Source organism: Ambystoma mexicanum, chromosome 7p (assembly GCF_040938575.1).
Source record: "Ambystoma mexicanum isolate Mex_15411 chromosome 7p, UKY_AmexF1_1, whole genome shotgun sequence".
NCBI classification, from domain to species: domain Eukaryota; kingdom Metazoa; phylum Chordata; class Amphibia; order Caudata; family Ambystomatidae; genus Ambystoma; species Ambystoma mexicanum.
In genome coordinates this window covers 942,157,768-942,229,856 of record NC_090939.1, presented here as the reverse complement: position 1 = coordinate 942,229,856, position 72,089 = coordinate 942,157,768, and positions in this window count along the sequence as shown.

The following is a 72,089-nucleotide window of genomic DNA, read 5'->3' as shown; positions in this document are numbered from 1 at the left end:
ATTTGGTATCCCCTTCAAAAAAGAAATGGGATGGCTTCCAGAAACTGTCACAGTGAAGGCTTATGATATACTCCCCTCCCCAATGCAAGGGATAGTTCAAGCAGTGCTTTGTTAAATGTCACCCTTCAACATCAAGGGGATACAAAATATTACAACCCTATATTAGCCATTATATTTGGCATCCCCTTCAAAAAAAGAATGGGATGGCTTCCAGAAGCTGTCACAGTGAAGGCTTATGATGTACTCCCCTCCCAAATGCAAGGGATAGTTCAAGCAGTGCTTGGTTAAATGTCACCCTTCAACATCAAGGGGATACAAAATATTACAACCCTATATTAACCATTATATTTGGTATCCCCTTCAAAAAAAGGATGAGATGGCTTCCAGAAGCTGTGACAGTGTAGGCCTATGATGTACTCCCCTCCCCAATGCAAGGGATAGTTCAAGCAGTGCTTTGTTAAATGTTAACCCTCAACATCAAGGGGATACAAAATATTACAACCCTATATTAGCCATTATATTTGGTATCCCCTTCAAAAAAAGAATGGGATGGCTTCCAGAAGCTGCCACAGTGAAGGCTTATGATGTACTGCCCTCCCCAATGCAAGGGATAGTTCAAGCAGTGCGTTGTTAAATGTTACCCCTCAACATCAAGGGGATACCAAATATTACAACACTATATTAGCTGTAATATTTGGTATCCCCTTCAAAAAAAGGATGAGATGCCTTCCAGAAGCTGTCACAGTGTAGGCTTATGATGTACTCCCCTCCCAAATGCAAGGGATATTTCAAGCAGTCCTTTGTTAAATGTTACCCCCAACATCAATGGGATACCAAATATTACAACACCATATTAGCTGTAATATTTGGTATCCCCTTCAAAAAAAGGATGAGGTGGCTTCCAGAAGCTGTCACAGTGTAGGCCTATGATGTACTCCCCTCCCCAATGCAAGGGATATTTCAAGCAGTCCTTTGTTAAATGTTACCCCCAACATCAATGGGATACCAAATATTACATCACTATATTAGCTGTAATATTTGGTATCCCCTTCAGAAAAAGGATGAGGTGGCTTCCAGAAGCTGTCACAGTGTAGGCTTATGATATACTCCCCTCCCCAATGCAAGGGATAGTTCAAGGACTGCTTTGTTAAATGTTACCCCTCAAAATCAAGGGGATACCAAATATTACAACACTATATTAGCTGTAATATTTGGTATCCGCTTCAAAAGAAGGATGAGATGGCTTCCAGAAGCTGTCGCAGTGTAGGCTTATGATGTACTGCTCTCCCCAATGCAAGGAATAGTTCAAGCAGTGCTTTGTTAAATGTTGCCCCATAACATCAAGGGGATACCAAATATTACAACCCTATATTAGCCATTATATTGGGTATCCCCTTCAAAAAAAGAATGGGATCGCTTCCAGAAGCTGTGACAGTGTAGGCCTATGATGTACTCCCCTCCCCAATGCAAGGGATAGTTCAAGCAGTGCTTTGTTAAATGTTACCCCTCAACATCAAGGGGATACCAAATATTACAACCCTATATTAGCCATTATATTTCGTATCCCCTTCAAAAAAAGAATGGGATGGCTTCCAGAAGCTGTCACAGTGAAGGCTTATGATGTACTGCCCTCCCCAATGCAAGGGTTAGTTCAAGCAGTGCGTTGTTAAATGTTAACTCCCAACATCAAGGGGATACCAAATATTACAACACTATATTAGCTGTAACATTTGGTATCCCCTTCACAAAAAGGATGAGATGGCTTCCAGAAGCTGTCACAGTGTAGGCTTATGATGTACTTCCCTCCCCAACGCAAGGGATAGTTCAAGCAGTACGTTGTTAAATGTTACCCCTCAAAATGAAGAGGATACCAAATATCACAACACTATATTAGCTGTAATATTTGGTATCCCCTTCAAAAGAAGGATGAGATGGCTTCCAGAAGCTGTCGCAGTGTAGGCTTATGATGTACTGCCCTCCCCAATGCAAGGGATAGTTCAAGCAGTGCGTTGTTAAATGTTGCCCCTCAACATCAAGGGGATACCAAATATTACAACCCTATATTAGCCATTATATTTGGTATCCCCTTCAAAAAAAGAATGGGATCGCTTCCAGAAGCTGTGACAGTGTAGGCCTATGATGTACTCCCCTCCCCAATGCAAGGGAGAGTTCAAGCAGTGCTTTGTTAAATGTTACCCCTCAACATCAAGGGGATACCAAATATTACAACCCTATATTAGCCATTATATTTCGTATCCCCTTCAAAAAAAGTATGGGATGGCTTCCAGAAGCTGTCGCAGTGTAGGCTTATGATGTACTGCCCTCCCCAATGCAAGGAATAGTTCAAGCAGTGCTTGGTTAAATGTCACCCCTCAACATCAAGGGATACCAAATATTACCACCCTATATTAACCTTTATATTTGGTATACCCTTCATAAAAAGGATGAGATGGCTTCCAGAAGCTGTGACAGTGTAGGCCTATGATGTACTCCCTTCCCCAATGCAAGGGATAGTTCAAGCAGTGCTTTGTTAAATGTTACCCCTCAACATCAAGGGGATACCAAATATTACAACCCTATATTAGCCATTATATTTGGTATCCCCTTCAAAAAAAGAATGGGATGGCTTCCAGAAGCTGTCACAGTGAAGGCTTATGATGTACTCCCCTCCCCAATGGAAGGGATAGTTCAAGCAGTGCGTTGTTAAATGTTACCCCTCAACATCAAGGGGATACCAAATATTACAACACTATATTAGCTGTAATATTTGGCATCCCCTTCAAAAAAAGGATGAGATGCCTTCCAGAAGCTGTCACAGTGTAGGCTTATGATGTGCTCCCCTCCCCAATGCAAGGGATATTTCAAGCAGTCCTTTGTTAAATGTTACCCCCAACATCAATGGGATACCAAATATTACAACACCATATTAGCTGTAATATTTGGTATCCCCTTCAGAAAAAGGATGAGGTGGCTTCCAGAAGCTGTCACAGTGTAGGCTTATGATGTACTCCCCTCCCCAATGCAAGGGATAGTTCAAGCAGTGCTTTGTTAACTGTTACCCCTCAACATCAAGGGGATACCAAATATTACAACCCTATATTAACCATTATAATAATAATAATAATAATAATAATAATTAATAATAATTATATTTATATATATTTATAAGGGGATTATATTTGGTATCCCCTTCAAAAAAAGGATGAGATGGCTTCCAGAAGCTGTCACAGTGTAGGCTTATGATGTACTCCCTTCCCCAATGCAAGGGATAGTTCAAGGAGTGCTTTGTTAAATGTTACCCCTCAAAATCAAGGGGATACCAAATATTACAACACCATATTAGCTGTAATATTTGGTATCCCCTTCAAAATAAGGATGAGATGGCTTCCAGAAGCTGTCGCAGTGTAGGCTTATGATGTACTGCCCTCCCCAATGCAAGGAATAGTTCAAGCAGTGCTTTGTTAAATGTTGCCCCTCAACATCAAGGGGATACCAAATATTACAACCCTATATTAGCCATTATATTTGGTATCCCCTTCAAAAAAAGAATGGGATCGCTTCCAGAAGCTGTGACAGTGTAGGCCTATGATGTACTGCCCTCCCCAATGCAAGGAATAGTTCAAGCAGTGCTTTGTTAAATGTTACCCCTCAACATCAAGGGGATACCAAATATGACAACACTATATTAGCTGTAATATTTGGTATCCCCTTCAAAAAAAGGATGAGATGTCTTCTAGAAGCTGTCACAGTGTAGGCTTATGATGTACTGCCCTCCCCAATGCAAGGAATAGTTCAAGCAGTGCTTTGTTAAATGTTGCCCCTCAACATCAAGGGGATACCAAATATTACAACCCTATATTAGCCATTATATTTGGTATCCCCTCCAAAAAAAGAAAAGGATTGCTTCCTGAAGCTGTCACAGTGAAGGCTTATGATATACTCCCCTCCCCAATGCAAGGGAAAGTTCAAGCAGTGCTTGGTTAAATGTCACCCCTCAACATCAAGGGATACCAAATATTAACACCCTATATTAGACATTATATTTGGTGTCCCCTTCATAAAAAGGATGAGATGGCTTCCAGAAGCTGTGACAGTGTAGGCCTATGATGTACTCCCCTCCCGAATGCAAGGGATAGTTCAAGCAGTGCTTTGTTAAATGTTACCCCTCAACATCAAGGGGATACCAAATATTACAACCCTATATTAGCCATTATATTTGGTATCCCCTTCAAAAAAAGAATGGGATGGCTTCCAGAAGCTGTCACAGTGAAGGGTTATGATGTAATCCCCTCCCCAATGCAAGGGATATTTCAAGCAGTCCTTTGTTAAATGTTACCCCCAACATCAATGGGATACCAAATATTACAACACCATATTAGCTGTAATATTTGGTATCCCCTTCAAAAAAAGGATGAGGTGGCTTCCAGAAGCTGTCACAGTGTAGGCTTATGATGTACTCCCCTCCCCAATGCAAGGGATAGTTCAAGCAGTGCTTTGTTAAATGTTACCCCTCAACATCAAGGGGATACCAAATATTACAACACTATATTAGCTGTAATATTTGGATCCCCTTCAAAAGAAGGATGAGATGGCTTCCAGAAGCTGTCGCATTGTAGGTTTATGATGTAGTGCCCTCCCCAATGCAAGGAATAGTTCAAGCAGTGCTTTGTTAAATGTTGCCCCTCAACATCAAGGGGATACCAAATATTACAACCCTATATTAGCCATTATATTTCGTATCCCCTTCAAAAAAAGAATGGGATGGCTTCCAGAAGCTGTCACAGTGAAGGCTTATGATGTACTGCCCTCCCTAATGCAAGGGTTAGTTCAAGCAGTGCGTTGTTAAATGTTAACCCCCAACATCAAGGGGATACCAAATATTACAACACTATATTAGCTGTAACATTTGGTATCCCCTTCACAAAAAGGATGAGATGGCTTCCAGAAGCTGTCACAGTGTAGGCTTATGATGTACTTCCCTCCCCAACGCAAGGGATAGTTCAAGCAGTACGTTGTTAAATGTTACCCCTCAAAATGAAGAGGATACCAAATATCACAACACTATATTAGCTGTAATATTTGGTATCCCCTTCAAAAGAAGGATGAGATGGCTTCCAGAAGCTGTCGCAGTGTAGGCTTATGATGTACTGCCCTCCCCAATGCAAGGGATAGTTCAAGCAGTGCGTTGTTAAATGTTGCCCCTCAACATCAAGGGGATACCAAATATTACAACCCTATATTAGCCATTATATTTGGTATCCCCTTCAAAAAAAGAATGGGATCGCTTCCAGAAGCTGTGACAGTGTAGGCCTATGATGTACTCCCCTCCCCAATGCAAGGGAGAGTTCAAGCAGTGCTTTGTTAAATGTTACCCCTCAACATCAAGGGGATACCAAATATTACAACCCTATATTAGCCATTATATTTCGTATCCCCTTCAAAAAAAGAATGGGATGGCTTCCAGAAGCTGTCGCAGTGTAGGCTTATGATGTACTGCCCTCCCCAATGCAAGGAATAGTTCAAGCAGTGCTTTGTTAAATGTTGCCCCTCAACATCAAGGGGATACCAAATATTACAACCCTATATTAGCCATTATATTTGGTATCCCCTTCAAAAAAAGAAAAGGATGGCTTCCAGAAGCTGTCACAGTGAAGGCTTATGATATACTCCCCTCCCCAATGCAAGGGATAGTTCAAGCAGTGCTTGGTTAAATGTCACCCCTCAACATCAAGGGATACCAAATATTACCACCCTCTATTAACCTTTATATTTGGTATCCCCTTCATAAAAAGGATGAGATGGCTTCCAGAAGCTGTGACAGTGTAGGCCTATGATGTACTCCCTTCCCCAATGCAAGGGATAGTTCAAGCAGTGCTTTGTTAAATGTTACCCCTCAACATCAAGGGGATACCAAATATTACAACCCTATATTAGCCATTATATTTGGTATCCCCTTCAAAAAAAGAATGGGATGGCTTCCAGAAGCTGTCACAGTGAAGGCTTATGATGTACTCCCCTCCCCAATGGAAGGGATAGTTCAAGCAGTGCGTTGTTAAATGTTACCCCTCAACATCAAGGGGATACCAAATATTACAACACTATATTAGCTGTAATATTTGGCATCCCCTTCAAAAAAAGGATGAGATGCCTTCCAGAAGCTGTCACAGTGTAGGCTTATGATGTGCTCCCCTCCCCAATGCAAGGGATATTTCAAGCAGTCCTTTGTTAAATGTTACCCCCAACATCAATGGGATACCAAATATTACAACACCATATTAGCTGTAATATTTGGTATCCCCTTCAGAAAAAGGATGAGGTGGCTTCCAGAAGCTGTCACAGTGTAGGCTTATGATGTACTCCCCTCCCCAATGCAAGGGATAGTTCAAGCAGTGCTTTGTTAACTGTTACCCCTCAACATCAAGGGGATACCAAATATTACAACCCTATATTAACCATTATATTTGGTATCCCCTTCAAAAAAAGGATGAGATGGCTTCCAGAAGCTGTCACAGTGTAGGCTTATGATGTACTCCCTTCCCCAATGCAAGGGATAGTTCAAGGAGTGCTTTGTTAAATGTTACCCCTCAAAATCAAGGGGATACCAAATATTACAACACCATATTAGCTGTAATATTTGGTATCCCCTTCAAAATAAGGATGAGATGGCTTCCAGAAGCTGTCGCAGTGTAGGCTTATGATGTACTGCCCTCCCCAATGCAAGGAATAGTTCAAGCAGTGCTTTGTTAAATGTTGCCCCTCAACATCAAGGGGATACCAAATATTACAACCCTATATTAGCCATTATATTTGGTATCCCCTTCAAAAAAAGAATGGGATCGCTTCCAGAAGCTGTGACAGTGTAGGCCTATGATGTACTGCCCTCCCCAATGCAAGGAATAGTTCAAGCAGTGCTTTGTTAAATGTTACCCCTCAACATCAAGGGGATACCAAATATGACAACACTATATTAGCTGTAATATTTGGTATCCCCTTCAAAAAAAGAATGAGATGGCTTCCAGAAGCTGTCACAGTGAAGGCTTATGATGTACTCCCCTCCCCAATGGAAGGGATAGTTCAAGCAGTGCGTTGTTAAATGTTACCCCTCAACATCAAGGGGATACCAAATATTACAACACTATATTAGCTGTAATATTTGGCATCCCCTTCAAAAAAAGGATGAGATGCCTTCCAGAAGCTGTCACAGTGTAGGCTTATGATGTGCTCCCCTCCCCAATGCAAGGGATATTTCAAGCAGTCCTTTGTTAAATGTTACCCCCAACATCAATGGGATACCAAATATTACAACACCATATTAGCTGTAATATTTGGTATCCCCTTCAGAAAAAGGATTAGGTGGCTTCCAGAAGCTGTCACAGTGTAGGCTTATGATGTACTCCCCTCCCCAATGCAAGGGATAGTTCAAGCAGTGCTTTGTTAACTGTTACCCCTCAACATCAAGGGGATACCAAATATTACAACCCTATATTAACCATTATAATAATAATAATAATAATAATAATAATTAATAATAATTATATTTATATATATTTATAAGGGGATTATATTTGGTATCCCCTTCAAAAAAAGGATGAGATGGCTTCCAGAAGCTGTCACAGTGTAGGCTTATGATGTACTCCCTTCCCCAATGCAAGGGATAGTTCAAGGAGTGCTTTGTTAAATGTTACCCCTCAAAATCAAGGGGATACCAAATATTACAACACCATATTAGCTGTAATATTTGGTATCCCCTTCAAAATAAGGATGAGATGGCTTCCAGAAGCTGTCGCAGTGTAGGCTTATGATGTACTGCCCTCCCCAATGCAAGGAATAGTTCAAGCAGTGCTTTGTTAAATGTTGCCCCTCAACATCAAGGGGATACCAAATATTACAACCCTATATTAGCCATTATATTTGGTATCCCCTTCAAAAAAAGAATGGGATCGCTTCCAGAAGCTGTGACAGTGTAGGCCTATGATGTACTGCCCTCCCCAATGCAAGGAATAGTTCAAGCAGTGCTTTGTTAAATGTTACCCCTCAACATCAAGGGGATACCAAATATGACAACACTATATTAGCTGTAATATTTGGTATCCCCTTCAAAAAAAGGATGAGATGTCTTCTAGAAGCTGTCACAGTGTAGGCTTATGATGTACTGCCCTCCCCAATGCAAGGAATAGTTCAAGCAGTGCTTTGTTAAATGTTGCCCCTCAACATCAAGGGGATACCAAATATTACAACCCTATATTAGCCATTATATTTGGTATCCCCTCCAAAAAAAGAAAAGGATGGCTTCCTGAAGCTGTCACAGTGAAGGCTTATGATATACTCCCCTCCCCAATGCAAGGGAAAGTTCAAGCAGTGCTTGGTTAAATGTCACCCCTCAACATCAAGGGATACCAAATATTAACACCCTATATTAGACATTATATTTGGTGTCCCCTTCATAAAAAGGATGAGATGGCTTCCAGAAGCTGTGACAGTGTAGGCCTATGATGTACTCCCCTCCCGAATGCAAGGGATAGTTCAAGCAGTGCTTTGTTAAATGTTACCCCTCAACATCAAGGGGATACCAAATATTACAACCCTATATTAGCCATTATATTTGGTATCCCCTTCAAAAAAAGAATGGGATGGCTTCCAGAAGCTGTCACAGTGAAGGGTTATGATGTAATCCCCTCCCCAATGCAAGGGATATTTCAAGCAGTCCTTTGTTAAATGTTACCCCCAACATCAATGGGATACCAAATATTACAACACCATATTAGCTGTAATATTTGGTATCCCCTTCAAAAAAAGGATGAGGTGGCTTCCAGAAGCTGTCACAGTGTAGGCTTATGATGTACTCCCCTCCCCAATGCAAGGGATAGTTCAAGCAGTGCTTTGTTAAATGTTACCCCTCAACATCAAGGGGATACCAAATATTACAACACTATATTAGCTGTAATATTTGGATCCCCTTCAAAAGAAGGATGAGATGGCTTCCAGAAGCTGTCGCATTGTAGGTTTATGATGTAGTGCCCTCCCCAATGCAAGGAATAGTTCAAGCAGTGCTTTGTTAAATGTTGCCCCTCAACATCAAGGGGATACCAAATATTACAACCCTATATTAGCCATTATATTTCGTATCCCCTTCAAAAAAAGAATGGGATGGCTTCCAGAAGCTGTCACAGTGAAGGCTTATGATGTACTGCCCTCCCTAATGCAAGGGTTAGTTCAAGCAGTGCGTTGTTAAATGTTAACCCCCAACATCAAGGGGATACCAAATATTACAACACTATATTAGCTGTAACATTTGGTATCCCCTTCACAAAAAGGATGAGATGGCTTCCAGAAGCTGTCACAGTGTAGGCTTATGATGTACTTCCCTCCCCAACGCAAGGGATAGTTCAAGCAGTACGTTGTTAAATGTTACCCCTCAAAATGAAGAGGATACCAAATATCACAACACTATATTAGCTGTAATATTTGGTATCCCCTTCAAAAGAAGGATGAGATGGCTTCCAGAAGCTGTCGCAGTGTAGGCTTATGATGTACTGCCCTCCCCAATGCAAGGGATAGTTCAAGCAGTGCGTTGTTAAATGTTGCCCCTCAACATCAAGGGGATACCAAATATTACAACCCTATATTAGCCATTATATTTGGTATCCCCTTCAAAAAAAGAATGGGATCGCTTCCAGAAGCTGTGACAGTGTAGGCCTATGATGTACTCCCCTCCCCAATGCAAGGGAGAGTTCAAGCAGTGCTTTGTTAAATGTTACCCCTCAACATCAAGGGGATACCAAATATTACAACCCTATATTAGCCATTATATTTCGTATCCCCTTCAAAAAAAGAATGGGATGGCTTCCAGAAGCTGTCGCAGTGTAGGCTTATGATGTACTGCCCTCCCCAATGCAAGGAATAGTTCAAGCAGTGCTTTGTTAAATGTTGCCCCTCAACATCAAGGGGATACCAAATATTACAACCCTATATTAGCCATTATATTTGGTATCCCCTTCAAAAAAAGAAAAGGATGGCTTCCAGAAGCTGTCACAGTGAAGGCTTATGATATACTCCCCTCCCCAATGCAAGGGATAGTTCAAGCAGTGCTTGGTTAAATGTCACCCCTCAACATCAAGGGATACCAAATATTACCACCCTATATTAACCTTTATATTTGGTATCCCCTTCATAAAAAGGATGAGATGGCTTCCAGAAGCTGTGACAGTGTAGGCCTATGATGTACTCCCTTCCCCAATGCAAGGGATAGTTCAAGCAGTGCTTTGTTAAATGTTACCCCTCAACATCAAGGGGATACCAAATATTACAACCCTATATTAGCCATTATATTTGGTATCCCCTTCAAAAAAAGAATGGGATGGCTTCCAGAAGCTGTCACAGTGAAGGCTTATGATGTACTCCCCTCCCCAATGGAAGGGATAGTTCAAGCAGTGCGTTGTTAAATGTTACCCCTCAACATCAAGGGGATACCAAATATTACAACACTATATTAGCTGTAATATTTGGCATCCCCTTCAAAAAAAGGATGAGATGCCTTCCAGAAGCTGTCACAGTGTAGGCTTATGATGTGCTCCCCTCCCCAATGCAAGGGATATTTCAAGCAGTCCTTTGTTAAATGTTACCCCCAACATCAATGGGATACCAAATATTACAACACCATATTAGCTGTAATATTTGGTATCCCCTTCAGAAAAAGGATGAGGTGGCTTCCAGAAGCTGTCACAGTGTAGGCTTATGATGTACTCCCCTCCCCAATGCAAGGGATAGTTCAAGCAGTGCTTTGTTAACTGTTACCCCTCAACATCAAGGGGATACCAAATATTACAACCCTATATTAACCATTATATTTGGTATCCCCTTCAAAAAAAGGATGAGATGGCTTCCAGAAGCTGTCACAGTGTAGGCTTATGATGTACTCCCTTCCCCAATGCAAGGGATAGTTCAAGGAGTGCTTTGTTAAATGTTACCCCTCAAAATCAAGGGGATACCAAATATTACAACACCATATTAGCTGTAATATTTGGTATCCCCTTCAAAATAAGGATGAGATGGCTTCCAGAAGCTGTCGCAGTGTAGGCTTATGATGTACTGCCCTCCCCAATGCAAGGAATAGTTCAAGCAGTGCTTTGTTAAATGTTGCCCCTCAACATCAAGGGGATACCAAATATTACAACCCTATATTAGCCATTATATTTGGTATCCCCTTCAAAAAAAGAATGGGATCGCTTCCAGAAGCTGTGACAGTGTAGGCCTATGATGTACTGCCCTCCCCAATGCAAGGAATAGTTCAAGCAGTGCTTTGTTAAATGTTACCCCTCAACATCAAGGGGATACCAAATATGACAACACTATATTAGCTGTAATATTTGGTATCCCCTTCAAAAAAAGAATGAGATGTCTTCTAGAAGCTGTCACAGTGTAGGCTTATGATGTACTGCCCTCCCCAATGCAAGGAATAGTTCAAGCAGTGCTTTGTTAAATGTTGCCCCTCAACATCAAGGGGATACCAAATATTACAACCCTATATTAGCCATTATATTTGGTATCCCCTCCAAAAAAAGAAAAGGATGGCTTCCTGAAGCTGTCACAGTGAAGGCTTATGATATACTCCCCTCCCCAATGCAAGGGAAAGTTCAAGCAGTGCTTGGTTAAATGTCACCCCTCAACATCAAGGGATACCAAATATTAACACCCTATATTAGCCATTATATTTGGTGTCCCCTTCATAAAAAGGATGAGATGGCTTCCAGAAGCTGTGACAGTGTAGGCCTATGATGTACTCCCCTCCCGAATGCAAGGGATAGTTCAAGCAGTGCTTTGTTAAATGTTACCCCTCAACATCAAGGGGATACCAAATATTACAACCCTATATTAGCCATTATATTTGGTATCCCCTTCAAAAAAAGAATGGGGTGGCTTCCAGAAGCTGTCACAGTGAAGGGTTATGATGTAATCCCCTCCCCAATGCAAGGGATATTTCAAGCAGTCCTTTGTTAAATGTTACCCCCAACATCAATGGGATACCAAATATTACAACACCATATTAGCTGTAATATTTGGTATCCCCTTCAAAAAAAGGATGAGGTGGCTTCCAGAAGCTGTCACAGTGTAGGCTTATGATGTACTCCCCTCCCCAATGCAAGGGATAGTTCAAGCAGTGTTTTGTTAAATGTTACCCCTCAACATCAAGGGGATACCAAATATTACAACACTATATTAGCTGTAATATTTGGATCCCCTTCAAAAGAAGGATGAGATGGCTTCCAGAAGCTGTCGCATTGTAGGTTTATGATGTAGTGCCCTCCCCAATGCAAGGAATAGTTCAAGCAGTGCTTTGTTAAATGTTGCCCCTCAACATCAAGGGGATACCAAATATTACAACCCTATATTAACCATTATATTTGGTATCCCCTTCAAAAAAAGGATGAGATGGCTTCCAGAAGCTGTGACAGTGTAGGCCTATGATGTACTCCCCTCCCCAATGCAAGGGATAGTTCAAGCAGTCCTCTGTTAAATGTTACCCCTCAACATCAAGGGGATACCAAATATTACAACCCTATATTAGCCATTATATTTGGTATCCCCTTCAAAAAAAGAATGGGATGGCTTCCAGAAGCTGTCACAGTGTAGGCCTATGATGTACTGCCCTCCCCAATGCAAGGGATATTTCAAGCAGTGCGTTGTTAAATGTTACCCCTCAACATCAAGGGGATACCAAATATTACAACACTATATTAGCTGTAATATTTGGTATCCCCTTCAAAAAAAGGATGAGATGCCTTCCAGAAGCTGTCACAGTGTAGGCTTATGATGTACTCCCGTCCCAATGCAAGGGATATTTCAAGCAGTCCTTTGTTAAATGTTACCCCCAACATCAATGGGATACCAAATATTACAACACTATATTAGCTGTAATATTTGGTATCCCCTTCAAAAAAAGGATGAGGTGGCTTCCAGAAGCTGTCACAGTGTAGGCTTATGATGTACTCCCCTCCCCAATGCAAGGGATAGTTCAAGGAGTGCTTTGTTAAATGTTACACCTCAAAATCAAGGGGATACCAAATATTACAACACTATATTAGCTGTAATATTTGGTATCCCCTTCAAAAGAAGGATGAGATGGCTTCCAGAAGCTGTCGCAGTGTAGGCTTATGATGTACTGCCCTCCCCAATGCAAGGAATAGTTCAAGCAGGGCTTTGTTAAATGTTACCCCTCAACATCAAGGGGATACCAAATATTACAACACTATATTAGCTGTAATATTTGCTATCCCCTTCAAAAGAAAGATGAGATGGCTTCCAGAAGCTGTCGCATTGTAGGCTTATGATGTACTGCCCTCCCCAATGCAAGGAATAGTTCAAGCAGTGCTTTGTTAAATGTCGCCCCTCAACATCAAGGGGATACCAAATATTACAACCCTATATTAACCATTATATTTGGTATCCCCTTCAAAAAAAAGGATGAGATGGCTTCCAGAAGCTGTGACAGTGTAGGCCTATGATGTACTCCCCTCCCCAATGCAAGGGATATTTCAAGCAGTCCTTTGTTAAATGTTACCCCCAACATCAATGGGATACCAAATATTACAACACTATATTAGCTGTAATATTTGGTATCCCCTTCAAAAAAAGGATGAGGTGGCTTCCAGAAGCTGTCACAGTGTAGGCTTATGATGTACTCCCCTCCCCAATGCAAGGGATAGTTCAAGGAGTGTTTTGTTAAATGTTACCCCTCAAAATCAAGGGGATACCAAATATTACAACACTATATTAGCTGTAATATTTGGTATCCCCTTCAAAAGAAGGATGAGATGGCTTCCAGAAGCTGTCACAGTGTAGGCTTATGATATACTGCCCTCCCCAATGCAAGGAATAGTTCAAGCAGTGCTTTGTTAAATGTTGCCCATCAACATCAAGGGGATACCAAATATTACAACCCTATATTAGCCATTATATTTGGTATCCCCTTCAAAAAAAGAATGGGTTCGCTTCCAGAAGCTGTGACAGTGAAGGCTTATGATATACTCCCCTCCCCAATGTAAGGGATAGTTCAAGCAGTGCTTGGTTAAATGTCACCCCTCAACATCAAGGGGATACCAAATATTACAACCCTAAATTAACCATTATATTTGGTATCCCCTTCAAAAAAAGGATGAGATGGCTTCCAGAAGCTGTGACAGTGTAGGCCTATGATGTACTCCCCTCCCCAATGCAAGGGATAGTTCAAGCAGTGCTCTGTTAAATATTACCCCTCAACATCAAGGGGATACCAAATATTACAACACTATATTAGCTGTAATATTTGGTATCCCCTTCAAAAAAAGGATGAGATGCCTTCCAGAAGCTGTCACAGTGTAGGCTTATGATGTACTCCCCTCCCAATGCAAGGGATATTTCAAGCAGTCCTTTGTTAAATGTTACCCCCAACATCAATGGGATACCAAATATTAAAACACTATATTAGCTGTAATATTTGGTATCCCCTTCAAAAAAAGGAAGAGGTGGCTTCCAGAAGCTGTCACAGTGTAGGCTTATGATGTACTCCCCTCCCCAATGCAAGGGATAGTTCAAGGAGTGCTTTGTTAAATGTTACCCCGCAAAATCAAGGGGATACCAAATATTACAACACTATATTAGCTGTAATATTTGGTATCCCCTTCAAAAGAAGGATGAGATGGCTTCCAGAAGCTGTCGCAGTGTAGGCTTATGATGTACTGCCCTCCCCAATGCAAGGAAGAGTTCAAGCAGTGCGTTGTTAAATGTTGCCCCTCAACATCAAGGGGATACCAAATATTACAACCCTATATTAGCCATTATATTTGGTATCCCCTTCAAAAAAAGAATGGGATCGCTTCCAGAAGCTGTGACAGTGTAGGCCTATGATGTACTCCCCTCCCCAATGCAAGGGAGAGTTCAAGCAGTGCTTTGTTAAATGTTACCCCTCAACATCAAGGGGATACCAAATATTACAACCCTATATTAGCCATTATATTTGGTATCCCCTTCAAAAAAGAATGGGATGGCTTCCAGAAGCTGTCACAGTGAAGGGTTATGATGTACTCCCCTCCCCAATGCAAGGGATATTTCAAGCAGTCCTTTGTTAAATGTTACCCCCAACATCAATGGGATACCAAATATTACAACACCATATTAGCTGTAATATTTGGTATCCCCTTCAAAAAAAAGGATGAGGTGGCTTCCAGAAGCTGTCACAGTGTAGGCTTATGATGTACTCCCCTCCCCAATGCAAGGGATAGTTCAAGCAGTGCTTTGTTAAATGTTACCCCTCAACATCAAGGGGATACCAAATATTACAACACTATATTAGCTGTAATATTTGGTATCCCCTTCAAAAGAAGGATGAGATTACTTCCAGAAGCTGTCGCATTGTAGGCTTATGATGTACTGCCCTCCCCAATGCAAGGAATAGTTCAAGCAGTGCTTTGTTAAATGTTGCCCCTCAACATCAAGGGGATACCAAATATTACAACCCTATATTAACCATTATATTTGGTATCCCCTTCAAAAAAAGGATGAGATGGCTTCCAGAAGCTGTGACAGTGTAGGCCTATGATGTACTCCCCTCCCCAATGCAAGGGATAGTTCAAGCAGTGCTCTGTTAAATGTTACCCCTCAACATCAAGGGGATACCAAATATTACAACCCTATATTAGCCATTATATTTGGTATCCCCTTCAAAAAAAGAATGGGATGGCTTCCAGAAGCTGTCACAGTGAAGGCTTATGTTGTACTGCCCTCCCCAATGCAAGGGATATTTCAAGCAGTGCGTTGTTAAATGTTACCCCTCAACATCAAGGGGATACCAAATATTACAACAGTATATTAGCTGTAATATTTGGTATCCCCTTCAAAAAAGGATGAGATGCCTTCCAGAAGCTGTCACAGTGTAGGCTTATGATGTACTCCCCTCCCAATGCAAGGGATATTTCAAGCAGTCCTTTGTTAAATGTTACCCCCAACATCAATGGGATACCAAATATTACAACACTATATTAGCTGTAATATTTGGTATCCCCTTCAAAAAAAGGATGAGATGGCTTCCAGAAGCTGTCGCAGTGTAGGCTTATGATGTACTGCCCTCCCCAATGCAAGGAATAGTTCAAGCAGTGCTTTGTTAAATGTTACCCCTCAACATCAAGGGGATACCAAATATTACAACACTATATTAGCTGTAATATTTGCTATCCCCTTCAAAAGAAAGATGAGATGGCTTCCAGAAGCTGTCGCATTGTAGGCTTATGATGTACTGCCCTCCCCAATGCAAGGAATAGTTCAAGCAGTGCGTTGTTAAATGTTGCCCCTCAACATCAAGGGGATACCAAATATTACAACCCTATATTAGCCATTATATTTGGTATCCCCTTCAAAAAAAGAATGGGATCGCTTCCAGAAGCTGTGACAGTGTAGGCCTATGATGTACTCCCCTCCCCAATGCAAGGGAGAGTTCAAGCAGTGCTTTGTTAAATGTTACCCCTCAACATCAAGGGGATACCAAATATTACAACCCTATATTAGCCATTATATTTGGTATCCCCTTCAAAAAAGAATGGGATGGCTTCCAGAAGCTGTCACAGTGAAGGGTTATGATGTACTCCCCTCCCCAATGCAAGGGATATTTCAAGCAGTCCTTTGTTAAATGTTACCCCCAACATCAATGGGATACCAAATATTACAACACCATATTAGCTGTAATATTTGGTATCCCCTTCAAAAAAAAGGATGAGGTGGCTTCCAGAAGCTGTCACAGTGTAGGCTTATGATGTACTCCCCTCCCCAATGCAAGGGATAGTTCAAGCAGTGCTTTGTTAAATGTTACCCCTCAACATCAAGGGGATACCAAATATTACAACACTATATTAGCTGTAATATTTGGTATCCCCTTCAAAAGAAGGATGAGATTACTTCCAGAAGCTGTCGCATTGTAGGCTTATGATGTACTGCCCTCCCCAATGCAAGGAATAGTTCAAGCAGTGCTTTGTTAAATGTTGCCCCTCAACATCAAGGGGATACCAAATATTACAACCCTATATTAACCATTATATTTGGTATCCCCTTCAAAAAAAGGATGAGATGGCTTCCAGAAGCTGTGACAGTGTAGGCCTATGATGTACTCCCCTCCCCAATGCAAGGGATAGTTCAAGCAGTGCTCTGTTAAATGTTACCCCTCAACATCAAGGGGATACCAAATATTACAACCCTATATTAGCCATTATATTTGGTATCCCCTTCAAAAAAAGAATGGGATGGCTTCCAGAAGCTGTCACAGTGAAGGCTTATGTTGTACTGCCCTCCCCAATGCAAGGGATATTTCAAGCAGTGCGTTGTTAAATGTTACCCCTCAACATCAAGGGGATACCAAATATTACAACAGTATATTAGCTGTAATATTTGGTATCCCCTTCAAAAAAGGATGAGATGCCTTCCAGAAGCTGTCACAGTGTAGGCTTATGATGTACTCCCCTCCCAATGCAAGGGATATTTCAAGCAGTCCTTTGTTAAATGTTACCCCCAACATCAATGGGATACCAAATATTACAACACTATATTAGCTGTAATATTTGGTATCCCCTTCAAAAAAAGGATGAGATGGCTTCCAGAAGCTGTCGCAGTGTAGGCTTATGATGTACTGCCCTCCCCAATGCAAGGAATAGTTCAAGCAGTGCTTTGTTAAATGTTACCCCTCAACATCAAGGGGATACCAAATATTACAACACTATATTAGCTGTAATATTTGCTATCCCCTTCAAAAGAAAGATGAGATGGCTTCCAGAAGCTGTCGCATTGTAGGCTTATGATGTACTGCCCTCCCCAATGCAAGGAATAGTTCAAGCAGTGCTTTGTTTAATGTCGCCCCTCAACATCAAGGGGATACCAAATATTACAACCCTATATTAACCATTATATTTGGTATCCCCTTCAAAAAAAAGGATGAGATGGCTTCCAGAAGCTGTGACAGTGTAGGCCTATGATGTACTCCCCTCCCCAATGCAAGGGATATTTCAAGCAGTCCTTTGTTAAATGTTACCCCCAACATCAATGGGATACCAAATATTACAACACTATATTAGCTGTAATATTTGGTATCCCCTTCAAAAAAAGTATGAGGTGGCTTCCAGAAGCTGTCACAGTGTAGGCTTATGATGTACTGCCCTCCCCAATGCAAGGAATAGTTCAAGCAGTGCTTTGTTAAATGTTGCCCCTCAACATCAAGGGGATACCAAATATTACAACCCTATATTAACCATTATATTTGGTATCCCCTTCAAAAAAAAGGATGAGATGGCTTCCAGAAGCTGTGACAGTGTAGGCCTATGATGTACTCCCCTCCCCAATGCAAGGGATAGTTCAAGCAGTGCTCTGTTAAATGTTACCCCTCAACATCAAGGGGATACCAAATATTACAACCCTATATTAGCCATTATATTTGGTATCCCCTTCAAAAAATGAATGGGATGGCTTCCAGAAGCTGTCACAGTGAAGGCTTATGATGTACTGCCCTCCCCAATGCAAGGGATATTTCAAGCAGTGCGTTGTAAAATGTTACCCCTCAACATCAAGGGGATACCAAATATTACAACACTATATTAGCTGTAATATTTGGTATTGTAGGGTATTTTGTGGAGATTTGGGGCCTGACGGTATTTTATTACCGCCGAGAAATAACTTAGCAATAATCACTCTTTGTATTCAGATTTGGCCATGTGCAACAATAATACAATGGACATGCATTATTTCAGCACCCAGACCTGCATATTTGGTATACGTGGTTGGTGGTATTTTGGTGAGCATAATTCCCTTGTTTTATTTGTGGCCCCAATGTCCAGAATCCCTTATCTTCGCTTAGATTTTTCGTGTGATCACTAGAGAGACCTCAGACCTGCATTCTAGGGAAACCACAATTTCCAGTGATAGTGTTGGTGCGCCACCATGGGCAAACTCACTGACTTATTTACGACAGAGAGCTATATGTGGTAGTCTTGTGGTAATTTCCACTACCTTATATACGGTAGGGAGCTATGTTCAGAGAGTCTCTCTTCCCGTTGGCTCATGTACCTCCAACAAGTTATACTACAGTCACTCACAATTATTCATACTGATTCTGACATACACACATCTGTCTTAAAATGACCATTGCACTGTTTAAAAATCTCCCCACATCATTGGCATTGTAATGGTAAATAGAAAATAAACCACCCGTCTGTTTTCAAATATTTTCTGTATTATAAAATTTTCATTTAGACATGATCTCATTCTTTACAGCAATAAAAGGGAACAATCAAAGCATTTTCAATGACACACTGCAATTATAGTGGCGGAGAACAGAACTTAAATTGCAACATTAGCACTTGATTAAAACACGCACGAGACTTTCATTTTTCTACACTGACTGCATACTTTCGTGCACACACACAGCTCCCCCAGTTAGGTAATTACCTTATCTGTTCAGAGTCTTCTCTCTGTGAATGTGGCTCTCTTGGCTTAACTCCAACAAAAAGGAACGCTTGCCTTCTCAAGCCGGAGTCATTGCCTGGAATTCTCAGCTTTTTCAGATAGGACTGCCTCTGCCAGTGGAAAGGTAATTCTTTCAGCTTTCCCCAGTCTCGACTGCAGCAGGACACCCCCACAGCCAGGTCTTCTCCCCAGTAGTGCAGAAAGATGTCTGCCTGTCTTTTTCCCTGCTACTGCCCACTAAAACTTTCCTCTCAGCCCTCTTTATGACGTGTTCCAATGAAATCCATCATCTCTCATCCTCCTACTTTTAAACAATAGCTTCGCTTATACATTTGCAATTGTTGCAAATCTGACTTCCTTCCTCCTGCAGTTACTGTGCACAACAACACGGATAATCAGGCAGAGAAGAGAGGAAAAATCTGCACACTCATTTAACTGGTTTTCAAAGTATGCCTAATTCTGCAGTAGAGAACACATTTTATTAGTGAGTTATATTAAAATAAGGTTTTATTAGTCAGGTTAATGGTTAATATGTTAGCTGTTAATTTTCAAATGTGTCTCTAGCAATATAGGCATTTCAGGTGAAAAATAGTGTGCATTTTTAAATGAACACGTGTGCTTTTAACTGTAAAAATAGCTTTGCATCTTATATGTTAAAATCGTTTTTTGACTGAATAGCCTGTCTTTCCTTGTTAATCTGCTAACCCATATAGCAATGCACCGCACCCTTGTGGTGGTGCTGCAAAAAAAAAATGCTACTTGTGCAGTAGTGCTGTAATGCTACTTGTGCAGTAGTGCTGTACTCTGTGCTGTAACATGCCAAATATCCTTACATATACCCTCCTTTTGTTTTTAGAACTTGGCTATAATCCAAGCCAATTCCTAAAAACAACTTGTTCTATATTTTTTTTTTTTTACAATATAGCAATCCAACAAAATGAATATTCATGTGCATCAATGAAAATTTGCAATTAACATTTCATCTGAGTCCATCAGTTCATAAAATGTTCCACATTTGCCTTCTCAGTGGAAGTGGCATTACTTTAAGTTTAAATTTTCCAAGTCAATTAAAAACAATGAAATAAAACAACTAACTAAAACAAATAAGTAATATAACAAGTTAAAATAAATAATTAAAATAATAAATACGTGGAACTTCATATGCCGGAACTTTTGCTTTGTCTCTTTTGGTATGTCCCGGCCAGCGATGTTATTCGGTTCATTCGAGTACTCTTTCATCTTGGCAATCTTGAATCCACAGTAGTCATCTCTTTTGGCATTCCGGTTATTTTGTCTTCACCTCCACCTGGAGGCAGGCATCTTTTGGTCTTCATCCAGGGGACTCCAGGACTCCATCGTCTCCCGTGGCCTCTGATCCCGGAACCTCCGACCAAATAATGTTAATCGTCTAAATCAAAATAGAAAATAAACAGATTAAGTACATAGCACAATACTAACTTCATCCTTTTGCCAAAAATAAAACATGCTTGGTAAAAATACTTCGTTTTTTTTTTCTTTTTTCTGAAATTAAACACAAGTTAAAAGAAAAACAAACACATATAAAACAGCATTCAATATTTAATACACTTTCTCTCTGCATACCAACCACGAGCTTCCGTTATATGTGCATTTATTTATTTATTTATTTATTTATTTATATTATATATTTTCACATATATTACAGTGTTTATGTGCCATCATTACAATCAACTTTTTTTTTTTAACTTCTTTGTCACTGCCTCCTGATCACACCCATTTATTTTCTCAAGGGACTCCATCCGTTTCCACATGCTCAAGCTGCCTGATCTCATGTCTGGGATGGCATGGTTTGATTTGATTTACATGGACAAACTGCTCTATTGCTGTTTCACCTTCATTTTTCAAAATTTTATACACTACAGGAGATACTTTATCTATAATTCGAAATGGCCCCTGCCAGGCTGCCAGAAATTTAGAATTTTTCTGTTTACTTTTTCCAAAATGAAACTTGTACACCTGATCCCCTACATTGTATTCCTTTACTGATGTCTTTTTGTCATAATATGACTTAGCACTGTCAGCAGCTCTTTCCAGATTTCTCTGCACAAAAGCAAATGCATGTTGCAAATGCCTCCTCAGTTCATCAATATATTCATGAACTGTGGATGCACTCACTAGAGTTTGCTCATGTGTTCTGTATAGTAGGTGTTGTGGTAACACCATTTTCCTACCTGTTAATACCTCATGGGGGCTAACACCTGTTGCTTTGGCAGGAGTCGACCTGATTGCCATCAAAACCAATGGTAAACGCAAATCCCAGCTGGAACCTGCTTCTGCCACAAATTTCTTTAAAATATCCACAACAGACCTATTGCTTCTTTCAACTGTACCTGAAGACGCCGCCCGATATGCGATATGTAGTTTCCTTTTCACACCTAGTATTTGCCATACCTTACTCATTAGAGTACTTGTGAAATGACTTCCTCTGTCTGACTCAATTCTTTGTGGCAACCCAAACCTTGAGAACACATGGTTCACCAGCAATGTGGCTGCTGTTTGCGCACTACAATCTGGTGCGGGAATGCACTCAATCCACTTTGACATCAAACATACCACACTCAAAATATAGCGGTGTCCCCTGCTCGACCTTTTTAAAGGACCTACATAGTCTATTTGCAAATCTGACCATGGGAGAGTTAGGCCTCTTTTCATCAATGGTGCTCTATGCATTGGTGAAGCAGGTTTAAATTGGGCGCATACTAGACATCCTCTAGTATATAATTCCACATCTTGGGACATATGTGGCCAGTAAGCATAATCTTTTAGTATTTCTAATGTCTTTTGTGAACCTCTATGGCCTGCAGTTATGGCATCGTGTGCATGGTGTAGCATTAGTCCTCTGAATGAAAGGGGTACTACCCACTGTATTTGCCCTGTTATGGACTCTCTAATCATGAGCCCATCCTGTAATCTAATTCGTGTTTTGTTCTTTAATAACACCCTCAACTCTTCTTTTCCCATACAATCATTTTCTGTTAAAGGATTTTTTTCAGGATCTATCAAATGATTATAATAGATTCCCAAAATTTGATCATTCTTTTGTGCCTCAATCAAATCTTGGTCTGGCGTGTCATGACTCCACTGCACCACCGGTTGATCTACCTCCTTTGGTGCTTTAGAACGTGTGACTGCATCAATTTGTATTTCACCCATTAAATAATCAATAGGTAGCAATTCTCCCATCACAGCCCCAATCTTAGCCAGATGGTCTGCCTTATCATTTCCCTCCTTATCCTCTCCTGGTGTTTTTAAATGCCCACGAATTTTTCTCCAGTATATTGTTAAATTATTTTCTGACACCAATTTGTCTATGGCTTGTATCATTTTTCCATGTTTAAGTGGCTTTTTGTTGTATGTAATCATGCCTCTTGCTTTCCAACCAGGCAAATACTCCACAAAGCTATTCCGTGCATAGTCAGAATCAGTCACCAGGACAATTTCACTGAACTTTTTATCAACTGCAGTAGCAATTGCTTTATAGATGGCTGCCAATTCCGCTACCTGACTGCTCCTATCTCCAATCCTCATCCCTATACTAGGAACGCCTTCACATTTCAACCAGACATTTCCTATTCCTGCCACTAATTGTTTATTACTGTCATTTTCAATGTGAAAAGCACAACCATCCACATATACAGTTGGCAAATCCTTGCATGTTTTTTCATCAAAAGCTTTGTGTGGTGATTGTTCAAACTCCTGCAAACTAGCTTCCACTTCCATTTCATTTGGTATTTGTTCAGCTGCACAGTCATGTAAGTCAGCTAACCCTTGAGCAATTGGGCTCTTTTTATTTTGTCCATATCTTACTTCTACGGGAAAATCTTGTAATGCCAGCGTCCATGAAGTGATTCTGGATTGCGCTAGATTGCCTGATCTAATTCTTTTACTCTCTAAAAATTGCAAAGGTTGATGATTTGTTTCAATAATCACCTTTTCTCCCTGAACAATGGGGCGGAAATGTTGTAGCGCCCACACAGTGGTTAATAGGGCCTTTTCGCATTCATTAAATTTCATTTCAACTTGGGAAAATGCCTTACTTGCATATGCAATGGTTTTGTGATTCAAATCGTGTTTTTGTGATAACACTGCTGACATACAATGTTCAGAAAAGCCTATTTCTATAAAGAAATCCCTGTCCTTTATGGGGTATGCTAAACATGGTGCCTTTACAAGACATTCCTTCAATCTAGCCACTGCATCAGATTGCTCTCTTTCCCATCTCCAGGGAGTATTTAGTTTAAGCAGTTTAGTCAATGGTTGAGTGATTTCTGCATAATTCTCAATGAACTTTCTGTTATAGCCTGTCATCCCTAATAAACTTTTTACTCCTTTCACATTTTTAGGATCTTTTAATCTTTGTATGGCCTCTATTTTCTTCCTTTGTGGATTTAGCCCATGTTCAGTCACTTCATGCCCTAGAAAGTTCACTTTTTTCTTGCACCATTGTGCTTTTTGCAAAGATACTTTGGCGCCTGCTTTCTGCAATTGGCCAAGCACATGTCTTATTTCATCAAAATGGCTTTTAAGGTTTTCATTTTTTATCAAGACATCATCCACATAAACTATTGTCCCTCTTTCCGCTGCATCTGGCATGGCCTTTCTCAAAAATATGCCAAATTCACTCCCACTATTGATGTACCCGAACGGAGCTCTAAGCCAGGCATATTGAGTCCTGTCAAATGTAAAGGAAAATAGGTGTTGTATCTCCTCTGCCAATGGCACACACCAATATCCAGATGTGAGATCTAACGTGGTAAATACATTTGAACCATGTATCTGAGCTAGGCCCTGATCAATGAATGGTAGTGGCCATCTAGATACTGGTACTCTTTTATTTAACTCTCTTAAGTCTGCACATAGCCGCCATTGACCATTTGGCTTTAACACACCTAAAATAGGCGTATTGGATGTGCTATGAATGGGCCTAATTATTCCCCGTGATTCCAAATTTTTAATAATCTCTGCCAATGATTCTAAACATGCCAGCGGTAGTCTATACTGGCGTACAAACACTGGATTTCTGCTACAACCTTCTGGTAGTGTGGCCACATGTAAATCAGTTAAACCACAATCATAAGCATCTTTTGCAAATACATCCTTAAACTCCATAAATATTTCCCTCAGATTGCGTCGATCCTCATCGCTGTTACATGCATCCGCTAAGGAGATCTGCTCTTCTACCATTCTGGAAAATTCTGGAAACTCTTCTGGTAAAGGAATCTCAGCGCTTTCCTCTAACTGTGTGGCTGTGTCTTTTTGTAGGGCTGCCACTTTCAAATATTTTGGCATATCAGCTTCCACTTCAATGGGCTGATTTCCTGTTTCATTTTCATTTAAATTAAATATTATGCAATCCTCTTGATGGCAGCACACTGTCTCATTTGAATCATAAGGATACACAGAATGAATTTTAAATATTCCTTTGGGCTGAGAGTCCAGGTGTTCTGGCAACTCGCCCTTGGCATCTACATATTTTTCAGGAATATTCCCAATCACCATGTTATTTAAATCTGCCGTATAATGTGATTTTTGTATGGCCATTCCTAATGGGGAGTTTTCCTCTAAATGAACGTCCTGACAACCTTTATTATTCACCATGATTTTTACAGATCCCTCACCAATGTCTACCAATGGAATGTATTCATAATCCAGGCCTTGCTGTTTTATGGATTCATTCAGGCATACAAATGCATCAGAGCCTTTCATCTGCTGTCCATTTTTGCATTTCAGTGTTATTGCAAACTGTTTTGTAAATGCAGGAACAATAGTATTTTTCCTCATCTGTAATTCGACTGCATAAGGAACTAGTTGTGCACAATGATAAGCCCTTCTTTTGTCTCCAAATTCAGGCGCCGGCCCACCTAGGCGTGACCATATTTTTTGATTAAGGAAATCTAACACCATACACATTCTGTGCATGATGTCATTGCCCATGTAAAATTCATTTTGTGCTCCACTCACTATCCATACATTATGGTAAATTGCTTTCTGCCCAATGCTAATTTTAAGCATGCATCTGCCTGTAATTCGGTTTTCAAAGTCTGGACTGTCCAACCCAGAAACATATTGGTTTTTAATCCTAAATTTCGGGATTTCTTCCCTCTCCATAATTTTTTGCAACAATTTCTCATTAATGAAACTCCTTTCATGTTCAAGCGCTAAAGTGGCTTTTATTGTTTTAAGATAATCATTTATACCAGCGTGAACCCATGGTTGCTCATCTTCCATGTGTATCTCTGCCAGAGTGGTAATGTGTTTTTCTGAATCTGTTTTAGGAACAATATTCTGTTTGCATGTATTCTCTTTTAAATAGAAACGTAATGTGTGTTCGTCTATGGCAGTCTGCCAATCTTTCCTTGGGTCCAAGTATATTTGTACAGGTAGTTTTTCATTGTCGCTCTGATCTTTGTCTTGACACCTTAATATAACAGTGACACTAGGTATGCAGCTATTCTGGAGATATACCTCCACAGCATCATTTGTTTTGGCAACGGTGTGACATTCTTTTATATTGCTGTTTTGTGATTTTAGTTTCTTAGGCCTCAATGGTTTTTTGGTTAAGGACCACAGCACTCCATTCACCCCATCTATGAGAGGAGACAATCTTTTCAGGCAATCTGTCCCCATCAGAAATGGAATTTCACAAATAGATGTGATCAATACCTCTTGTTTCATTCTGTGCTTTCCTATTTTTATGTCAACCTCAGTTACACCTATGATGGGCACCTCCTCCCCATTAAAGTTATGCACTGGGCCTTGATTTGCCTTCACTGTGATCTGACTCTGTGGAGGCCTCCCTTCATTGATACTCTTTACCAGCTCCTTGGACATAATTGTGGCCTGTGCGCCAGTGTCAATCATAGCAAAGGTGTGGCATTTTTCTTCTACAGTGATGGGTGCATAATATCTGTCCTCAACTTCCTCTAATACACATAAGAAATGTGAATTCTTACTGATTTCAGGGCTCACCTTTCTCAGGTCTTTTTCACTTTTGGCTAAGCACATTGGTAAATGAAAAGACATTTTTCCCTCCTTTTTACCCATTTCTGTGCGAGATATTTTATTCATTTCTCCATGTTCAGAGGTTTTTTGGAGTGTGGCCACCGTTCGCCCATCCATCTGGGTAACATCAGAGACCACATTACAACCTTCCAACTGAACATGTGTCACAACATCATTCAGCAATTTGTCATTTTTTAATTCTGTGCATTTGTGATCATTTAGTGTAATACCAGCCCTTTCAGCCTCTTCAAAAATATGTGGCTCAAAGAATTTTTCAGGTGATTGACTTGTACCCTCCTTGTGAGTATTTCCTTTTTCTGTCTGTGTTTGGTAATTGTTTTGCTTGCCCAGGGAAGGAGCTATGGCATCCCCACTTACTCCCTGTTCACTGGTATTCCCCATGCATGAGTCATTTTTCTTAAATCTGTCCCTTTGTTCTTTTGGAATTCCTAATGTTTCTTTTTCATTTGTGCAAATCTTTACTGTTTTATTTAGCTCTAAGTTAAACCGTACCTCTTTTTTAGAAGTATTTGCACTTTCTGTCACAATTTCATTTACTGGTACTTTCATTTTTAATCCATTAGACATCTCAGAGTCGTTATGCAAAATTATATCAGAGCTATCTGTCATTTTGGCACTGCAGTTATCATGAGTACTTAGTCACTTTTCGGAAGCCCCCCGGTCATTGCTATGGCCATCAGCCCCCTCTTTGGAAGGTTGTTTTTGCGCTGTATAGAGCTTTCCTATTTGCTCAGCTAACATTTTCACTTGGGCCTCAAGGCATTGGAACCTTTCCACCTCTCTAGGATCCTCTTTCTGTGGCCTAGGTCGATATTGGTTGTTTTCCCCCTGATTGGATCTATTCTGATACCTCTCAGGTGATTGATACCGGTTGGGATGGTTTCTGAACTCTTGATTCATTTGTGGAGGGGAGCGGGTTGCACCCATCCTTTGATTATAGTCCCCTGGTGGGGAATCATTGTACTGGCGTGGACTGTAGTTCACGTTTTGCTTCATGTCCTGTCTCTCAGATTGTGGGTACTGGCCCCTATATTGATTTCCATTATCAGTAAATCGATCCACATATCGGGGCCTATCCTGATTACCATATATCATGGTGCTGGGATCAAATCTGCTCTGTGTCCCCAATGACTGGTAGGGACCATCATTTCTTTGATCTTGATTTTGTCTCTGGTTATTGTTCATACCTGCCATATCAGACCGGTATCTTACCCGGGGTCTATCTCCTAAATATCTAGGGCTGATGTAGCTCTCTCTATTACTAGGATCATGTGATTGGAATATTGGTACAGTAAATGGCGATCTTTGTTGATTACCCCTTTGTTCAGGTGTCACATTATTTTTACCTTGGCTTTGAGCAGACTCAAGGGACATTTTGGCTGACCTGATTTCCATTACTGTGGCTGAGGGTTCTTTAGATTTAGGCCTAGTATCTTTCATTTTATCACTTTCTCTACCCTGACAATAGAGTACCTCATATAGCTTGGTGCTTTGATGTACAATCCATTCAAGGGACTTGTCACGGTCAAATTCACGGACCAATTGGGATATGATGTCTTTCTGTAGCCCATAGAAGTATGCGGTTTTAAACTCATTGGAATTTGAGTCAAAAGATACATCAAAGCGAGAGAATGCTCTTTTTAAGTCTTGTAAAAATTGGCGAGGTGATGTATTAGGTCCAGCAGTAATAGTGTACGCAACTTTCTTTGCCTCCTGCAATGACTGAAAAGGAGAAAAATGGCGCCTAATTTCTTTTTCAAACTCCAGCCATGTCATATTCTGCTGTTCATTTAATCCCCTTATGATGCTGGCCGTCGGGGCATCTAAAGTTAAATGAAAATATTGTCTGTACTGTTCCTTAGGTATCTGGAGCGCTTTAAAAATGTCATGCACCGCTTCTAAGTGATCCTCAATGCAGCATTCACCTCCCTTTTTAAATGGTTTGATCAGGGCTTTAATGGATTTCATTATTTTTATGGGGCTACTTGTTGCAATGCATGGAATTGCACTATTTTGTGATTCAATCCTGTTTTCAGGTGTATGAGATTGGTGGCTGCCCCCAATGGGAGTATCAAATCCCCCAAGGGCGCTGCAACCAAGTTCAGTCACCGGCCCTGTCACTGGGGCACTAGCTCTTTGGGCAGAGCTAGAATTCACCTCCACTCCATTGAATGTGGTACCCTGCCGCCTCTCCTGGGACCTGGGAATGCACATTTGCTGTTCTAAGTCCTTACACTTTTTAAGGAGTCTGTTGGCTTCATCATGCAAATAATTATTTTCATCACTCATTTTATTAATTGCCTCCTGCATATCGCACATTTGCATTTGGCATTCATTGAACTCTTTATTTCTCTTGTCTCTTTCTTGAATCATTTTAATCATTTCTTGTTCTGCACTCTGGAGATCACCTTCTTTTTCGCAATGTTCTTTTTGTAAAATCTGCATTTCTGAAACAACCTCATCTTTATCCTGCCTAATGTGATCCACTAAGGCTTTTAAGTGTGTCAATTCTTGCTCACTATCTTCAAATTGTTTCTTGCTTTTGGATAACTGAGTATCAAAGTCTCTGCATTTTAATTGCATGTCTTTTTGGCATACATCCAATTCTGCTCTCAACATTTCCTGATTTTTACTTGCCCCATCTAATTCAGTCTTTAACCTGTTAATTAGCTGAGTATCATTCTCTTGCATTCGCAGTGACTTGTTTAAAATAAACCATATTTTGCCGCATAGCCGTATTAAACAGTCTTTCTCTGCACTTTTATCGGCTGCATTCAATAATCTTGTAAGGCAGACCTGAATTATGCTGCCTTCTGCAAAAATATTGTCTAGTTTTTCTTTCTGCACCTCACCCTGAATGCGGTTACTCCATTCTAAGGTACTGTTCGAAGACCAATTCCCATGTGCAAATAACTTTGCCTCTAAATATTGCACTAGATCTGAGAATGTGGTTTCCCTTTGTGACATTCTGAAATTCGTTTTTAGTGGCACACTGCTATTATAAAATGGGTTCCCTTTAATGTGCAAATGGCAGTGTGAGACACGCTTGCCACGCCCAGTAGGTACTCTATGATCACTTTCCCGGCCTGCAACGCACCATAAATATGTAGGGTATTTTGTGGAGATTTGGGGCCTGACGGTATTTTATTACCGCCGAGAAATAACTTAGCAATAATCACTCTTTGTATTCAGATTTGGCCATGTGCAACAATAATACAATGGACATGCATTATTTCAGCACCCAGACCTGCATATTTGGTATACGTGGTTGGTGGTATTTTGGTGAGCATAATTCCCTTGTTTTATTTGTGGCCCCAATGTCCAGAATCCCTTATCTTCGCTTAGATTTTTCGTGTGATCACTAGAGAGACCTCAGACCTGCATTCTAGGGAAACCACAATTTCCAGTGATAGTGTTGGTGCGCCACCATGGGCAAACTCACTGACTTATTTACGACAGAGAGCTATATGTGGTAGTCTTGTGGTAATTTCCACTACCTTATATACGGTAGGGAGCTATGTTCAGAGAGTCTCTCTTCCCGTTGGCTCATGTACCTCCAACAAGTTATACTACAGTCACTCACAATTATTCATACTGATTCTGACATACACACATCTGTCTTAAAATGACCATTGCACTGTTTAAAAATCTCCCCACATCATTGGCATTGTAATGGTAAATAGAAAATAAACCACCCGTCTGTTTTCAAATATTTTCTGTATTATAAAATTTTCATTTAGACATGATCTCATTCTTTACAGCAATAAAAGGGAACAATCAAAGCATTTTCAATGACACACTGCAATTATAGTGGCGGAGAACAGAACTTAAATTGCAACATTAGCACTTGATTAAAACACGCACGAGACTTTCATTTTTCTACACTGACTGCATACTTTCGTGCACACACACAGCTCCCCCAGTTAGGTAATTACCTTATCTGTTCAGAGTCTTCTCTCTGTGAATGTGGCTCTCTTGGCTTAACTCCAACAAAAAGGAACGCTTGCCTTCTCAAGCCGGAGTCATTGCCTGGAATTCTCAGCTTTTTCAGATAGGACTGCCTCTGCCAGTGGAAAGGTAATTCTTTCAGCTTTCCCCAGTCTCGACTGCAGCAGGACACCCCCACAGCCAGGTCTTCTCCCCAGTAGTGCAGAAAGATGTCTGCCTGTCTTTTTCCCTGCTACTGCCCACTAAAACTTTCCTCTCAGCCCTCTTTATGACGTGTTCCAATGAAATCCATCATCTCTCATCCTCCTACTTTTAAACAATAGCTTCGCTTATACATTTGCAATTGTTGCAAATCTGACTTCCTTCCTCCTGCAGTTACTGTGCACAACAACACGGATAATCAGGCAGAGAAGAGAGGAAAAATCTGCACACTCATTTAACTGGTTTTCAAAGTATGCCTAATTCTGCAGTAGAGAACACATTTTATTAGTGAGTTATATTAAAATAAGGTTTTATTAGTCAGGTTAATGGTTAATATGTTAGCTGTTAATTTTCAAATGTGTCTCTAGCAATATAGGCATTTCAGGTGAAAAATAGTGTGCATTTTTAAATGAACACGTGTGCTTTTAACTGTAAAAATAGCTTTGCATCTTATATGTTAAAATCGTTTTTTGACTGAATAGCCTGTCTTTCCTTGTTAATCTGCTAACCCATATAGCAATGCACCGCACCCTTGTGGTGGTGCTGCAAAAAAAAAATGCTACTTGTGCAGTAGTGCTGTAATGCTACTTGTGCAGTAGTGCTGTACTCTGTGCTGTAACATGCCAAATATCCTTACAGTATCCCCTTCAAAAAAAGGATGAGATGCCTTCCAGAAGCTGTCACAGTGTAGGCTTATGATGTACTCCCCTCCCAATGCAAGGGATATTTCAAGCAGTCCTTTGTTAAATGTTACCCCCAACATCAACGGGATACCAAATATTACAACACTATATTAGCTGTAATATTTGGTATCCCCTTCAAAAAAAAGGATGAGATGGCTTCCAGAAGCTGTCGCAGTGTAGGCTTATGATGTACTGCCCTCCCCAATGCAAGGAATAGTTCAAGCAGTGCTTTGTTAAATGTTACCCCTCAACATCAAGGGGATACCAAATATTACAACACTATATTAGCTGTAATATTTGCTATCCCCTTCAAAAGAAAGATGAGATGGCTTCCAGAAGCTGTCGCATTGTAGGCTTATGATGTACTGCCCTCCCCAATGCAAGGTATAGTTCAAGCAGTGCTTTGTTTAATGTCGCCCCTCAACATCAAGGGGATACCAAATATTACAACCCTATATTAACCATTATATTTGGTATCCCCTTCAAAAAAAAGGATGAGATGGCTTCCAGAAGCTGTGACAGTGTAGGCCTATGATGTACTCCCCTCCCCAATGCAAGGGATATTTCAAGCAGTCCTTTGTTAAATGTTACCCCCAACATCAATGGGATACCAAATATTACAACACTATATTAGCTGTAATATTTGGTATCCCCTTCAAAAAAAGTATGAGGTGGCTTCCAGAAGCTGTCACAGTGTAGGCTTATGATGTACTGCCCTCCCCAATGCAAGGAATAGTTCAAGCAGTGCTTTGTTAAATCTTGCCCCTCAACATCAAGGGGATACCAAATATTACAACCCTATATTAACCATTATATTTGGTATCCCCTTCAAAAAAAGGATGAGATGGCTTCCAGAAGCTGTGACAGTGTAGGCCTATGATGTACTCCCCTCCGCAATGCAAGGGATAGTTCAAGCAGTGCTCTGTTAAATGTTACCCCTCAACATCAAGGGGATACCAAATATTACAACCCTATATTAGCCATTATATTTGGTATCCCCTTCAAAAAAAGAATGGGATGGCTTCCAGAAGCTCTCACAGTGAAGGCTTATGATGTACTGCCCTCCCCAATGCAAGGGATATTTCAAGCAGTGCGTTGTTAAATGTTACCCCTCAACATCAAGGGGATACCAAATATTACAACACTATATTAGCTGTAATATTTGGTATCCCCTTCAAAAAAAGGATGAGATGCCTTCCAGAAGCTGTCACAGTGTAGGCTTATGATGTACTCCCCTCCCAATGCAAGGGATATTTCAAGCAGTCCTTTGTTAAATGTTACCCCCAACATCAATGGGATACCAAATATTACAACACTATATTAGCTGTAATATTTGGTATCCCCTTCAAAAAAAGGATGAGATGGCTTCCAGAAGCTGTCGCAGTGTAGGCTTATGATGTACTGCCCTCCCCAATGCAAGGAATAGTTCAAGCAGTGCTTTGTTAAATGTTACCCCTCAACATCAAGGGGATACCAAATATTACAACACTATATTAGCTGTAATATTTGCTATCCCCTTCAAAAGAAAGATGAGATGGCTTCCAGAAGCTGTCGCATTGTAGACTTATGATGTACTGCCCTCCCCAATGCAAGGAATAGTTCAAGCAGTGCTTTGTTTAATGTCGCCCCTCAACATCAAGGGGATACCAAATATTACAACCCTATATTAACCATTATATTTGGTATCCCCTTCAAAAAAAAGGATGAGATGGCTTCCAGAAGCTGTGACAGTGTAGGCCTATGATGTACTCCCCTCCCCAATGCAAGGGATATTTCAAGCAGTCCTTTGTTAAATGTTACCCCCAACATCAATGGGATACCAAATATTACAACACTATATTAGCTGTAATATTTGGTATCCCCTTCAAAAAAAGGATGAGGTGGCTTCCAGAAGCTGTCACAGTGTAGGCTTATGATGTACTCCCCTCCCCAATGCAAGGGATAGTTCAAGGAGTGTTTTGTTAAATGTTACCCCTCAAAATCAAGGGGATACCAAATATTACAACCCTATATTAGCCATTATATTTGGTATCCCCTTCAAAAAAAAGAATGGGTTCGCTTCCAGAAGCTGTGACAATGTAGGCCTATGATGTACTCCCCTCCCCAATGCAAGGGATAGTTCAAACAGTGCTTTGTTAAATGTTACCCCTCAACATCAAGGGGATACCAAATATTACAACCCTATATTAGCCATTATATTTGGTATCCCCTTCAAAAAAAGGATGAGATGGCTTCCAGAAGCTGTGACAGTGTAGGCCTATGATGTACTCCCCTCCCCAATGCAAGGGATAGTTCCATCAGTGCTTTGTTAAATGTTACCCCTCAACATCAAGGGGATACCAAATACTACAACACTATATTAGCTGTAATATTTGGTATCCCCTTCAAAAAAAGGATGAGGTGGCTTCCAGAAGCTGTCACAGTGTAGGCTTATGATGTACTCCCCTCCCCAATGCAAGGGATAGTTCAAGGAGTGCTTTGTTAAATGTTACCCCTCAAAATCAAGGGGATACCAAATATTACAACACTATATTAGCTGTAATATTTGGTATCCCCTTCAAAAGAAGGATGAGATGGCTTCCAGAAGATATCGCAGTGTAGGCTTATGATGTACTGCCCTCCCCAATGCAAGGAATAGTTCAAGCAGTGCTTTGGTAAATGTTGCCCCTCAACATCAAGGGGATACCAAATATTACAACCCTATATTAGCCATTATATTTGGTATCCCCTTCAAAAAAAGAATGGGATCGCTTCCAGAAGCTGTGACAGTGTAGGCCTATGATGTACTTCCCTCCCCAATGCAAGGGATAGTTCAAGCAGTGCTTTGATAAATGTTACCCCTCAACTCAAGGGGATACCAAATATTACAACCCTATATTAGCCATTATATTTCGTATCAACTTCAAAAAAAGAATGGGATGGCTTCCAGAAGCTGTCACAGTGAAGGCTTATGATGTACTGCCCTCCCCAATGCAAGGGTTAGTTCAAGCAGTGCGTTGTTAAATTAAATGTTACCCCTCAACATCAAGGGGATACCAAATATTACAACACTATATTAGCTGTAATATTTGGTATCCCCTTCAAAAAAAGGATGAGATGCCTTCCAGAAGCTGTCACAGTGTAGGCTTATGATGTACTCCCCTCCCCAATGCATGGGGTATTTCAAGCAGTCCTTTGTTAAATGTTACCCCTCAAAATCAAGGGGATACCAAATATTACAACACTATATTAGCCATTATATTTGGTATCCCCTTCAAAAAAAGGATGGGATGGCTTCCAGAAGCTGTCACAGTGAAGGCTTATGATATACTCCCTTCCCCAATGCAAGGGACAGTTCAAGCAGTGCTTGGTTAAATGTCACCCTTCAACATCAAGGAGATACCAAATATTACAACCCTATATTAACCATTATATTTGGTATCCCCTTTAAAAAAAAGGATGAGATGGCTTCCAGAAGCTGTGCAAGTGTAGGCCTATGATGTACTCCCCTCCCTAATGCACGGGATAGTTCAAGCAGTGCTTTGTTAAATGTTACCCCTCAACATCCAGGGGATACAAAATATTACAACCCTATATTAGCCATTATATTTGGTATCCCCTTCAAAAAAAGAATGGGATGGCTTCCAGAAGCTGTCACAGTGAAGGGTTATGATGTACTGCCCTCCCCAATGCAAGGGATAGTTCAAGCAGTGCTTTGTTAAATGTTACCCCTCAACATCAAGGGGATACCAAATATTACAACACTATATTAGCTGTAATATCTGGTATCCCCTTCAAAAGAAGGATGAGATGGCTTCCAGAAGCTGTCGCATTGTAGGCTTATGATGTACTGCCCTCCCCAATGCAAGGAATAGTTCAAGCAGTGCTTTGTTAAATGTTGCCCCTCAACATCAAGGGGATACCAAATATTACAACCCTATATTAACCATTATATTTGGTATCCCCTTCAAAAAAAGGATGAGATGCCTTCCAGAAGCTGTCACAGTGTAGGCTTATGATGTACTCCCCTCCCAATGCAAGGGATATTTCAAGCAGTCCTTTGTTAAATGTTACCCCCAACATCAATGGGATACCAAATATTACAACACTATATTAGCTGTAATATTTGGTATCCCCTTCAAAAAAAGGATGAGGTGGCTTCCAGAAGCTGTCACAGTGTAGGCTTATGATGTACTCCCCTCCCCAATGCAAGGGATAGTTCAAGGAGTGCTTTGTTAAATGTTACCCCGCAAAATCAAGGGGATACCAAATATTACATCACTATATTAGCTGTAATATTTGGTATCCCCTTCGAAAGCAGGATGATATGGCTTCCAGAAGCTGTCGCAGTGTAGGCTTATGATGTACTGCCCTCCCCAATGCAAGGAATAGTTCAAGCAGTGCGTTGTTAAATGTTGCCCCTCAACATCAAGGGGATACCAAATATTACAACCCTATATTAGCCATTATATTTCGTATCCCCTTCAAAAAAAGAATGGGATGGCTTCCAGAAGCTGTCACAGTGAAGGCTTATGATGTACTGCCCTCCCCAATGCAAGGGTTAGTTCAAGCAGTGCGTTGTTAAATGTTACCCCTCAACATCAAGGGGATACCAAATATTACAACACTATATTAGCTGTAATATTTGGTATCCCCTTCAAAAAAAGGATGAGATGGCTTCCATAAGATGTCACAGTGTAGGTTTATGATGTACTCCCCTCCCCAATGCAAGGGATAGTTCAAGGAGTGCTTTGTTAAATGTTACCCCTCAAAATCAAGCGGATACCAAATATTACAACACTATATTAGCTGTAATATTTGGTATCCCCTTCAAAAGAAGGATGAGATGGCTTCCAGAAGCTGTCGCAGTGTAGGCTTATGATGTACTGCCCTCCCCAATGCAAGGAATAGTTCAAGCAGTGCTTTGTTAAATGTTGCCCCTCAACATCAAGGGGATACCAAATATTACAACCCTATATTAGCCATTATATTTGGTATCCCCTTCAAAAAAAGAAAAGGATGGCTTCCAGAAGCTGTCACAGTGAAGGCTTATGATATACTCCCCTCCCCAATGCAAGGGATAGTTCAAGCAGTGCTTGGTTAAATGTCACCCCTCAACATCAAGGGATACCAAATATTACCACCCTATATTAACCTTTATATTTGGTATCCCCTTCATAAAAAGGATGAGATGGCTTCCAGAAGCTGTGACAGTGTAGGCCTATGATGTACTCCCTCCCCCAATGCAAGGGATAGTTCAAGCAGTGCTTTGTTAAATGTTACCCCTCAACATCAAGGGGATACCAAATATTACAACCCTATATTAGCCATTATATTTGGTATCCCCTTCAAAAAAAGAATCGGATGGCTTCCAGAAGCTGTCACAGTGAAGGCTTATGATGTACTCCCCTCCCCAATGGAAGGGATAGTTCAAGCAGTGCGTTGTTAAATGTTACCCCTCAACATCAAGGGGATACCAAATATTACAACACTATATTAGCTGTAATATTTGGTATCCCCTTCAAAAAAAGGATGAGATGCCTTCCAGAAGGTGTCACAGTGTAGGCTTATGATGTGCTCCCCTCCCCAATGCAAGGGATATTTCAAGCAGTCCTTTGTTAAATGTTACCCCCACCATCAATGGGATACCAAATATTACAACACCATATTAGCTGTAATATTTGGTATCCCCTTCAGAAAAAGGATGAGATGGCTTCCAGAAGCTGTCGCATTGTAGGCTTATGATGTACTGCCCTCCCCAATGCAAGGAATAGTTCAAGCAGTGCTTTGTTAAATGTTGCCCCTCAACATCAAGTGGATACCAAATATTACAACCCTATATTAACCATTATATTTGGTATCCCCTTCAAAAAAAGAATGGGATGGCTTCCAGAAGCTGTCACAGTGAAGGCTTATGATGTACTCCTCTCCCCAATGCAAGGGATATTTCAAGCAGTCCTTTGTTAAATGTTACCCCCAACATCAATGGGATACCAAATATTACAACACTATATTAGCTGTAATATTTGGTATCCCCTTCAAAAAATGATGAGGTGGCTTCCAGAAGCTGTCACAGTGTAGGCTTATGATGTACTCCCCTCCCCAATGCAAGGGATAGTTCAAGGAGTGCTTTGTTAAATGTTACCCCTCAAAATCAAGGGGATACCAAATATTACAACACCATATTAGCTGTAATATTTGGTATCCCCTTCAAAAGAAGGATGAGATGGCTTCCAGAAGCTGTCGCAGTGTAGGCTTATGATGTACTGCCCTCCCCAATGCAATGAATAGTTCAAGCAGTGCTTTGTTAAATGTTGCCCCTCAACATCAAGGGGATACCAAATACTACAACCCTATATTAGCCATTATATTTGGTATCCCCTTCAAAAAAAGAATGGGATCGCTTCCAGAAGCTGTGACAGTGTAGGCCTATGATGTACTCCCCTCCCCAATGCAAGGGATAGTTCAAGCAGTGCTTTGTTAAATGTTACCCCTCAACATCAAGGGGATACCAAATATTACAACACTATATTAGCTGTAATATTTGGTATCCCCTTCAAAAAAAGGATGAGATGCCTTCTAGAAGCTGTCACAGTGTAGGCTTATGATGTACTCCCCCCCCCCAATGTAAGGGATAGTTCAAGCAGTGCTTGGTTAAATGTCACCCCTCAACATCAAGGGGATACCAAATATTACAACCCTATATTAACCATTATATTTGGTATCCCCTTCAAAAAAAGGATGAGATGGCTTCCAGAAGCTGTGACAGTGTAGGCCTATGATGTACTCCCCTCCTCAATGCAAGGGATAGTTCAAGCAGTGCTTTGTTAAATGTTGCCCCTCAACATCAAGGGGATACCAAATATTACAACACTATATTAGCTGTAATATTTGGTATCCCCTTCAAAAAAAAGGATGAGATGCCTTCTAGAAGCTGTCACAGTGTAGGCTTATGATGTACTCCCCTCCCCAATGTAAGGGATAGTTCAAGCAGTGCTTGGTTAAATGTCACCCCTCAACATCAAGGGAATACCAAATATTAGAACCCTATATTAACCATTATATTTGGTATCCCCTTCAAAAAAAGGATGAGATGGCTTCCAGAAGCTGTGACAGTGTAGGCCTATCATGTACTCCCCTCCCCAATGCAAGGGATATTTCAAGCAGTCCTTTGTTAAATGTTACCCCCAACATCAATGGGATACCAAATATTACAACACTATATTAGCTGTAATATTTGGTATCCCCTTCAAAAAATGATGAGGTGGCTTCCAGAAGCTGTCACAGTGTAGGCTTATGATGTACTCCCCTCCCCAATGCAAGGGATAGTTCAAGGAGTGCTTTGTTAAATGTTACCCCTCAAAATCAAGGGGATACCAAATATTACAACCCTATATTAGCCATTATATTTGGTATCCCCTTCAAAAAAAGAATGGGATCGCTTCCAGAAGCTGTGACAGTGTAGGCCTATGATGTACTCCCCTCCCCAATGCAAGGGATAGTTCAAGCAGTGCTTTGTTAAATGTTACCCCTCAACATCAAGGGGATACCAAATATTACAACACTATATTAGCTGTAATATTTGGTATCCCCTTCAAAAAAAGGATGAGATGCCTTCTAGAAGCTGTCACAGTGTAGGCTTATGATGTACTGCCCTCCCCAATGCAAGGAATAGTTCAAGCAGTGCTTTGTTAAATGTTGCCCCTCAACATCAAGGGGATACCAAATATTACAACCCTATATTAGCCATTATATTTGGTATCCCCTTCAAAAAAAGAAAAGGATGGCTTCCAGAAGCTGTCACAGTGAAGGCTTATGATATACTCCCCTCCCCAATGCAAGGGAAAGTTCAAGCAGTGCTTGGTTAAATGTCACCCCTCAACATCAAGGGATACCAAATATTACCACCCTATATTAGCCATTATATTTGGTATCCCCTTCATAAAAAGGATGACATGGCTTCCAGAAGCTGTGACAGTGTAGGCCTATGATGTACTCCCCTCCCGAATGCAAGGGATAGTTCAAGCAGTGCTTTGTTAAATGTTACCCCTCAACATCAAGGGGATACCAAATATTACAACCCTATATTAGCCATTATATTTGGTATCCCCTTCAAAAAAGAATGGGATGGCTTCCAGAAGCTGTCACAGTGAAGGCTAATGATGTACTGCCCTCCCCAATACAAGGGATAGTTCAAGCAGTGCGTTGTTAAATGTTACCCCTGAACATCAAGGGGATACCAAATATTACAACACTATATTAGCTGTAATATTTGGTATCCCCTTCAAAAAAGGATGAGATGCCTTCCAGAAGCTGTCACAGTGTAGGCTTATGATGTACTCCCCTCCCAAATGCAAGGGATATTTCAAGCAGTCCTTTGTTAAATGTTACCCCCAACATCAATGGGATACCAAATATTACAACACCATATTAGCTGTAATATTTGGTATCCCCTTCAAAAAAAGGATGAGGTGGCTTCCAGAAGCTGTCACAGTGTAGGCTTATGATGTACTCCCCTCCCCAATGCAAGGGATAGTTCAAGCAGTGCTTTGTTAAATGTTAGCCCTCAACATCAAGGGGATACCAAATATTACAACACTATATTAGCTGTAATATTTGCTATCCCCTTCAAAAGAAGGATGAGATGGCTTCCAGAAGCTGTCGCATTGTAGGCTTATGATGTACTGCCCTCCCCAATGCAAGGAATAGTTCAAGCAGTGCTTTGTTAAATGTTGCCCCTCAACATCAAGGGGATACCAAATATTAAAACCCTATATTAACCATTATATTTGGTATCCCCTTCAAAAAAAGAATGGGCTGGCTTCCAGAAGCTGTCACAGTGAAGGCTTATGATATACTCCCCTCCCCAATGTAAGGGATAGTTCAAGCAGTGCTTGGTTAAATGTCACCCCTCAACATCAAGGGGATACCAAATATTACAACCCTATATTAACCATTATATTTGGTATCCCCTTCAAAAAAAGGATGAGATGGCTTCCGGAAGCTGTGACAGTGTAGGCCTATGATGTACTCCCCTCCCCAATGCAAGGGATATTTCAAGCAGTCCTTTGTTAAATGTTACCCCCAACATCAATGGGATACCAAATATTACAACACTATATTAGCTGTAATATTTGGTATCCCCTTCAAAAAATGATGAGGTGGCTTCCAGAAGCTGTCACAGTGTAGGCTTATGATGTACTGCCCTCCCCAATGCAAGGAATAGTTCAAGCAGTGCTTTGTTAAATGTTGCCCCTCAACATCAAGGGGATACCAAATATTACAACCCTATATTAGCCATTATATTTGGTATCCCCTTCAAAAAAAGAATGGGATCGCTTCCAGAAGCTGTGACAGTGTAGGCCTATGATGTACTCCCCTCCCCAATGCAAGGGATAGTTCAAGCAGTGCTTTGTTAAATGTTACCCCTCAACATCAAGGGGATACCAAATATTACAACACTATATTAGCTGTAATATTTGGTATCCCCTTCAAAAAAAGGATGAGATGCCTTCTAGAAGCTGTCACAGTGTAGGCTTATGATGTACTCCCCTCCCCAATGCATGGGATATTTCAAGCAGTCCTTTGTTAAATGTTACCCCAACATCAAGGGGATACCAAATATTACAACACTATATTAGCTGTAATATTTGGTATCCCCTTCAAAAGAAGGATGAGATGGCTTCCAGAAGCTGTCACAGTGTAGGCTTATGATGTACTGCCCTCCCCAATGCAAGGAATAGTTCAAGCAGTGCTTTGTTAAATGTTGCCCCTCAACATCAAGGGGATACCAAATATTACAACCCTATATTAGCCATTATATTTGGTATCCCCTTCAAAAAAAGAAAAGGATGGCTTCCAGAAGCTGTCACAGTGAAGGCTTATGATATACTCCCCTCCCTAATGCAAGGGAAAGTTCAAGCAGTGCTTGGTTAAATGTCACCCCTCAACATCAAGGGATACCAAATATTACCACCCTATATTAGCCATTATATTTGGTATCCCCTTCATAAAAAGGATGAGATGGCTTCCAGAAGCTGTGACAGTGTAGGCCTATGATGTACTCCCCTCCCGAATGCAAGGGATAGTTCAAGCAGTCCTTTGTTAAATGTTACCCCTCAACATCAAGGGGATACCAAATATTACAACCCTATATTAGCCATTATATTTGGTATCCCCTTCAAAAAAAGAATGGGATGGCTTCCAGAAGCTGTCACAGTGAAGGGTTATGATGTACTGCCCTCCCCAATGCTAGGGATAGTTCAAGCAGTGCGTTGTTAAATCTTACCCCTCAACATCAAGGGGATACCAAATATTACAACAATATATTAGCTGTAATATTTGGTATCCCCTTCAAAAAAAGGATCAGATGCCTTCTAGAAGCTGTCACAGTGTAGGCTTATGATGTACTCCCCTCCCCAATGCATGGGATATTTCAAGCAGTCCTTTGTTAAATGTTACCCCCAACATCAAGGGGATACCAAATATTACAACACTATATTAGCTGTAATATTTGGTATCCCCTTCAAAAGAAGGATGAGATGGCTTCCAGAAGCTGTCGCAGTGTAGGCTTATGATGTACTGCCCTCCCCAATGCAAGGAATAGTTCAAGCAGTGCTTTGTTAAATGTTGCCCCTCAACATCAAGGGGATACCAAATATTACAACCCTATATTAGCCATTATATTTGGTATCCCCTTCAAAAAAAGAAAAGGATGGCTTCCAGAAGCTGTCACAGTGAAGGCTTATGATATACTCCCCTCCCCAATGCATGGGATATTTCAAGCAGTCCTTTGTTAAATGTTACCCCCAACATCAATGGGATACCAAATATTACAACACTATATTAGCTGTAATATTTGGTATCCCCTTCAAAAAAAGGATGAGGTGGCTTCCATAAGCTGTCACAGTGTAGGTTTATGATGTACTCCCCTCCCCAATGCAAGGGATAGTTCAAGGAGTGCTTTGTTAAATGTTACCCCTCAAAATCAAGGGGATACCAAATATTACAACACTATATTAGCTGTAATATTTGGTATCCCCTTCAAAAGAAGGATGAGATGGCTTCCAGAAGCTGTCGCAGTGTAGGCTTATGATGTACTGCCCTCCCCAATGCAAGGAATAGTTCAAGCAGTGCATTGTTAAATGTTGCCCCTCAACATCAAGGGGATACCAAATATTACAACCCTATATTAGCCATTATATTTGGTATCCCCTTCAAAAAAAGAAAAGGATGGCTTCCAGAAGCTGTCACAGTGAAGGCTTATGATATACTTCCCTCCCCAATGCAAGGGATAGTTCAAGCAGTGCTTGGTTAAATGTCACCCCTCAACATCAAGGGATACCAAATATTACCACCCTATATTAGCCATTATATTTGGTATCCCCTTCATAAAAAGGATGAGATGGCTTCCAGAAGCTGTGACAGTGTAGGCCTATGATGTACTCCCCTCCCGAATGCAAGGGATAGTTCAAGCAGTCCTTTGTTAAATGTTACCCCTCAACATCAAGGGGATACCAAATATTACAACCCTATATTAGCCATTATATTTGGTATCCCCTTCAAAAAAAGAATGGGATGGCTTCCAGAAGCTGTCACAGTGAAGGGTTATGATGTACTGCCCTCCCCAATGCAAGGGATAGTTCAAGCAGTGCGTTGCTAAATCTTACCCCTCAACATCAAGGGGATACCAAATATTACAACACTATATTAGCTGTAATATTTGGTATCCCCTTCAAAAAAAGGATGAGATGCCTTCTAGAAGCTGTCACAGTGTAGGCTTATGATGTACTCCCCTCCCCAATGCATGGGATATTTCAAGCAGTCCTTTGTTAAATGTTACCCCCAACATCAAGGGGATACCAAATATTACAACACTATATTAGCTGTAATATTTGGTATCCCCTTCAAAAGAAGGATGAGATGGCTTCCAGAAGCTGTCGCAGTGTAGGCTTATGATGTACTGCCCTCCCCAATGCAAGGAATAGTTCAAGCAGTGCTTTGTTAAATGTTGCCCCTCAACATCAAGGGGATACCAAATATTACAACCCTATATTAGCTGTAATATTTGCTATCCCCTTCAAAAGAAGGATGAGATGGCTTCCAGAAGCTGTCGCATTGTAGGCTTATGATGTACTGCCCTCCCCAATGCAAGGAATAGTTCAAGCAGTGCTTTGTTAAATGTTGCCCCTCAACATCAAGGGGATACCAAATATTAAAACCCTATATTAACCATTATATTTGGTATCCCCTTCAAAAAAAGAATGGGCTGGCTTCCAGAAGCTGTCACAGTGAAGGCTTATGATATACTCCCCTCCCCAATGTAAGGGATAGTTCAAGCAGTGCTTGGTTAAATGTCACCCCTCAACATCAAGGGGATACCAAATATTACAACCCTATATTAACCATTATATTTGGTATCCCCTTAAAAAAAAGGATGAGATGGCTTCCGGAAGCTGTGACAGTGTAGGCCTATGATGTACTCCCCTCCCCAATGCAAGGGATATTTCAAGCAGTCCTTTGTTAAATGTTACCCCCAACATCAATGGGATACCAAATATTACAACACTATATTAGCTGTAATATTTGGTATCCCCTTCAAAAAATGATGAGGTGGCTTCCAGAAGCTGTGACAGTGTAGGCCTATGATGTACTCCCCTCCCCAATGCAAGGGATAGTTCAAGCAGTGCTTTGTTAAATGTTACCCCTCAACATCAAGGGGATACCAAATATTACAACACTATATTAGCTGTAATATTTGGTATCCCCTTCAAAAAAAGGATGAGATGCCTTCTAGAAGCTGTCACAGTGTAGGCTTATGATGTACTCCCCTCCCCAATGCATGGGATATTTCAAGCAGTCCTTTGTTAAATGTTACCCCAACATCAAGGGGATACCAAATATTACAACACTATATTAGCTGTAATATTTGGTATCCCCTTCAAAAGAAGGATGAGATGGCTTCCAGAAGCTGTCACAGTGTAGGCTTATGATGTACTGCCCTCCCCAATGCAAGGAATAGTTCAAGCAGTGCTTTGTTAAATGTTGCCCCTCAACATCAAGGGGATACCAAATATTACAACCCTATATTAGCCATTATATTTGGTATCCCCTTCAAAAAAAGAAAAGGATGGCTTCCAGAAGCTGTCACAGTGAAGGCTTATGATATACTCCCCTCCCTAATGCAAGGGAAAGTTCAAGCAGTGCTTGGTTAAATGTCACCCCTCAACATCAAGGGATACCAAATATTACCACCCTATATTAGCCATTATATTTGGTATCCCCTTCATAAAAAGGATGAGATGGCTTCCAGAAGCTGTGACAGTGTAGGCCTATGATGTACTCCCCTCCCGAATGCAAGGGATAGTTCAAGCAGTCCTTTGTTAAATGTTACCCCTCAACATCAAGGGGATACCAAATATTACAACCCTATATTAGCCATTATATTTGGTATCCCCTTCAAAAAAAGAATGGGATGGCTTCCAGAAGCTGTCACAGTGAAGGGGTATGATGTACTGCCCTCCCCAATGCAAGGGATAGTTCAAGCAGTGCGTTGTTAAATCTTACCCCTCAACATCAAGGGGATACCAAATATTACAACACTATATTAGCTGTAATATTTGGTATCCCCTTCAAAAAAAGGATGAGATGCCTTCTAGAAGCTGTCACAGTGTAGGCTTATGATGTACTCCCCTCCCCAATGCATGGGATATTTCAAGCAGTCCTTTGTTAAATGTTACCCCCAACATCAAGGGGATACCAAATATTACAACACTATATTAGCTGTAATATTTGGTATCCCCTTCAAAAAAAGGATGAGGTGGCTTCCATAAGCTGTCACAGTGTAGGTTTATGATGTACTCCCCTCCCCAATGCAAGGGATAGTTCAAGGAGTGCTTTGTTAAATGTTACCCCTCAACATCAAGGGGATACCAAATATTACAACCCTATATTAGCCATTATATTTGGTATCCCCTTCAAAAAAAGAAAAGGATGGCTTCCAGAAGCTGTCACAGTGAAGGCTTATGATATACTCCCCTCCCCAATGCATGGGATATTTCAAGCAGTCCTTTGTTAAATGTTACCCCCAACATCAATGGGATACCAAATATTACAACACTATATTAGCTGTAATATTTGGTATCCCCTTCAAAAAAAGGATGAGGTGGCTTCCATAAGCTGTCACAGTGTAGGTTTATGATGTACTCCCCTCCCCAATGCAAGGGATAGTTCAAGGAGTGCTTTGTTAAATGTTACCCCTCAAAATCAAGGGGATAACAAATATTACAACACTATATTAGCTGTAATATTTGGTATCCCCTTCAAAAGAAGGATGAGATGGCTTCCAGAAGCTGTCGCAGTGTAGGCTTATGATGTACTGCCCTCCCAATTGCAAGGAATAGTTCAAGCAGTGCATTGTTAAATGTTGCCCCTCAACATCAAGGGGATACCAAATATTACAACCCTATATTAGCCATTATATTTGGTATCCCCTTCAAAAAAAGAAAAGGATGGCTTCCAGAAGCTGTCACAGTGAAGGCTTATGATATACTTCCCTCCCCAATGCAAGGGATAGTTCAAGCAGTGCTTGGTTAAATGTCACCCCTCAACATCAAGGGATACCAAATATTACCACCCTATATTAGCCATTATATTTGGTATCCCCTTCATAAAAAGGATGAGATGGCTTCCAGAAGCTGTGACAGTGTAGGCCTATGATGTACTCCCCTCCCGAATGCAAGGGATAGTTCAAGCAGTCCTTTGTTAAATGTTACCCCTCAACATCAAGGGGATACCAAATATTACAACCCTATATTAGCCATTATATTTGGTATCCCCTTCAAAAAAAGAATGGGATGGCTTCCAGAAGCTGTCACAGTGAAGGGTTATGATGTACTGCCCTCCCCAATGCAAGGGATAGTTCAAGCAGTGCGTTGCTAAATCTTACCCCTCAACATCAAGGGGATACCAAATATTACAACACTATATTAGCTGTAATATTTGGTATCCCCTTCAAAAAAAGGATGAGATGCCTTCTAGAAGCTGTCACAGTGTAGGCTTATGATGTACTCCCCTCCCCAATGCATGGGATATTTCAAGCAGTCCTTTGTTAAATGTTACCCCCAACATCAAGGGGATACCAAATATTACAACACTATATTAGCTGTAATATTTGGTATCCCCTTCAAAAGAAGGATGAGATGGCTTCCATAAGCTGTCGCAGTGTAGGCTTATGATGTACTGCCCTCCCCAATGCAAGGAATAGTTCAAGCAGTGCTTTGTTAAATGTTGCCCCTCAACATCAAGGGGATACCAAATATTACAACCCTATATTAGCCATTATATTTGGTATCCCCTTCAAAAAAAGAAAAGGATGGCTTCCAGAAGCTGTCACAGTGAAGGCTTATGATATACTCCCCTCCCCAATGCATGGGATATTTCAAGCAGTCCTTTGTTAAATGTTACCCCCAACATCAATGGGATACCAAATATTACAACACTATATTAGCTGTAATATTTGGTATCCCCTTCAAAAAAAGAAAAGGATGGCTTCCAGAAGCTGTCACAGTGAAGGCTTATGATATACTCCCCTCCCCAATGCATGGGATATTTCAAGCAGTCCTTTGTTAAATGTTACCCCCAACATCAATGGGATACCAAATATTACAACACTATATTAGCTGTAATATTTGGTATCCCCTTCAAAAAAAGGATGAGGTGGCTTCCATAAGCTGTCACAGTGTAGGTTTATGATGTACTCCCCTCCCCAATGCAAGGGATAGTTCAAGGAGTGCTTTGTTAAATGTTACCCCTCAAAATCAAGGGGATACCAAATATTACAACACTATATTAGCTGTAATATTTGGTATCCCCTTCAAAAGAAGGATGAGATGGCTTCCAGAAGCTGTCGCAGTGTAGGCTTATGATGTACTGCCCTCCCCAATGCAAGGAATAGTTCAAGCAGTGCATTGTTAAATGTTGCCCCTCAACATCAAGGGGCTACCAAATATTACAACCCTATATTAGCCATTATATTTGGTATCCCCTTCAAAAAAAGAAAAGGATGGCTTCCAGAAGCTGTCACAGTGAAGGCTTATGATATACTCCCCTCCCCAATGTAAGGGATAGTTCAAGCAGTGCTTGGTTAAATGTCACCCCTCAACATCAAGGGGATACCAAATATTACAACCCTATATTAACCATTATATTTGGTATCCCCTTCAAAAAAAGGATGAGATGGCTTCCAGAAGCTGTGACAGTGTAGGCCTATGATGTACTCCCGTCCGCAATGCAAGGGATATTTCAAGCAGTCCTTTGTTAAATGTTACCCCCAACAGCAATGGGATACCAAATATTACAACACTATATTAGCTGTAATATTTGGTATCCCCTTCAAAAAAAGGATGAGGTGGCTTCCAGAAGATGTCACAGTGTAGGCTTATGATGTACTCCCCTCCCCAATGCAAGGGATAGTTCAAGGAGTGCTTTGTTAAATGTTACCCCTCAAAATCAAGGGGATACCAAATATTACAACACCATATTAGCTGTAATATTTGGTATCCCCTTCAAAAGAAGGATGAGATGGCTTCCAGAAGCTGTCGCAGTGTAGGCTTATGATGTACTGCCCTCCCCAATGCAAGGAATAGTTCAAGCAGTGCTTTGTTAAATGTTGCCCCTCAACATCAAGGGGATACCAAATATTACAACCCTATATTAGCCATTATATTTGGTATCTCCTTCAAAAAAAGATTGGGATCGCTTCCAGAAGCTGTGACAGTGTAGGCCTATGATGTACTCCCCTCCCCAATGCAAGGGATAGTTCAAGCAGTGCTTTGTTAAATGTTACCCCTCAACATCAAGGGGATACCAAATATCACAACCCTATATTAGCCATTATATTTCGTATTCCCTTCAAAAAAAGAATGGGATGGCTTCCAGAAGCTGTCACAGTGAAGGTTTATGATGTACTGCCCTCCCCAATGCAAGGGTTAGTTCAAGCAGCGCGTTGTTAAATGTTACCCCTCAACATCAAGGGGATACCAAATATTACAACACTATATTAGCTGTAATATTTGGTATCCCCTTCAAAAAAAGGATGAGATGCCTTCTAGAAGCTGTCACAGTGTAGGCTTATGATGTACTCCCCTCCCCAATGCATGGGATATTTCAAGCAGTCCTTTGTTAAATGTTACCCCCAACATCAAGGGGATACCAAATATTACAAAACTATATTAGCTGTAATATTTGGTATCCCCTTCAAAAGAAGAATGAGATGGCTTCCAGAAGCTGTCGCAGTGTAGGCTTATGATGTACTGCCCTCCCCAATGCAAGGAATAGTTCAAGCAGTGCTTGGTTAAATGTCACCCCTCAACATCAAGGGATACCAAATATTACCACTGTATATATTCCATTATATTTGGTATCCCCTTCATAAAAAGGATGAGATGGCTTCCAGAAGCTGTCACAGTGAAGGCCTATGATGTACTCCCCTCCCCAATGCAAGGGATAGTTCAAGCAGTGCTTTGTTAAATGTTACCCCTCAACATCAAGGGGATACCAAATATTACAACCCTATATTAGCCATTATATTTGGTATCCCCTTCAAAAAAAGAATGGGATGGCTTCCAGAATCTGTCACAGTGAAGGCCTATGATGTACTCCCCTCCCCAATGCAAGGGATAGTTCAAGCAGTGCTTTGTTAAATGTTACCCCTCAACATCAAGGGGATACCAAATATTACAACACTATATTAGCTGTAATATTTGGTATCCCCTTCAAAAAAAGGATGAGATGCCTTCCAGAAGCTGTCACAGTGTAGGCTTATGATGTACTCCCCTCCCCAATGCAAGGGATATTTCAAGCAATCCTTTGTTAAATGTTACCCCCAACATCAATGGGATACCAAATATTACAACACCATATTAGCTGTAATATTTGGTATCCCCTTCAAATAAAGGATGAGGTGGCTTCCATAAGCTGTCACAGTGTAGGCTTATGATGTACTCCCCTCCCCAATGCAAGGGATAGTTCAAGGAGTGCTTTGTTAAATGTTACCCCTCAAAATCAAGGGGATACCAAATATTACAACACTATATTAGCTGTAATATTTGGTATCCCCTTCAAAAAAAGGATGAGATGCCTTCCAGAAGCTGTCACAGTGTAGGCTTATGATGTACTCCCCTCCCCAATGCAAGGGATATTTCAAGCAGTCCTTTGTTAAATGTTACCCCCAACATCAATGGGATACCAAATATTACAACACTATATTAGCTGTAATATTTGGTATCCCCTTCAAAAAAAGGATGAGGTGGCTTCCATAAGCTGTCACAGTGTAGGCTTATGATGTACTCCCCTCCCCAATGCAAGGGATAGTTCAAGGAGTGCTTTGTTAAATGTTACCCCTCAATATCAAGGGGATAACAAATATTACAACACTATATTAGCTGTAATATTTGATATCCTCTTCAAAAGAAGGATGAGATGGCTTCCAGAAGCTGTCACAGTGTAGGCTTATGATATACTCCCCTCCCCAATGCAAGGGATAGTTCAAGCAGTGCTTGGTTAAATGTCACCCCTCAACATCAAGGGGATACCAAATATTACAACCCTATATTAGCCATTATATTTGGTATCCCCTTCAAAAAAAGAAAAGGATGGCTTCCAGAAGCTGTCACAGTGAAGGCTTATGATATACTCCCCTCCCCAATGCAAGGGATAGTTCAAGCAGTGCTTGGTTAAATGTCACCCCTCAACATCAAGGGGATACCAAATATTACAACCCTATATTAACCATTATATTTGGTATCCCCTTCAAAAAAAGAATGGGATGGCTTCCAGAAGCTGTCACAGTGAAGGCTTATGATGTACTCCCCTCCCCATTGCAAGGGATAGTTCAAGCAGTGCGTTGTTAAATGTTACCCCTCAACATCAAGGGGATACCAAATATTACAACACTATATTGGCTGTAATATTTGGTATCGCCTTCAAAAAAAGGATGAGATGCCTTCCAGAAGCTGTCAGAGTGTAGGCTTATGATGTACTCCCCTCCCCAATGCAAGGGATATTTCAAGCAGTCCTTTGTTAAATGTTACCCCCAACATCAATGGGATACCAAATATCACAACACCATATAAGCTGTAATATTTGGTATCCCCTTCAAAAAAAGGATGAGGTGGCGTCCAGAAGCTGTCACAGTGTAGGCTTATGATGTACTCCCCTCCCCAATGCAAGGGATAGTTCAAGCAGTGCTTGGTTAAATGTCACCCCTCAACATCAAGGGGATACCAAATATTACAACCCTATATTAACCATTATATTTGGTATCCCCTTCAAAAAAAGGATGAGATGGCTTCCAGAAGCTGCGACAGTGTAGGCCTATGATGTACTCCCCTCCCCAATGCAAGGGATATTTCAAGCAGTCCTTTGTTAAATGTTACCCCCAACATCAATGGGATACCAAATATTACAACACTATATTAGCTGTAATATTTGGTATCCCCTTCAGAAAAAGGATGAGGTGGCTTCCAGAAGCTGTCACAGTGAAGGCTTATGATATACTCCCCTCCCCAATGTAAGGGATAGTTCAAGCAGTGCTTGGTTAAATGTCACCCCTCAACATCAAGGAGATACCAAATATTACAACCCTATATTAACCATTATATTTGGTATCCCCTTCAAAAAAAGGATGAGATGGCTTCCAGAAGCTGTGACAGTGTAGTCCTATGATGTACACCCCTCCCCAATGCAAAGGATAGTTCAAGGAGTGCTTTGTTAAATGTTACCCCTCAAAATCAAGGGGATACCAAATATTACAACACCATATTAGCTGTAATATTTGGTATCCCCTTCAAAAGAAGGATGAGATGGCTTCCAGAAGCTGTCGCAGTGTAGGCTTATGATGTACTGCCCTCCCCAATGCAAGGAATAGTTCAAGCAGTGCTTTGTTAAATGTAGCCCCTCAACATCAAGGGTATACCAAATATTACAACCCTATATTAGCCATTATATTTGATATCCCCTTCAAAAAAAGAATGGGATCGCTTCCAGAAGCTGTGACAGTGTAGGCCTATGATGTACTCCCCTCCCCAATGCAAGGGATAGTTCAAGCAGTGCTTTGTTAAATGTTACCCCTCAACATCAAGGGGATACCACATATTACAACCCTATATTAGCCATTATATTTCGTATCCCCTTCAAATAAAGAATGGGATGGCTTCCAGAAGCTGTCACAGTGAAGGCTTATGATGTACTGCCCTCCCCAATGCAAGGGTTAGTTCAAGCAGTGCGTTGTTAAATGTTACCCCTCAACATCAAGGGGATACCAAATATTACAACACTATATTAGCTGTAATATTTGGTATCCCCTTCAAAAAAAGGATGAGATGCCTTCCAGAAGCTGTCAAAGTGTAAGCTTATGATGTACTCCCCTCCCCAATGCATGGGATATTTCAAGCAGTCCTTTGTTAAATGTTACCCCCAACATCAATGGGATACCAAATATTACAACACTATATTAGCTGTAATATTTGGTATCCCCTTCAAAAAAAGGATGAGGTGGCTTCCATAAGCTGTGACAGTGTAGGCTTATGATGTACTCCCCTCCCCAATGCAAGGGATAGTTCAAGGAGTGCTTTGTTAAATGTTACCCCTCAAAATCAAGGGGATACCAAATATTACAACACTATATTAGCTGTAATATTTGGTATCCCCTTCAAAAGAAGGATGAGATGGCTTCCAGAAGCTGTCGCAGTGTAGGCTTATGATGTACTGCCCTCCCCAATGCAAGGAATAGTTCAAGCAGTGCTTTGTTAAATGTTGCCCCTCAACATCAAGGGGATACCAAATATTACAACCCTATATTAGCCATTATATTTGGTATCCCCTTCAAAAAAAGAAAGGGATGGCTTCCAGAAGCTGTCACAGTGAAGGCTTATGATATACTCCCCTCCCCAATCCAAGGGATAGTTCAAGCAGTGCTTGGTTAAATGTCATCCCTCAACATCAAGGGATACCAAATATTACCACCCTATATTAACCTTTATATTTGGTATCCCCTTCATAAAAAGGATGAGATGGCTTCCAGAAGTTGTGACAGTGTAGGCCTATGATGTACTCCCCTCCCCAATGCAAAGGGATAGTTCAAGCAGTGCTTTGTTAAATGTTACCCCTCAACATCAAGGGGATACCAAATATTACAACCCTATATTAGCCATTATATTTGGTATCCCCTTCAAAAAAAGAATGGGATGGCTTCGAGAAGCTGTCACAGTGAAGGCTTATGATGTACTCCCCTCCCCAATGCAAGGGATAGTTCAAGCAGTGCGTTGTTAAATGTTACCCCTCAACATCAAGGGGATACCAAATATTACAACACTATATTAGCTGTAATATTTGGTATCCCCTTCAAAAAAAGGATGAGATGCCTTCCAGAAGCTGTCACAGTGTAGGTTTATGATGTACTCCCCTCCCCAATGCAAGGGATAGTTCAAGCAGTGCGTTGTTAAATGTTACCCCCAACATCAATGGGATACCAAATATTACAACACCATATTAGCTGTAATATTTGGTATCCCCTTCAAAAGAAGGATGAGATGGCTTCCAGAAGCTGTCGCATTGTAGGCTTATGATGTACTGCCCTCCCCAATGCAAGGAATAGTTCAAGCAGTGCTTTGTTAAATGTTGCCCCTCAACATCAAGGGGATTCCACATATTACAACCCTATATTAGCCATTATATTTCGTATCCCCTTCAAATAAAGAATGGGATGGCTTCCAGAAGCTGTCACAGTGAAGGCTTATGATGTACTGCCCTCCCCAATGCAAGGGTTAGTTCAAGCAGTGCGTTGTTAAATGTTACCCCTCAACATCAAGGGGATACCAAATATTACAACACTATATTAGCTGTAATATTTGGTATCCCCTTCAAAAAAAGGATGAGATGCCTTCCAGAAGCTGTCAAAGTGTAGGCTTATGATGTACTCCCCTCCCCAATGCATGGGATATTTCAAGCAGTCCTTTGTTAAATGTTACCCCCAACATCAATGGGATACCAAATATTACAACACTATATTAGCTGTAATATTTGGTATCCCCTTCAACAAAAGGATGAGGTGGCTTCCATAAGCTGTCACAGTGTAGGCTTATGATGTACTCCCTTCCCCAATGCAAGGGATAGTTCAAGGAGTGCTTTGTTAAATGTTACCCCTCAAAATCAAGGGGATACCAAATATTACAACACTATATTAGCTGTAATATTTGGTATCCCCTTCAAAAGAAGGATGAGATGGCTTCCAGAAGCTGTCGCAGTGTAGGCTTATGATGTACTGCCCTCCCCAATGCAAGGAATAGTTCAAGCAGTGCTTTCTTAAATGTTGCCCCTCAACATCAAGGGGATACCAAATATTACAACCCTATATTAGCCATTATATTTGGTATCCCCTTCAAAAAAAGAAAGGGATGGCTTCCAGAAGCTGTCACAGTGAAGGCTTATGATATACTCCCCTCCCCAATGCAAGGGATAGTTCAAGCAGTGCTTGGTTAAATGTCACCCCTCAACATCAAGGGATACCAAATATTACCACCCTATATTAACCTTTATATTTGGTATCCCCTTCATAAAACGGATGAGATGGCTTCCAGAAGTTGTGACAGTGTAGGCCTATGATGTACTCCCCTCCCCAATGCAAGGGATAGTTCAAGCAGTGCTTTGTTAAATGTTACCCCTCAACATCAAGGGGATACCAAATATTACAACCCTATATTAGCCATTATATTTGGTATCCCCTTCAAAAAAAGAATGGGATGGCTTCGAGAAGCTGTCACAGTGAAGGCTTATGATGTACTCCCCTCGCCAATGCAAGGGATAGTTCAAGCAGTGCGTTGTTAAATGTTACCCCTCAACATCAAGGGGATACCAAATATTACAACACTATATTAGCTGTAATATTTGGTATCCCCTTCAAAAAAAGGATGAGATGCCTTCCAGAAGCTGTCACAGTGTAGGCTTATGATGTACTCCCCTCCCCAATGCAAGGGATAGTTCAAGCAGTGCGTTGTTAAATGTTACCCCCAACATCAATGGGATACCAAATATTACAACACCATATTAGCTGTAATATTTGGTATCCCCTTCAAAAGAAGGATGAGATGGCTTCCAGAAGCTGTCGCATTGTAGGCTTATGATGTACTGCCCTCCCCAATGCAAGGAATAGTTCAAGCAGTGCTTTGTTAAATGTTGCCCCTCAACATCAAGGGGATTCCACATATTACAACCCTATATTAGCCATTATATTTCATATCCCCTTCAAATAAAGAATGGGATGGCTTCCAGAAGCTGTCACAGTGAAGGCTTATGATGTACTGCCCTCCCCAATGCAAGGGTTAGTTCAAGCAGTGCGTTGTTAAATGTTACCCCTCAACATCAAGGGGATACCAAATATTACAACACTATATTAGCTGTAATATTTGGTATCCCCTTCAAAAAAAGGATGAGATGCCTTCCAGAAGCTGTCAAAGTGTAGGCTTATGATGTACTCCCCTCCCCAATGCATGGGATATTTCAAGCAGTCCTTTGTTAAATGTTACCCCCAACATCAATGGGATACCAAATATTACAACACTATATTAGCTGTAATATTTGGTATCCCCTTCAAAAAAAGGATGAGGTGGCTTCCATAAGCTGTCACAGTGTAGGCTTATGATGTACTGCCCTCCCCAATGCAAGGAATAGTTCAAGCAGTGCTTTCTTAAATGTTGCCCCTCAACATCAAGGGGATACCAAATATTACAACCCTATATTAGCCATTATATTTGGTATCCCCTTCAAAAAAAGAATGGGATGGCTTCCAGAAGCTGTCACAGTGAAGGCTTATGATGTACTCCCCTCCCAAATGCAAGGGATAGTTCAAGCAGTGCGTTGTTAAATGTTACCCCTCAACATCAAGGGGATACCAAATATTACAACACTATATTAGCTGTAATATTTGGTATCCCCTTCAAAAAAAGGATGAGATGCCTTCCAGAAGCTGTCACAGTGTAGGCTTATGATGTACCCCCCTCCCCAATGGAAGGGATATTTCAAGCAGTCCTTTGTTAAATGTTACCCCCAACATCAATGGGATACCAAATATTACAACACCATATTAGCTGTAATATTTGGTATCCCTTTCAAAAGAAGGATGAGATGGCTTCCAGAAGCTGTCACAGTGTAGGCTTATGATGTACTGCCCTCCCCAATGCAAGGAATAGTTCAAGCAGTGCTTTGTTAAATATTGCCCCTCAACATCAAGGGGATACCAAATATTACAACCCTATATTAGCCATTATATTTGGGATCCCCTTCAAAAAAAGAATGGGATCGCTTCCAGAAGCTGTCACAGTGAAGGCTTATGATATACTCCCCTCCCCAATGCAAGGGATAGTTCAAGCAATGCTTGGTTAAATGTCACCCCTCAACATCAAGGGGATACCAAATATTACAACCCTATATTAACCATTATATTCGGTATCCCCTTCAAAAAAAGGATGAGATGGCTTCCAGAAGCTGTGACAGTGTAGGCCTATGATGTACTCCCCTCCCTAATGCAAGGGATAGTTCAAGCAGTGCTTTGTTAAATGTTACCCCTCAACATCAAGGGGATACCAAATATTACAACCCTATATTAGCCATTATATTTGTTATCCCCTTCAAAAAAAGAATGGGATGGCTTTCAGAAGCTGTCACAGTGAAGGCTTATGATGTACTGCCCTCCCCAATGCAAGGGTTAGTTCAAGCAGTGTGTTTTTAAATGTTACCACTCAACATCAAGGGGTACCAAATATTACAACACTATATTAGCTATAATATTTGGTATCCCCTTCAAAAAAAGGATGAGATGCCTTCCGGAAGCTGTAACAGTGTAGGTTTATGATGTTCTCCCTTCCCCAATGCAAGGGATATTTCAAGCAGTCCTTTGTTAAATGTTACCCCCAACATCAATGGGATACCAAATATTACAACACTATATTAGCTGTAATATTTGGTATCCCCTTCAAAAAAAGGATGAGGTGGCTTCCATAAGCTGTCACAGTGTAGGCTTATGATGTACTGCCCTCCCCAATGCAAGGAATAGTTCAAGCAGTGCTTTGTTAAATGTTACCCCTTAACATCAAGGGGATACCAAATATTACAACCCTATATTAGCCATTATATTTTGTATCCCCTTCAAAAAAAGAATGGGATGGCTTCCAGAAGCTGTCACAGTGAAGGCCTATGATGTACTCGCCTCCCCAAGGAAGGGATAGTTCAAGCAGTGCGTTGTTAAATGTTACCCCTCAACATCAAGGGGATACCAAATATTACAACACTATATTAGCTGTAATATTTGGTATCCCCTTCAAAAAAAGGATGGAATGCCTTCCAGAAGCTGTCACAGTGTAGGTTTATGATGTACTCCCCTCCCCAATGCAAGGGATATTTCAAGCAGCCCTTTGTTAAATGTTACCCCCAACATCAATGGGATACCAAATATTAGAACCCTATATTAGCCATTATATTTGGTATCCCCTTCAAAAAAAAGGATGTGATTGCTTCCAAAAGTCCAAGCCTTCATTTGGCAGTGCTTCCATCTCCTGTTGTGGGAGCTCAGGTGGTGCTCTCTCTGGTCGTGGGTGACTCCTGTCAATGTCTTGCCTCCGATTCGGCCTCCAGTCACCCTCTAGGTTTCTTTCCACCCAGCTCCACGCTTCTCTGGGATCCGTGAAATTCACTGTCGTACCGTTGTGGTATATTTTCAGTTGTGCTGGGAACAGAAGTCCGTATTTTCCGTGAACAGCTTGAAGGCGTTTCTTGAGTGGGTCGAAGGACTGCCTCGCTTTCTGAACCTTCCTAGTGAAGTCTGGGAAAAAGGCGATTCTGGAGCCATTAAATGTTATGGAGCCCTTAGTTCTGGCCATCTGCAGTATGGCGTCCCGATCCCTATAGTTCAGGAGATTTGCTATTACCGTGTGCGGGGGAGCTCCGGGTATTTGTCTGCCCGTTGGTGAGCACGTTCAACTGAGAAGAATTTTGATAGGGTCTTGGGAGCGAATAGATCCACAAGCCATTGCTCTAGGAATAGCTCCAAGCTCGGGCCTTCGGAGTTTTCAGGCAATCCAAGGATCCAGATGTTGTTCCGTCTTGCTCTGCCCTCACCCTCTTCCACTCATTCTTCCAGTGCCTTGAGGCGTGCCAACGCTCCGGTCATTTGGTGATTTACAGTCCTCAGGCTGTCCTCTGTTTCCGACATGCGGCCCTCTGCTTCCCCGGTACGAGCCGTGAATTTTTGCAGCTCATGGCGCAATAGCGACACCTCAGTACTTATGCCATCCATCTTTTTTTCCAAAGAGGTCCTTGAGTTTGTGATAGCATTCATGATGTCTTTAAGGGATATATTGTCATCCTTCGGTCCCAATGCATCGCCAGAGTTGCCCTGCTCCTGCGGGGGAACTTGGGTAGTGATTGTGTACTGCTCCATTTTGCTCTGCCTTGTCACGTTCTTTGCCCTGTCTTTCCCCATGGTGGTCAAGCCAGTGTTGATTTGCAGTTGCTCCCTTCCCTCTCAGCCGATGTTTGTGCAGCTGTTTAGGTCATTGGGGTGCTCGCTTCGGGCGCAACGATTCGGCAAGGCACCATCCAGTTGTTGCTGTTGGTTCAGGATCTTGTGGATACTGGTCAAGTGGTTCACCAGAGACACTTGTTCCGCCTTCACAGGTGCACTGTCCAGCATTTATTACCAAATGGTGCTGTTCGTGACCATCCTGCTGCAGTATTCCGAAGACGGCAGAGCCACAAGCCTGGGCTTCTATCTCGCTAGGGAGGTGCCGTTGTAATCTCTAACACCTCTTCCCTTCTTTTGGTTTCTCTTACGGTTTATATGCACTGTCCACTTCTTTCCAGAAGTCTGCTGCATTATCACCTATGCCCTCTCCCTCCTTTGTTTTGTGAGCCTGAGGATTGACTTGGTCGGCACCCTATCTTTCGGGAAGGAGGTGTTTCTATTACTCTCAGTTTAAACGTGTGTTTTAGACACGTATTGTTGCCGGATTAGGGGCCCTGATGCCGCTTCATGCCACGGACAAGCAGGCCAGTGCACCAGTTGCCTCCTTTCCTGGGAGACGTGCACGTTTCAGTTGTCCTCAGTAGTAGTCTTTGATCGGGGCCGGTGATATCAGAATGTTGTTTTGCTCTCTCAAATCCTTGCAGCTTCTGAAGTGCGTGCTGCCACTCAGGTCGGCGCACCGGTTGTGTACAAGCTCGCCTCCCAGCAGGTTGTCGCTTTTGATAACGGTCTGGGCTCACAAGCGATTTTAAGTGTGTAAACCTTTTTTATTGCTGCGTGTTATGGCAGCTAGGTGATGTATTCACAGGATATTAGGCTTATTGGGTTCACCAGGGACAATCAGCGCTCAGCCACATCACTACTTTATTGGGAGCTCGGAGCGTTGTAGATTCAGTGCGCAGTTCTCATTCACCTTATAACAGCCATGCCCTCAGCATAGGCAGCTTACCTTCCATTCTCGGTTGCTTTGTGGCATGTGTGTTGCAATCAACCTGTCACGTTCCACTTTCAGGGTCCCACTGTGAGTGGTTGGGGTCCAGGGATAATTCTGCTGCGTATCATTGTTGGTAGGCAGTTTAGCTTCTTCGCACCGTCTCTGGGTAGGAGACGTGTTTGATTTGGTTGCCCCCGCTCACTCCTTGTCGCAGGCGCTGCTCGCTTCGCTGTCGACCTGGCTCTCCTGCAACCAGAGCATCTTCAGGCAGCCTTCCTTGGTTCGACTGCTAGCTCGGGTCGCGTCGTTCCCACTGACCCACAGCAGCTTCTCGCAGCCTCAGATGGGACCACCCCATCAACCGCCGGGGCAGCAGGTAGGAGCCAAGCCTCGCTGGCACTTGAAGATCCCATCAGGGGGAGGACCCATAACGTGGCTCACCTTGTCGCTGCAGTGATCAGGATCGTAACGTTGGTTGGTCCTCTCTGTCGTCCTCAAGCAGGGTTGCTCCACCTCGTATCGGAGCAGGGGATGCCAGTGCCCGCATGCTTTCATGGGCGCGCTCGCCGCCTACTCGCAGTGTTGTTTGGGGTCGGGATCAGTGTTTAGTCTTCCTGATTTCGGCCTCAGCGATGTGATGGTAGTTGCTGTCGCGGGGCGCTTGGTTCAGTGGAGCCTTTAACGTAATGCGCACCTTCCTCTTAGCTCGCAGTCCCAGCGGCCATCTCATCTCGCATACGCAGTCAGCCGCTTCTGGATTCAACAGCGTGTATCTCCGGAACCACACGTCGGTTCAGGTCCATAGCGGTTTGGGTGCCCCAGACTAGCATGTGTAACGGGGTGCCTCCAGGCCACTGGCCCTCTGTGTGATCGCAGAGCAGCTGCTTGTCTGGGAGCCCACGGCAGCTGCAGTCTTGTTGTGTGACCACGACGATCAGGGTGATCCCTGCCACATTAATTTTGTGTTGGTTGCCCAAGCACCTGTTGGGCTGGCCCAGAGTCACAGTGCACAGAAATTATGTACTCCACTCCCCAATTCAAGGGATAGTTCAAGCAGAGCGTTGTTAAATGTTACCCCTCAAAAACAAGGGGATACCAAATATTACAACCCTATATTAGCCATTGTATTTTGTATCCCCTTCAAAAAAAGGATGGGATAGCTTCCCGAAGCAGCTGTCACAGTGAAGGATTATGATGTACTGCCCTCCCCAATGCAATGGATAGTTCAAGCAGAGCCTTGTTAAATATTACCCCTCAAAATCCAAGGGGATACCAAATATTACAGCACTATATTAGCTGTAATATTTGGTATCCCCTTCAAAAAAAGGATGAGGTGGCTTCCAGAAGCTGTCCCAGTGTAGGCTTATGATGTACTCCCCTCCCCAATGCAAGGGATAGTTCAAGGAGTGCTTTGTTAAATATTACCCCTCAAAATCAAGGGGATACCAAATATTACAACACTATATTAGCTGTAATATTTGGTATTCCCTTCAAAAGAAGGATGAGATGGCTTCCAGAAGCTGTCGCAGTGGAGGCTTATGATGTACTGCCCTCCCCAATGCAAGGAATAGTTCAAGCAGTGCTTTGTTAAATGTTACCCCTCAACATCAAGGGGATACCAAATATTATAACCCTATATTAGCCATTATATTTGGTATCCCCTTCAAAAAAAGAATGGGATCGCTTCCAGAAGCTGTCACAGTGAAGGCTTATGATATACTCCCCTCCCCAATGCAAGGGATAGTTCAAGCAGTGCTTGGTTAAATGTCACCCCTCAACATCAAGGGGATACCAAATATTACAACCCTATATTAACCATTATATTACAACCCTATATTAACCATTATATTTGGTATCCCCTTCAAAAAAAGGATGAGATGGCTTCCAGAAGCTGTGACAGTGTAGGCCTATGATGTACTCCCCTCCCCAATGCAAGGGATAGTTCAAGCAGTGCTTTGTTAAATGTTACCCCTCAACATCAAGGGGATACCAAATATTACAACCCTATATTAGCCATTATATTTGGTATCCCCTTCAAGAAAAGAATGGGATGGCTTCCAGAAGCTGTCACAGTGAAGGCTTATGATGTACTGCCCTCCCCAATGCAAGGGTTAGTTCAAGCAGTGCTTTGTTAAATGTTACCCCCAACATCAATGGGATACCAAATATTACAACACTATATTAGCTGTAATATTTGGTATCCCCTTCAAAAAAAGGATGAGATGCCTTCCAGAAGCTGTCACAGTGTAAGCTTATGATGTACTCCCCTCCCCAATGCAAGGGATATTTCAAGCAATCCTTTGTTAAATGTTACCCCCAACATCAATGGGATACCAAATATTACAACACTATATTAGCTGTAATATTTGGTATCCCCTTCAAAAAAAGGATGAGGTGGCTTCCATAAGCTGTCACAGTGTAGGCTTATGTTGTACTCCCCTCCCCAATGCAAGGGATAGTTCATGGAGTGTTTTGTTAAATGTTACCCCTCAAAATCAAGGGGATACCAAATATTACAACACTATATTAGCTGTAATATTTGGTATCCCCTTCAAAAGAAGGATGGGATGGCTTCCAGAAGCTGTCGCAGTGTAGGCTTATGATGTACTGCCCTCCCCAATGCAAGGGATATTTCAAGCAGTCCTTTTTTAAATGTTACCCCCAACATCAATGGGATACCAAATATTAGAACCCTATATTAGCCATTATATTTGGTATCCCCTTCAAAAAAAAGGATTGATTGCTTCCAGAAGTCCAAGCCTTCATTTGGCAGTGCTTCCATCTCCTGTTGTGGGAGCTCAGGTGGTGCTCTCTCTGGTCGTGGGTGACTCCTGTCGATGTCTTGCCTCCGATTCGGCCTCCAGTCACCCTCTAGGTTTCTTTCCACCCAGCTCCACGTTTCTCCTGGATCCGTGAAATTCACTGTCGTATGTTTGTGGTATATTTTCACTTGTGCTGGGAACAGAAGTCCGTATTTTATGTGAACAGCTTGAAGGCGTTTCTTGAGTGGGTCGAAGGGCTGCCTCACTTTCTGAACCTCCCTGGTGAAGTCTGGGAAAAAGGCGATTCTGGAGCCATTAAATGTTATGGAGCCCTTAGTTCTGGCCATCGCAGTATTGCGTCCCGATCCCTATAGTTCAGGAGATTTGCTATTACCGTGTGCGGGGGAGCTCCGGGTATTTGTCTGCCCGTTGGTGAGCACGTTCAACTGAGAAGAATTTTGATAGGGTCTTGGGAGCGAATAGATCCACAAGCCATTGCTCTAGGAATAGCTCCATGCTCGGGCCTTCGGAGTTTTCAGGCAATCCAAGGATCCAGATGTTGTTCCGTCTTGCTCTGCCCTCACCCTCTTCCACTCATTCTTCTAGTGCCTTGAGGCGTGCCAACGCTCCGGTCATTTGGTGATTTACAGTCCTCAGGCTGTCCTCTGTTTCCGACATGCGGCCCTCTGCTTACCCGGTACGAGCCGTGAATTTTTGCAGCTCATGGCGCAATAGCGACACCTCAGTACTTATGCCATCCATCTTTTTTTCCAAAGAGGTCCTTGAGTTTCTGATAGCATTCATGATGTCTTTAAGGGATATATTGTCATCCTTCGGTCCCAATGCATCGCCAAAGTTGCCCTGCTCCTGCGGGGGAACTTGGGTAGTGATTGTGTACTGCTCCATTTTGCTCTGCCTTGTCGCGTTCTTTGCCCTGTCTTTCCCCATGGTGGTCAAGCCAGTGTTGATTTGCAGTTGCTCCCTTCACTCTCAGCCGATGTTTGTGCAGCTGTTTAGGTCATTGGGGTGCTCGCTTCGGGCGCAACGATTCGGCAAGGCACCATCCAGTTGTTGCTGTTGGTTCAGGATCTTGTGGATACTGGTCAAGTGGTTCACCAGAGACACTTGTTCCGCCTTCACAGGTGCACTGTCCAGCATTTATTACCAAATGGTGCTGTTCGTTACCACCCTGCTGCGGTATTCCGAAGACGGCAGAACCATAAGCCTGGGCTTCTATCTCGCTAGGGAGGTGCCGTTGTAATCTCTAACACCTCTTCCCTCCTTTTGGTTTCTCTTACGGTTTATATGCACTGTCCACTTCTTCACAGAAGTCTGCTGCGTTATCACCTATGCCCTCTCCCTCCTTTGTTTTGTGAGCCTGAGGATTGACTTGGTCGGCACCCTATCTTTCGGGAAGGAGGTGTTTCTATTACTCTCAGTTTAAACGTGTGTCTTAGACTCGTATAGTGCAGGATTAGGGGCCCTGTTGCCGCTTCACGCCACGGACAAGCAGGCCAGTGCACCAGTTGCCTCCTTTCCTGGGAGACGTGCTTGTTTCAGTTGTCCTCAGTAGTAGGCTTTGATCGGGGCCGGTGATATCAGAATGTTGTTTTGCTCTCTCAAATCCTTGCAGCTTCTGAAGTGCGTGCTGCCACTCAGGTCGGCGCACCGGTTGTGTACAAGCTCGCCTCCCAGCAGGTTTTCGCTTTTGATAACGGTCTGGGCTCACAAGCGATTTTAAGTGTGTAAACCTTTTTTATTGCTGCGTGTTATGGCGGCTAGGTGATGTATTCACAGGATATTAGTCTTATTGGGTTCACCAGGGACACTCAGCGCTCAGCCACATCACTACTTTATTGGGAGCTCGGAGCGTTGTAGATTCAGTGCGCAGTTCTCATTCACCTTATAACAGCCATGCCATCAGCATAGGCAGCTTACCTTCCATTCTCGGTTGCTTTGTGGCATGTGTGTTGCAATCCACCTGTCACGTTCCACTTTCAGGGTCCCACTGTGAGCGGTTGGGGTCCAGGGATAATTCTGCTGCGTATCATTGTTGGTAGGCAGTTTAGCTTCTTCGCACCGTCTCTGCGTAGGAGACGTGTTTGATTTGGTTGCCCCCGCTCACTCCTTGTCGCAGGCGCTGCTCGCTTCGCTCTCGACTTGGCTCTCCTGCAACCAGAGCACCTTCAGGCAGCCTTCCGTGGTTCGCCTGCTAGCTCGGGTCGCGTCGTTGCCACTGACACACAGCAGCTTCTCGCAGCCTCAGATGGGACCGCCCCATCGACCGCCGGGGCAGCAGGTAGGAGCCGAGCCTCGATGGCACTTGAAGATCCCATCAGGGGGAGGACCCATAGCGCGGCTCACCTTGTCGCTGCAGTGATCAGGATCGTAACGTTGGTTGGTCCTCTCTGTCGTCCTCAAGCAGGGTTGCTCCACCTCGTATCGGAGCAGGGGATGCCAATGCCCGCATGCTTTCATGGGCACGCTCGCCGCCTACTCGCAGTGTTGTTTGTTGTCGGGATCAGTGTTTAGTCTTCCTGATTTCGGCCTCAGCGATGTGATGGTAGTTGCTGTCGCGGGGCGCTTGGTTCAGTGGAGCCTTTAACGTAATGCGCACCTTCCTCTTAGCTCGCAGTCCCAGCGGCCATCTCATCTGGCATACGCAGTCAGCCGCTTCTGGATTCCACAGCGTGTATCTCCGGAACCACACGTCGGTTCAGGTCCATAGTGCAGCGACCCGTTGCGTAACGGTTCCGCCACTTTTGGAAGCTATTTTCGTGAGTTTAACAACATGAATTGTCAGGATAAAGGCAGGATCTAGCTGGCGCACTGAGAGCAGTGAGGAATCACGTCCTCATTGCCCGGTTGCCGGCCACACCCCCTCCAAACTTGGTGATTATTGAAGGCAAGGTTACCCGGTATATCGGGTGCTTTGCATCTGTTTACCGTGCGCAGCCCCTATTCTATGAGCCATAAACACATTTGGAGACCCTTTGCACATACCCGTCCATATTTCATTGTGTGCAAGGGGATGTTCAGTGACCAGTCCTCCAGCGGATCTAACAGATCCTTTGGCAGACCTACACCCATTTTGAGGTTAAAATCTCCTCATTAAGATTCCTCCTGTTTAGAAATAACTCATCAATAAACGCCTTGACTTTGGCTAACCTGTCTGCCTCAGCCTTATGGGGGCTGTTATAGAGGTTCAAAATGATTAACGGGTCCCCCCTAGAGGGTAAAATACAGAGCACCTCTAGGTAGTCCATGTTAGTCTCCACTACCCTAAACCTACAGGTTAGGGAGGCTTAAATCAAAATCGCCAGACCCCCATAACATCTTACTCTAGCATTTTTTTCACTGATAGACCCTACGATGTGTAGCCATCTAACATTGTGGTCTCCAAGGCCCAGGTCTCTTGCAGGAGAATGACATTGGATTTTTTAAAATTTTATTTCTTTTTATTGGTTTTATGAAACAACAGAGAACCTTCGGAGCAAACATGAAAGGGACTTGTGTCCCTATAAATCTTAAACAAAAAAAAAAAAATGTGATAATTCCCTGGCGTATACACCCTCCTGTCCCTCCTCCCCTACCCCCTTTCAAGGCACAGTCTCAGATCGCTGCTTTCACTTATACTGTTCAATCCGTTGTCGGCAGTCCCGACCGGGCACTAGATCGTCGGAAATGGCCCGATTCCTCTGAATTAAAGTCTGTGTTTTCCAAGTTAACTATTTGGTGGGGCATAGTCACTGTTCTCCGGGAATTTCAACCAGTACTTTCCATGTTACTAAAAGCACTAAAGAACCCGAGCTATTCAGTCTCTATCAGAACGTTGGATCCCTGTATAGCTTCTGTGATCTTTTCCATAAGATAAATATCCCTGGCCACTGCCACCCATTCTTTCTTCATGGGGAGGCAGATCCTTTTCCAAGTTCTAGCTCGACAGGCTCTGGCCGCTAAAAGTAAACAATGTGACAGGTGTGGAAGCTTGTCCAACCGCTCATCCCTTCTTTCAAGTCCAAATAATACTAAGATGGGCAGTGGGTGGGATCCTACATCCGCCTCTTTGATCCAGCTCAACACTTCTGTCCAATATGTGCACACTTTGTGACATGTCCACCATATATGCCAATAATTGGCTTTTTCCCCGCATCCATGCCAGCAACGGGGAATCACCGCTGGAAACATCTTGGAGAGTACTACCCAGTCATATTTCCACCTGTGAAGCAGTTTTATGGCATGCATCTTATATTGACATGAAATTGAGGTCTTAAATGCCCTACTACAGAGTCGCACCCATAAACCGTCCCCAATTTCACAGCCCAACTCCCTCTCCCATCTCGTTCTTAGACCCCTGATTGCTCCTATACGGCGGGACAAAAGCGCCGTATACAGGAGGGAGATGAGACCTTTCATATCTACATGCGTGTCCAAGACCTTCTCTACTGGGGTGAGTGGCCTCTGTATATTCTGCTTCCATTTCCCTGCCATGAATACCCGCTTCAATCTTAGATAGAGGAGTGGGGACAGCCTGCCAATGCCCAATGCTTCCTCCAGTTCCTGGATGCTTATGAATATATTTTCTTTCACCAACTGACCCACCCTGCAAAGTCCCGCTTCAAGCCAGGACTGATAATGTTCGTGGTCAGGGATCGCGTCCCTCACCGGTGGGGACCAAATGTGCCCACATTCACCTTCAATCCTGAAAAATGCCAGAACTCCTCTATCACCTGCAAGGCGGCTGGGACAGATTGGGCTGGCTGCCTCACGTGGAGCATTATATCATCTGTATAGAGACCAAGTTTAAAGGTTCTGTCTCCCACATCTATACCCATCACATCAGGGGACCCCCTCAGATATTCCGCCAAAATCTCCATGGTCATTGCAAACAATAGGGGCGAGAGGGGGCAGCCCTGTCGGGTCCCTCGCTGAAAATTAAATCTACATGATAGCCTCCCATTTACCGTAACTCTGGCTGACGGTTCTGCGTACAGAGCCTTGACCGCTCGTCGGGCACCCTCACCAAAACCAAATTTCTCTAGTACCCCATGTAGAAACTCCCAGTTGACTCGGTCAAAGGCCTTTTCGGCATCTATGGCCACCAAGACTGGGCTGCCCCCCCTGGGTACTGCCTCCCTCATTAGATGAAGAGTCTTCCTGAGGGTGTCTGCTCCCTGCCTCCCCTGTATGAAGCCCACCTGATCAGAATGGATGAGCCCCGGAAGGAGGCCCTCTAGTCTTGTTGCATTTATTCTGGTGGACAAATTTGCATCCACGTTCAGGAGGGAGATTGGTCTATAAGATTGGCAGTCTGCAGGGTCTTTTCCTTCTTTGGGGATGACCATGATTAATGCTTTCCCAAATGACAGAGGGGCCCTCCCTGTGGACATAATATTTGTGAACAGATCTGCCAGGAATTCGCCAGTTGGCCTGCAAATGCCTTATAGAAGCCTGCCGTGAACCCGTCCTCTCCCGGGGCCTTCACCAACTTCAAACCTGATATTGCCCGGAGGACTTGCTCATCTGTTATTGGGGCCTCTAGGGTGAAGACTTCTCCAGGTTAAAGGGTCGGGAGGGTCACTCCCTTCAATTAGGATTCTAATGTTTCCCCTCATATAACTCCTTCCTTCTCGTACAATATCTCATAGAAACTGGCAAATTCTCCCGCTATCGCCTCTGGGTCCGATATTATCCCCTCTTTCCCATTCTTGATCTTTGCCACCCATCTATCTGGCCGCTGGGCGTGGAGCTTCGCCACCAGCCTGGCACCGCTTATCCCCTTTTTCGTAATATTTCTGTCTCAGGTGTTGGAGGCCTGCTACAATTTTACCCATCTCCATTTCTCTAAGTTCCTGTCTCTTGGTTTTGGTGATCCCTAGGTCTCTCTCCTTCTCTTCCTCTTCCTTCCCCTCGACTCTCTCCAATAGGCGTATCTCAGATCTTAGTTTGTGGGCCAAGAGCATTCTAGTTCTATTCTTGGCCGCCCCTTCACTAATCAATCTAGCCCGCCATGTAGCTTTAGCCGCCTCCCATACTGTCTCCAAGTGAACCTCACCAGTGTTGTTTAACTCAAAGTACTCTCTAATGGCTGAAAACATCATCTGCTCTCTAAAAACCACATCCCTCAATAGGAGGTTGTTGCACCTTCACAATTATTCCCTCGGTTTTAAACCCGATATAATAATGTCTGCCCAAACCAGGTTATGAACTGACCAGCTAACCCGGTGATGGTTACAAGCATCAGTTCCCCTCATATGCTGGTGTTCCAGAAATATATAATCAATCATGGTCCTGGAGCCATGGACTGGGAAGTAAAATGTATAGCCTTTCATAATTGGGTGAGTCTCCCTCCAAAGATCTACCAACCTGTGGTTCCACATTAAGTCCAAGAACCCTCTGTATGGCTGCCCCCCCCTACTACCTGTGGGGATCGGCTTCCCACTATGATCCAATCCTCGGTCCGCCCACATGTTAAAATTGCCTCCCAAGAGGATGAGCTCCTCGGCCCTATCCAATACCTCCCTCAGTACTTCCTTGATTAATTCCATCTGACCCATATTTGGGCCATAAATGGCTGCTATGGTAATTCTGGAGTTTTCCAGGTTTCCCGAGACCACCACCGCTCTTCCATCTGCTCTGCTCCAAACTGATGACTGTAGCCTAAGGTTTCTGCGGAGTAGGATCCCAAAACCTCCCTTTTTGGTGGGGCCCGATGCCCAGAATATCTGGCCCACATGTGAACCTGGAATGGCCCTTTCTTCCCCTTTCACTGTTCTAGTTTCTTGTACTAGGAGTACACCTAGACCTGCATTCTTCATTTCCCTCCCCGCCCCCCTCACAAATCTCCCAGTCGACTGGGAGGGGCCGGTCAGCCGTACGTCAGTCCAGATCTTCACAGGAGGTTAGGGCCTCATACCGATTAGCTAGCTCAACCCCAATAGTATGCGCCTCTCCCTTCTGTGGGGTCAATCTTTCTAAATTAGGGTTGGGCCTCCAACCCAAGGGTAATCTGTGGCCAAGAGGTGGATACAAAGGCCCCTGTGCACGGGGTAACTCTGTGCTTCCCTCCTCCTAACAAATTTGCTCAAGCGGTTCCCTGAATCAGCCACCCTCCCTGTACAACCGTAAAACAAATCCTGAGAGACCAGCCTACTATGGAGACTGTTGCTGTTTGGTTTTAGGCCTCTCGATAAATTAGAGTTGACCAAATAACAAACCATCGTTGCATCCAAGAAGGAAACTACTATGCAGTCCCCCTTCATACATTTGGGTTTTTGGCCTACCCTTCCTACCCTTCTTGCCATTAAGATAAGGCTTGGGTCAATGCTCGGTCCAATCAGGTTGCCGTTGATCCAATAGGTTGTTTTATTCATTAGTGAAATAGTTAATTCAAATCCACACTTAGGGAGCCCCGGTACACCCCCATAATAATCCCCATAAGAGGGGCTGCTGCAGGCAGTAAATTCAAAATGCTCTTCTACAGCCCTTCTATATGCATGTTAACCCCAGTGTCCCTAAAGCTTAAGTCGGACTTCCCAGTGCCCGTAAAATTTGAATTAACAGTTACTGAGCTTAACTGTGTGGTTACTGCATTATCCTTTGCCGGCATCACCAGCCCGCCAACCTCAGGGACCAGGCCAGGACGCTCACCACTTAACCTCCCCGCCCCCCCGATAGTATCTTACCATTTGGCTTTGCCCCAACACCAACCATACTTATTTCTTTTTGTTAGAACTCTGAGTCATCCAGGATAGCCAGTGTGTTCATTACCCCAGATTTAAACATCTGCAATGACTCTAGGATGGTCTAAAGGGGCTTGAGCTTTAAATCTAGAAGTGATTCCAGCCAGAGCTTATCCTCCTCCCCCCTGGAGGAGGAATTTAGATCCTGTCTCAGTTCCCTCTCTGGGCTCTCACCCATATGGTTATTCACCAATTGATCCGTTACTACACCCCCTCACTGTTAAGACACATAATGATGGATCCACACTGTGCAAAGTTATAATTAACTCTTTATTGAGTTAGTAACAGCAACGACCCCCAGCCAGGGGAAATCTTCTCAAATGACCTAGTGGAATGTGGAGTCCCTCAGATGCTGGGACTCGACATTCCAGGAGGCGATGTCAGTGACCATATTATGACAACAGTAACCAAGTTATGAATAAGATGTATTGCACACACAAGCCCATCAATACATAGACATTTAAATATAATAACTTCTAATATGATACACTGTAACCTCTAACACTCACCATCCGGTCCCCCCATCCCTAGTCTCACCCCTTCCCCTTCCACTTCTAAAGATTTCACCAGATTCTTCCTCCTCATGGACAGTACCTTCCCCACTCTCTACTGTTTTCATCACAGACCTCGACAACGCATCTGCAACCACATTATTTTCTCCTTGCACATGCATCATAACAAATTGTAAACTTTGTAAACTGCTCACCCACTTGATGTTGCATCTGGATACACCTTCCAGACCACCCTTAGAAAATGTACTAACCAATTCTTTCTGTCAGCGCCCCCGGTCTCCGATCATCCCTTGCTTATGGTGGAAATGCACCTAAGAACAGTAAAATGGAGCCATTATAAAATTGGTTAAAAAGAGTAAACAGACCGCTAAAACGTCAATGTCTAAATGGTGACTATGCACTATCCGGACCACTACAGCAGTGTGCAGCGATTTCGACCACGGAAGAGGATCCTCTGGCTGAAGAAGATGAGCTGGTTATTCCCACCAAGCTCAAGGGAAGAAGACTCCGGACTGGATCTTCTCTCAGTCGTTGAAGGGCAGATAGCTCAGGACTGCAGCAGGACTTCACCGGGACGGGGTAGTTGCAGCAGCCATCGTTCTCTCCGCTTCTCTTCGGGTCCTTGTAGTTCCAATGGCGACTCTCTGACTTCTAGTCCAAGAGACCTGCCTTTTATGCGAAAAACCCCCATTCACGCAGCCTGGCTGTCAACCACCCAGCAGGGGGGTTGTCCAGCCTGGACAACTAGCCTGGCCAATCATGACAAAGTGCAACTTGGGTTTCCTAGGATACCCTGTGCAGAGGGTGACTACACCCCTCCCTCACATTCAGCCCACCTAGACACCCAGGTGCCTTGAGGAGGGCTTCTGAGCAGAAGCCTGCCAAAAGACACTGAACAAAGAAGGCGAATCTAGTTTGCCACGCAAAGTAAAACACAAGAAGGACTTTAACAAAAAGAAATGGCGAATAAACCCAACCTGAGCAAAAAGAAAGACGATTTGGTCAAGCGGGTTTATGTTCGAGGCTAATATAATAGCCAAGAACAGTACCATGTTTATCTAATATAATCACGGTAGAAAAGTTAGGGTAGATAACACTGCCACCAGCCAAGTCTAAATGTTAAAAGAGCGAAACAATGCTCTAGGAGGTACAGATAAAAAGGGATACAAGTTAACCCTTTCCAGTACTCCATTGGAGGTTGGGGTGTACTGGATCTGTGGTAGATTGACTAAGTAAAGTTAATGGTAACTTTACCCTTTTCTGGGGGACAATAGTCGCCTCAGAAATGGAGTCGAGGGAAGTCTCAAAGACAACCCTGTACCACGGCACTGAAGGTGCTGTGTGACACACACAAAGAAGGGGGCTACCGAAGTGGTGTACTTCAGAGTCCACACTCACAAAAACAGATGGAAACACATAGCAAAACACAGGTAAGAGTGGGGGAAAAGCTCTCACTCTTACCAAGTGGAGAAAAATAAACTCCAGAGGTCCAGCAAAGCTGCTGGGGGACTCACTAGGTGAGGGAAATTAGCCATAATTGAGAATTCTCCCTAACGGGGATGGCTTCACCCCTGGGTCCCCCTCTTCGGGGCGCAGACCCCTCGTTGCTTTCCGTCTCCCTCCACTGGGTTCACTATGGCTTATTTTTCAGGTGATGGCTTCACCCCTTGGTCCCGCTCTTCCGGGCGCAGACCCCTCTTTGCTTTCAGCCTCCCTCCACCGGGTTCAATATGGCTTTCTCTTGGTTCCCAAATCTTAATGTCTTTTCTAACAGTTCATAGTGGACATCCCTCTACCAGGTTCACGTTTGTCAAAGCACTGTTTTTTGGGACGTTAGACTTTGTCCCCTCTTAGTCAGCATCGCTCTTCCGGGTTCACTCTGGCCAACTTCACATTCACATTTACTTTCAATGTTTGCAGGATTTTTCCAGCATGGGGTCTGGCATGGATTCACATGCTCATGAATATTCCCCGTCGTCAGGCTGGGAATCCTCGGTAAAGGAAAAATCTGTTTCAGTTTCGTTTCTGAACTGTCTTTCTACTAGTAACCAATCACTGGTCTCAGGGTCATACTGCCCCCAACCAATGACTGCCCTCTACCTAAGCGCCTCCTCTGGCAGCCATCTTCAGATTTTTACTGCACGTTCAAGAGTCCTCGTGCTATAGCTCTCGAGCTTTCACTGCATTTTGCGATTTTTCGAAGAGTTTACCTCCGATC